This window comes from Pavona decussata, unplaced genomic scaffold (genome assembly GCF_977016875.1).
Source record: "Pavona decussata unplaced genomic scaffold, jaPavDecu1.1 SCAFFOLD_386, whole genome shotgun sequence".
Classification (NCBI taxonomy): Eukaryota; Metazoa; Cnidaria; class Anthozoa; order Scleractinia; family Agariciidae; genus Pavona; species Pavona decussata.
In genome coordinates, this window is record NW_028145758.1 from 1,161,907 (window position 1) to 1,222,500 (window position 60,594).

The 60,594-nt window shown below is 39.1% G+C and overlaps 1 protein-coding gene, 1 long non-coding RNA gene and 1 pseudogene across 5 annotated transcripts; 2 read left to right on the forward strand and 1 right to left on the reverse strand.

The window, feature by feature from the left end:
* The first annotated feature begins 566 nt into the window (after positions 1–566).
* On the forward strand, positions 567–2,876 carry LOC146451527 (uncharacterized; annotated as a pseudogene).
* A 1,676-nt stretch (positions 2,877–4,552) lies between these two features.
* Positions 4,553–54,658, reverse strand: LOC146451528 (uncharacterized). 4 transcript variants are annotated; one of them, XM_085098975.1, is made up of 27 exons: positions 54,480–54,658; positions 53,205–53,233; positions 49,689–49,988; positions 47,294–47,453; positions 42,455–42,523; positions 42,157–42,247; positions 40,421–40,464; positions 39,746–39,842; positions 38,868–38,923; positions 36,722–36,842; positions 34,555–34,604; positions 34,296–34,356; positions 32,956–33,014; positions 32,268–32,406; positions 31,220–31,471; positions 30,073–30,286; positions 29,430–29,515; positions 28,474–28,671; positions 27,066–28,049; positions 26,162–26,220; positions 25,285–25,747; positions 21,343–21,404; positions 16,938–17,030; positions 11,863–13,324; positions 10,495–10,572; positions 7,198–7,263; positions 4,553–6,748 (listed from the first exon to the last, which is right to left on the reverse strand). In XM_085098975.1, the coding sequence occupies exons 3-27, from the start codon at positions 49,970–49,972 to the stop codon at positions 6,384–6,386; spliced, it is 5,613 nt and encodes a 1,870-aa protein (XP_084955101.1). In that variant the 5' UTR covers positions 49,973–49,988; positions 53,205–53,233; positions 54,480–54,658; the 3' UTR covers positions 4,553–6,383. The 4 variants fall into 4 exon arrangements, with proteins under 4 accessions (XP_084955101.1, XP_084955099.1, XP_084955100.1 ...); XM_085098973.1 differs by having other exon boundaries at positions 54,375–54,492; XM_085098974.1 differs by lacking the exon at positions 54,480–54,658 and adding an exon at positions 53,326–53,473.
* Positions 21,808–22,310, forward strand: LOC146451529 (uncharacterized). Its single transcript, XR_014860000.1, has 2 exons — positions 21,808–22,046; positions 22,186–22,310. It is a non-coding gene; the product is annotated as an uncharacterized LOC146451529 (long non-coding RNA).
* Positions 54,659–60,594: the final 5,936 nt, after the last annotated feature.

Sequence of the window (60,594 nt, forward strand, 5' to 3'; positions counted from 1 at the left end):
TCAGTAAGCTTACGCGCAATTTGTTGTTGATATTAAATAAAGCATTTTATTTCGGAAATTGTTCTTCACTTAGCTTTAAAAACCTTTATTCCATACTTTGTAGTCTTCTTTGTTTTTTTCTGGAAAGGGCACTTTGCAAAACGTTTTGTACGTCTTCACAAACTTCACGAAAACGCGAAGGGGAAGCCATTTTCACTGACAGCTCCAGGTGCCGTCTATCGATCGATAGACGGCACCTGTGTAGCCAATCAGATTGCGCGTTACGCGATAGTCGGTCACTTAGGTATGCTAAAATCCAATAACCTTTCTGTGGCCTAGTTAGACCAGGCAATTCTACGATTCTTTTTTGGTGATCTTTTGTTGCAACCTTCAGTGGCCACCAGCGCATGCGCCTTGGTTGTAACCGCAGCAAAATTGATCTTGCGCTACATACAGATCTACGTTTTCGGCACCGTGGGAGGAAGTCTCGGCACCCCTCAAACTTAAGCCTAGAATCCTAAGACCTTCTAACAAGATGGACGTTAAGCTGAAGCGTGAAAACGTGTCAGATAAAAGCATCCGAGTGCATGGGAGACTTTCAGGAAGAACGTTGCGACTCGCTACTACACAGACTCTATGCCTGCAGTCATTTATCTGCTTTTCATGTTAGGTTGTCGCCTTGTCAAGGTATCTTGGATATAACAAGTCCATGATATAGTGGAACCCCGATTTTACGATCGTCGATCTAACGATATTCCCGATTTAACAATCAACATTGATTTCTGTGTCCAGGCAAAAGTTATTCATAAATCGGGAGTTCGTTTACAACGATATCCCGATTTAACGATATGGTTTTGCTGTCCCCTTGCCGTATCGTAAAATCGATTGAGGATCCACACTTCGGATGTATACCGCTGCTCATGTAAATACCATAAATTACATATACATAACACTCTGGAATAGAAAAAAGTGGCAGTGATTCAACTTACAATTGAGGGAGTTGTAGTCCAAGACGAATTGCTCGACTCTAATTTCGAGGATCGTTTTTGTTGAAGAACATGTTAGCCGAGTTACCTTCAAAGAAAGGTCTTTAATTTTTTTAAATATATCCAGTGATCCAGTGGTCCGCCAAAAAAGTGCGGTTTTGGTTAGGTCGCCCATTTCGAACAAAAATGTGTCCCAACCAAGTTTTTTAGGACGCTCTTTCGAACGGCAACATTCCTGATTAAAAATGGCGACCTACTAAAATCGTCACTATCCTTCCCCGTCCATATAGGGGTGAGTATTTGACTTTGTCTTGGGCAGAGTCAAGTAAAAACATTGAAAATGGAATCAGCATGCAAGAAAACCTACTTTGGAGTAGTTTTTGTGCCTCCCGTGGGACGAGAGTCATAGAACTGCCTCTGAGGGGGGTAGGGTAGGTCCGCCAAAAAAGTGTGGAGATACGAGAAACGTTGTAGGGCCCAGAGGCCTGAGAATTGTGCAGCAGGATTGATAAACAGAACAATAGTCATTCGATATTAATTTCTTTGCAGAAATCAGCATTACCTCATCGGAGCTTGAGACTCATAGAACTGCCCCTGAGCGGGGTGGGGTAGGCCCGCCAAAAAAGTGCGGAGATATGAGAAACGTTGAAGGGCCCAGAGGACTGAGAATTGTACAACAGGATTGATAAACAGAACAATAGTCATTCGATATTAATTTCTTTGCAGAAATCAGCATTATCTTATCGGAGCTTGAAAACGACCTTGATGAGAGACAATCCTTGAAGCTCAGGCTCACTGAAGAAGAGAAACGTCATACTAAGAAAGAACTCGAGGAGATCAGACGAAATTCCATTATATTAAGTGATATCAGTAGCACAGGGCTCTTCGCTGATTATGACTCAAATCCCAGTGATAAATTAAGGTGATGAGCTGGCAGACTGCTCTCCACAAGAGGAGGAAGTGGAAACAGACAACGGAGCAAGTGGAGATGAAGACAGTTCAGCGAGGATTGAACAAGTGCCACGTGGATTTCAAAATACCAATCAGCTGCTTATAGCGGGGAACGAGGACTTTAAATGGGAAACGACGGGGATGAGTAGCGAAGATTTGGAAGTGCAGACCACGTAGATACTCTTTCGCTCAAAAGGAATAAGAACTAGGTTCTCTTAATAAACTGTGGAAAAATGCTTCCCTCGGAAGGCTGAATGAAACCGCACGGCGCAGATCATTTGCGAAATATGACAGCGAAGAAAGCCTCAAGCAGGGAAGCGAATCACCATACTCGCTGAAGAGAAGAAATAAGGAAAAAAAATAGTTGGAATCGCTGGAAGACAAAGTGGCTCTTCCGGAGAAGCAGCTTCAAAACGAGAAGCGAAGACGCGAGATTTCCGAAAATGAGGTTGTGAGGCTTCAGTTGGAGAAAGAAGGTCTGAGCGTGGAGCTGGAAGACAAGAAAGACCAACTCAGAGAAAGTCAAATGAACCTGTATTACGTGGAAAACGACTACGAAGAGGAACTGTACTTTGGACAACGCGACGATGATAATGATTCGGCAGGATTATGTGGAATGACTGATCAAGCTGAAACAGCGGAAAGCAAGACTCAATATCCACCTACTGACAGTGATACAACTGCTGCCCGCTGTGGCTCACTGGAATAAATAAGCTCCAATCCCAGACCAAGAACTTGACACGTTGACGACTGACCAGTAGCTGGCGAAGCGTCAACGCCCAATTTTACGAGCTCGACGAATATGACAACGAAATAAAAGTTGAATTGGACCCAAGTAAAATCTTGGACACATTGCGCAGGCTCAAAACTCATACTAACTCCTTATATAATAAAATCTTGAACGAGAGGGACGAGCTACGTTATCTGAAAAAAAGGGCTTCTAGACTAGAATCCAGCTAGCCTACTTGCCAAAAGATGCACACGGTCTGTCGAATCACTCGGCAGTGCAAAGAGCTTCTTTTTCTCACTTCACAAAATTTTGTTTGCTGGGCATATCGTTAGTAGGTAACTTGTACATCCGTCAGAGTGTAGTCCAGTGTAGGACTGTTGGTGGTAACACTGACTGATGGTGACGATATGTAAGCCCGGGGGAACTCCCATTTAAAAGTGACGGGGGTGATTGTGTGACAAGTTTTTCAAAAGAACCCCTAAAACGTACCAGAATTCTGTTTTGTGGGCATGGCCTTAACAATTTTTTTTACCCCTAAGAGGTAGCAAATGAGTTGACTGGCATTTACTAAACAGGGGGTACCAAACCACGAATTTTAACCCCTAAAAGGTACGACGATCATCCCCATCACTTTTATATGGGAGACTCCCGCCACCCCCGGTATCTAAGGTCGCGGGGTATTTATGCAAAGAATATACACGAGGTGCATGTCAATACCGACAATTGAGACAACACGAAAAGATCCTTTAAAAAATATTCTGTATATCCCCTACGACCAAGGTCTGGATGAAAAGTAAAACTTAATAAGTTGGAACATAATTGTAATTATCATAACAAAATTGATCACAACAAAATTTACCGACAGGTGAACATAATTAATTTTTTAAACCGAAAAGAACTATTCCAGCAAGCTTGGTCTGGTTCCATCCATGCAGGACGACTTGGCTCATTGTACTGAAGGGTAGGTCAAAGAAAAGTATATCATGTTTATGTCACTTTTCCTTGAACTTCCTGCACTGATAAAGTTCTGTTTACGTTTAATTTAAAATTCTCTGTACTGTGGTTAGCTTTAATAGCTGTTACTGTCAGAGAGCTGGCCTGTCGAGCAGAAATCATGAGAGCGATGAGCTGATTATGATTTCCATATCGCACTCTCTCTCGCTCACCGCTGTTCCTAAAACGGAGTATTATCTTATTAAGGTAGAAAGAGATTGGCAAATATTAAAGAAATAGAAAATTGCCGCCTATATGTTTGCATAGCCTAAAGATAAGGAATCTAGTATAACCTTACACCTGAAGCCTCCCCTCACCTTTTACAAGCTGAAAATATGACTGGAAGATATCGACTAAATCAGTCACAGGAGTGCTACAGTAGTTGTCGGGGGGGGGGGGGGTGCTAGTGGAGAACAAATGTTCAATGTTGGAATTATTTGTCCATCCTATGGTAAGCAGTTTGATTAACGACACGAAGTGGAAGGATTTTGCCTGATTTGAATCCTATTTTGAGCAAATTCTCAAGGGCAAAGGCCTTCATTTCAGCCATGCCAACTTTCCCAACGTGAAGTGATAAGGTATTGATTGATGCATATTGTAAAATATAAGCAGGAGACGATAAGTCTTAAAATTGCAGAGATTCGTGGATTTTACGATTCAACTCCGCTAGGGTGTGCAAGCCGAGTAATCTTCGTAAGTTACAAGACAGTATAAACGTTTCCTCGAAGAACAGCATTTATTCCGAAACCTCAAGTGAGCAATTCTCTGTGAATAATTCTGTCCACGATATTGGATCAAAAGCTACCAATTGTTATCTTCCCCTCGGCGACCTTTCCCATTATGACTTAAATTGTAGTTCAAAATACAAAGACTGAAAGCTTTCAAAAACAACAGCGACACAACTCCATCTCGATTTATTTTAACAAACTTTAATTCTATGCATCAACACTAAGCAAAACATGGGGATCTAAAACTACCACAGTTACTGTACATGATTAGAAAAATGAGCCCAAAATGAGGGGCCCTTACGGATCACTCTCAATATACACTTTAAAATTATTCTTACCCAACGATTGCTACCCGACAAGTAACTGAGGAAGAAAGCCGGAATGTAAGCTTTGGTAAAGACTATTTATAGTCTCCATCATCAGTGCTCTTTTGTTTAGAAGCCGATTAGCATCTCGCTCGTTGCAAATGTTTCTACAGTCCGAGGCTGAAAACTTAAGGCAGAAATATTTTGGGGAAAGCTTTATCAATTGGTTATTAAACTGGAATCAATGTTCACACTAACCCTGGGTTAGTCTAATCATGCTTTGAACAACTGGGCCCACGTTAAAGGGGCACTGTTATGGAGATTTTGCGGTATGTTGGTTAAGAGGGTACAAATATTTGACACAGAACCTCTTTTCTAAGATGAAACTACTCTTACAGCACAGGGAGAAAATATGAAATGATTTCTCAGAGGAAGAACAAACTAAAATCAGTTTTATTTAGCAATTTTAGCAAAATAATCAGAAGGAACTTGAAAAAATTGGCCAATTTTTTCAAGTTACAATCCATTTCCATCCTGGGCATCCGCAACCAAAGATAAATGATACTTGTTTCTGTCTACTATCAGTGTTATTGTAAACAAAACTGAACCCTTATTGTAACGTTTACATCCATACGAATATTTTTTTTTTTTTGGCTTTTCAAAGTGACATTAAAAACAGGTGACACTGTCCTTTTAACAATAACACAGTTGATTGACATAATGTTATACCCTCGTGTGACTTTCCCAAAGCTAAATTACTTTATCCCTTGTACGTGGCTTAAGCTAGGTTTCCGTACGATCAAAAACTATCGAAGGATCGCAGAAACAGTTCATTACTTGATTTCAAATGATCGTCAAAAGCTGTTTCTAGTCTCAAGTTCCAACTCCTCTTCAGGAAATGAGCCGGCGCCTTCCTCCATCGGATGGACGGTACCATGTAATCAGAAATATGCCGCCCCATCGAATAGGCTTCACAAAATGCATACGAGGAAAAGGGACTCCTTTTCAAGAATTATTTAGCCAACCTTAAGTTAGGCGGAGGTGCAAAACAACGTTTCACCTTAAAATTCAGCACATTTTAATGGACCCAGTTGTAAAAGTCGAGCAAATTCTTATTACCCAAGTTTATTTGTTCGATTACTAGACACTGTGGGCTTAAAATCGCGGACCATCGAAGGAAAGCAAGTTCATTCTCTCCCCGATCACAGAACATGAATCACAATTGATTGCAGTAATCACGATTGCCGGCAGGATGGACAAGGAATTGCTTATTATCCCAGAAGTTTGTATTTGATAGCAGAACAGTCTGACGATAGCTTTGCCAGCGTTCGTTGGTGAACATATCGAAACTAGGGGTGTGTTGCATAAAATGTAACGTCGGGCGTAACTGCTAACGCCAGACCTTCAGCCCAGTCACGTTTGACGATAGCATGAAGCCCGCCGTTAAGTTTTATGCAATTCATCCCAGGCGTTGAAGCTGAGACGCACGGTGCAGCAAAGCAAGCAGTTCGAACAAATCTCACCGTCATGTCAGTTTCACTCAACATTTCAGGCCAGCCTTTGGACCTTGTTACTGTTCGCAATGTTGCACCATCTATCCCACTCAGTTATTTTTACAACGTTTGTATCAATACCTCTTATCCCAAAACACGCTTCACTACATTAACGGTGAGAAACGTTTCAGTAAACGATGCGAATAACTAAACAATATTTAAACACACTCTACTTTGCGCGTTGAACAATATGACCCCTTATATTGTTCTATTAAATCCGTTAGTCTAGCAGCTATATCGTAACATCTAATCTTTTTAAGAGCTTGAACAAGATCGCCAACCGTTAGATTGGGATACATTACTTGCAGAGTCTCCATTAAAATCCTAGAAGGACTTCTGTGATGTATCGTTCTTCCGTGATATCTCACATATTCACGCTGTTCGGGCGTAATTGCACCAAAACAGCGGGCTAAGCGAGCATAGTCCGGATAAAAAAAGCCCAATCTCCTTCTATCAAGTTTGCGGCACATCCAATCGAACAACTCCAAATGCTTTGCATCCAGTTCTTCTAGGGTGATCTCATCTGAGAAAAAAAGAAGAATCCTCAACTGGTTTGAAAATGAACAGTCAACTGAAAGATCTAGATCTGGTTCATCAAAACGACTTTTTAACGAGGTTACAAGGGATGTATACAATAATAAATTAATTAAGAAAAAGAAAAAGAAAAAGAAAAAACAACAACAACAACTTCTGAAAAACACGAGAATGATCCCCGCTTTAGATCCCCATCGATGTAAAAAGGAAAAGAAAAACCGGGTTACTGTTTCTCATTCCCCTCAACTTCCGCCAGCCTACACCACCTTCAATGAACTAGCGGCCCCAAAACTGCTCACGGACGTGTGTGTAAAAACTATACCGCGAACTCACTCATGCTGACGCGTAAAATCTCTGATAAAAAATAAACAAAGGCAAATTCTAATATGACTTTACTCAGGCGAACTCCGGGTAAATATATGAATAAAAAAACCTTACCTGTGATTTCAGGCTGTCTATTCGAAGACTCGTTGTTCATCTTCGCGTCTTCCGGGTCACAGGCGACTGCATTAAAATAAGAGAATCGTTCCCCTATTTAGTAAGGTAATTCTATTAAGATGTGAGAACGCCTGAACACAACACGATACAGACAATGAAGGAATGAAAAGCCGGATTGGCCATTATTCAGTAAGGTGAGAGGGCTAGGCCATACTAAAGGAAAGTTTTAACATCATTCTGAGGGAAGAGCCGCTCTGAGTAGTATGAATTTTTTTTTTGGGGGGGGGGGGGGCGTTTTATCTTTTTTAGATCTTCGAAGTTTCAAATAATCCAAAAATACAATAGGGTTATAATGCTGAGCCAAATCATTCTTTCCGAGTTGCTTAATGGTTTTGTAGGATGTCTAGAAAGAAGAAAAAGGGGTATCAGGAGTGTTGAAAGTTTGGGAAAATCAAGAAAAGTTTCAATTTTAAGGTTCAGTAAAATTAAGATTTGAGCTCAATAATTATAAAACAGAAGAACACCGAAAAAATTTAGTGACAACCCAAAGTGCTTATCAAAGTGCTTATCCTTCTGTTATTTCTTTCTTATCCTATCGGCATAAAAATTCGACCAGACAGCTTTTCTGAAACTATGTTTTGGAGAGGTTAAAGGCTATTGTAGTTTTTATGAAGTGTCACACATCTTTAAATATTTCGTCTCCTTTAAAATTTCTATGTCTCTCTTTGATTTTAAGTATTTACCTCTACCTTTCTGCGATCGGACAAGATGACTCAAATCCTGTGCTGCATGTAATTGGCCTTCCGAGCGAGAAAGTTAGACTTATCTTGTCCGTTCGGAATTACCCATTGCCCGTTCGCTCGGCATAGAAAGTTTAAATCACGAAGAATTCAATTCTTCTCTTCGATTTACCTGTTGCCTTGGGGAGGAGGGGGGTGGGGGAAACACTCACTGTTCTGTCGCACTTTGTAATAATCATCGCACTTTGTAATACCTGTCGCACTTTGTAATAAAAGTGTCACACTTTGTAATACCTGTCGCATTTTGTAATAACACTTGTCACACTGTCGCACTTTGTAATAACAAGTTGTCGCACTTTGTAATAAATGAAGCTGTCACACTTTGTAATAACAAGTTGTCGCACTTTGTAATAAGCTTTTAAATTACTTTTGAATACGATGTTTGGTGGAAAATAAGTGAATTAACTAATCACCTAGGGTACAAATGTGTTCTTTTATATTTTACTTTGCACACTAAACTGAGGGGATGAAAAAGGAAAAACTCCTTCTCCTCCACGATTCTCGCAACTGTTAATTGTCTAGATCTTGACTACGATGTATCGTGACTTTCTCATCATGAGTAAGGACTTTTAAAAATCGGTTTTGTTAAGCCGTTCCATTGACTCGGTACTAGTCTAATCAGTTCACCGTGCAAATGACCCTATTGCATGTTTAATTTGTAAATGATAGCTTCATTCAGGTGTTAAAAAAGGTATTTATCAACCGGTCTTAAGATCTTAAAAATAAATCGGAATTTGAAATATAATGGCATCTCCTGCGGATGAAAATAAAAAAAGCTTGTCTCCTTGGGGTTTTAGAGAGGAAGAAACTGGAAAGCAACCTGTGATGATGCTCAGCTGGCTCAGGACAGAAGGAGAGATTTGGTGTTCTCGTGCAAATCCCGGGCAAAACGTTTTTCTCTGCTCCCAACCAAGTGGTTAAAGACATGCTAGTCTAACTACTATGCCCACACCTCAAAGTGACTTCATCGATCTAGGGCAGGAGGCATTTGTACATCTCACACAATGGTTTCGACTAATGCTCGAAGACAAAGGCTGTCACATTGCATCCATTCCACCCCAGTGGATCCTTTTGAAGGTTCTGGTTAATACTCAGTTCAAGGGGTAAGCATACCCAGACCTGTGGACCACCCTTCTTACAAAGAAACGCGACAAAGATGATCTCGAAGATGGACTCCACTTGGTAGAAATCGTATTGGTTCTTCATATCTCCGCTGTTCAGCTTGGAAAGGGCATAATCAGCCCAAAACAGATTCAAGAATGATTCACATTCCTCCCTTGGTGGAGAAACTCTTGCAGATCTCATGGGAATTTCACTGAAGGGTTCATCAGTTCTGGATTTTGATCCAGAGGCAGCAGTGAGAAAATGAGTTTCTTCATCACATTGAGGAAATAATGCATCAGATATTCAGTATATAGATAGAGCCTATCCAGTCTTTTCTTTCTTGGCCCACGCCTCATTGCAACTCCCATCTACTAATACCTCAGCACACACCAAGCGAAGAACGATACAACTATAAATTCGATTATTTACCGTGCTTGCATCTACTGCACAGAGCTATCGGCTATTTATACTGCGTTGCGTGTAAATTTCGAAGAACTGTGGTATTTGTCTTGTAATGGCGTCCGAGGTATCCCGACTTTTAGCCACGACTGTAGCACCTATTTAAAATCTTGTGACTACCCTCCCAAAAAAAAACCCTCATATGGAACAAGTAGCGAGTCACTTGAAGCCTCCGTCTCCCTTGCTTACCCTTGGACTCAACCCTCTCGCTCATCTTTTTATTTTTACTTGGAGCTATTTCCCCTCTGTTCAGTTATTACACTCCATCGTTGCTAAACAAGCTATGTGATCTCCAAAATAACAATTGGGAGAAGCGTGGAGTAGAACGGGTTCGTCCCCTCAGTTAAGTATGCAGAGTAAAATATCAATGAAGAACGTATTTGTGTCCCGGGGGGATTAGTTAAGTCATATATTTTCTACCAAATATCCTATTCAAAGGAAATTTGAAAGCTTATTACAAAGTGCGACAACTTGTTATTACAAAGTGTGACAGCTTCATTTATTACAAAGTGCGACAACTTGTTATTACAAAGTGCGACAGCTATTTTATTACAAAGTGTGACAAGTGTTATTACAAAGTGCGACAGGTATTACAAAGTGTGACAGTTTTATTACAAAGTGCGACAGGTATTACAAAGTGCGATGATTATTACAAAGTGCGACAGAACACTCACTAATAGTCGAAAAACTCTCAAAAGAAAAGGAAAGGGACATGAAACCATCTAAGTGTAGTTTCATCTAGTTCTCTAATTTACCCGCTCTACCTTTCAACTTGTATTTTTTTTTTGAGTGTGCATCGAATACACAGGGTACTTACGTCAACTTATACATGTAAACCCGTCGATGAAAACAAAAATCAATGTTCTAATGTACGTAGCGTAATTATATTCCGAGACAGAAGCTGTCAGTGAAGACAAAACAGCCAAACGCTTACCTATGACGTCACACAGTCTTTTTGAAGTCCTTCTGTTATGGTTCGTCTCGACCGACTCCGAGTAGACACAACCCTCCCCTAAAGTGTTTGAAAAAATTATTGAGATGTAAGAACATCTGACCAAAAGTTTATTTCAAGACGATCACGGACGTGACATGGACACAACTCGTTTATTATCAGGTGCCCAACTGAACAGACCATTTCTGATACAGTATATTTAAATTCTTACTTGGCTACGAGGCTGGTGGGAATAAAACAACAGAAATTACATTGAGGTTCAGAGATGAATAATTAATTTTTTTTTTTTGCTTTATTCCCTAAAGCCTTGTAGCCGAGCTAGAATTTTAATATATTGGAAATGGTCTAAAAGCGTTTTCATTCACGTAAACAAAAGAAAGTATTTGAATAAAAATAGAGTTCAATTCCCACAGGTTTAGTTTGGGACACCAGCATGACCGCCATTTCTTTGTCTTGGGACACCAACATGGCCGCCGTGAAGTCATGTGAAAATACTCTATTTAAGTTGTTTTGATAGTGCGTCGATCCGCGCTAGGCTTACAGAACGACAAAACACAAAAGGATCTAATCTCCAACAAATGTAGAACAAATAATGCATAAAAGAACAAGGCTCATCAAACGGTCAGTGAAATGTATTTTTCCAACATTTCGTAAGGCACTGCCTTTTTTCTTCAGGTTATTTTAGAAACTGGTCCTACGGAAAAAAGATGTTATAAATCAAAACAGGACCAGGGAATGCAATATATTCCGTAATAAAATAAAGATAAAGCAACAAAAACCTTTGCTTTCTAACAACTATAACGCTTATGACATCTACTTATTCCTCTCGAACTAATCGTGACGATGTACACAAAGATAGAGGGGCATACCTCATCAACAGAGGTCAACTGAATTGTCGAACCCCCTAGGTGTAAGTAGGAGAGATGAGACATGAACATTTTTCCCGACTTTCATCCTCCAATGTTGTGATGATTTCCGAAATTTCTTATTTTGACGTTTTTTATTTTCTACGTTGTAACGTTACCTATTTTGCTCATACCTATTGGCAAGTTGCATTTTCAGCTTTCAAATTGTAACTCTTTTGCTTACGTGACTTCAGCCTATGACAGTAGTTGGCATTGGAAAGAAATTGGTAAACAGCGTGCATAAGAGCGATTTAGGGATATCTCGTTAATTTTTAAGATATAATGAACAGATGACCGACGTGATTCAGTTTGCTATTGGATTATGTCTTAATATCTTGTCTTGGCTAATATATAGGCAATTTAAAGGCTTTCGTTTGAAAAAGAAATAACGTATTTCAGATGTACACAAAATCTGCCAGCAAGAACAAAAAAAAATATCACTTGCCTGTCCCTCCACGTAGTTTTGTTGTTACCAGCATTCTGTTTCCGAGTGATCTTTTAAATCTGTACGCAGTCACCGCCGTCAGCATGATGGTAATAATAACACACGTTGATATCATTGCAAGGCCAATTCCAATAAAGGGATTCGTGTCTACTTCCTTGTGGGATTGAAATACTAGAGTTTCTGAAGTAATTGATTTCGGAATGGACATTGCTGAGTTGAATCGACCCGTACGTGGAGGAGGACTGCCGATTTTGAGACAGATTCTTGGTTGGCATTTCCTCCATTTTAAGTGACGACATTCGGTAGGAAAGGAATCGTTCCCGTCATTGCAACAAGTGGAACACAGAAGTGGAAATTTATCTGTTAAAGGTCGACAAACAGAGTTTGACATTAGAGTACACCGTTTCAATGTCTTTCCGCTCTGACAAATACGACAAGGCCAACAGGGCTCGGATCCAACGGAGCTGGAAAACGATCCAGGTTTACAAGGGGTACATCGCTGACGAGGCAAGGCAGGTACAGAGCTCCCACACCGGATGGCAGGTTCCATGCCAACAGAACATCTGACGCAATCAATACAGGTTGTATTGGAAACAGTTATCTGTTTATGAAGTAAACACGTTTTACTACAAATAGTATCACGGCCAATAGCACAATTGGAGACCACAACGTTCCCAGGAGGACAAACTCTGCATCTTTTACATTTATGTTTGCTAGGGCTATCAGAGAAGGTTAAACCAGGTCGGCAATGGACGCAAGCCAAAGTTACATCATTCCTGAATACTGCTCCGCAAGGCATGGGAGGTTCCATTCCTCTTGGGCATGTTAGGCATTTTATGCATTCTACCTTTGTTTCATTATTATATCTACCAACCAACGTGTATTGTCCACCTCGACAAGGACGTGCACATACTGTGTCGAAGATTGTTGTACATTGTACGACAACTCTCTGTCCATGCGGACAGGTTGAACATCTTTTGCATTTCTTTCTGTTTCTCGCTGGAGAAAATGTTTCCCCGTTTTTACATGGAATGCAAGTTATTAATGTACCATGTGGAACGGTACTACCACAAGGATGAGATGGTTCAAACCCTGCGGGGCAGATGAGGCAGGTAATACATCCGTATATTTCTTTCTTAGAATCTATCCATATAATTGCATTAGTCCCGCATCGAGCACAAACAGCATCAGCTGTAGGACTGCAAGGTCTCACCACTGTTTCATCTGGTTGGCATTGTGAACATTGTCGACACCTACCATAGTGGCTAGAAAAGGTGTATCCTACTGGGCAGGACCTGCATTCAATTTTCACTCCTTTATTAACTTTGCCTCCACAAGGAACTGAAGGCTTGTAACCAGGCGGGCAATCAAAACAGGGAAAACAGTGGCTTCTTCCTGTGGTCGGGTTATGGATTTCAATGCTATCCGTGTGACAATGTTTCAAGCAACCTGGGTCATTTTTCTTCAACAAAAGATAGAGTGAATAGAACAATATTAGCAAATACTTTTCCAAAACGGCTATTTATGTTACTCATTACAATATCAAAAGGTGTTAATAAATACGACCTAAGGATGTCCAAGTACTAGCAAAAGAGGACTACTCTGACAAGCTTATTTGCGTACGCCCCCAAATTAAATCGAGATGGGGGAAGACACAGCAGGGTAGAACAGTGACGTTGTCAGACATCACGTAACCGACAAAACACACGTTGTGATAACGAAATATTACATACTTGATAACAGCCTGTGTAGCGATCCTGTCCATTTCAGCGCGCGAGAAGGGAACAAAGCCTTCTGCGCAAATCAGATGAAATGCGCCAATTCTTTTAAAACACGTGCCTTTCTCAACTACATTAATAATAATTGTCGATTCGGGCCAATATCACGCTCAATAAATTGCAATTTCACAGAAAGAAAGACCGAGAGTCACTGTGCAATTCCAATCACAACTATACCTTTCAGTCACAAAACATTACAGTCAAAACCATCATTTTGAAAAACTTTAAGTTGCTCCAAGACGACCCTGAAACTGGCGCAATCTCTTTATGGCCTTCACTAATTTCATTCGAATGCGATAAAAAACATAGCTAACTCTCTAGTCAGAAGCATACTCAAATCAGACACTCAAACTGGTTGTTTAGATGTGAGCGCGCAAAGTGCAAAACTTTCCTTTTCATTCACAACGTCGACGAACTTTCGGGAACAAAACGCAAGATAACTGTTCGTTTTACGTGCACCTCTGCTTAAGGTGGCTCTAAAGGGTTATGCAAGATCACGAAGCGCGCGCCAGTGACATCAATCGAAAGTTAAAATTCTCGTTCTTTTTGCTATTTTCCAAATCAAAGCTACTGAAACATTACAAACAAGGGCCAAAATTTGCTGTTTAACAGTCACCTCTGAAATCAAGGCTCTTAGTCTCAAATTAAAACTACTCAAACATCGCCATTTTTTGACGTCTGTTTGGCTTTGATTTCAATTTTCTTCAATTTCCTTTGGGTAAAATTTTCCGAAGTGCTCCGACCGGGTAGAGTCTGACAAGAAGAAACTTTTAAAATCGAAAAAAGTAAGGGTTGTCAAGGTGGTTTTTTCGTTTTTAGCATTATTGTGTTTTTTTGGCTGAACGAAAACCTTGTCTTATAAATTTTTTTGATAAATTGGCAGCAAGGAAAACTAAAAAGGCATAACATCTCTGCCAAAGTTTAAGGAATTTCACCGAAGGAAATTCGAGAAATCTGAGGGGGAACTTTCTATTTTTTCACCTTAATGGAAATACGTCATCAAAAGAGGAACTCGCCAAGATCGCTATCTGGGCATGCGTGAACTTTACAGCGATGGGTCGATGGACCTGTTTTCACAAGCGGATTGGTTGAAATTTGCAACCTCGGTTATCTTTGAAGACACGAGCAACAACACTTCGGTTTTATAAAACTATGACGGAGAATTTTTTCTTCTTAAATGCTGTTGGCTATAATTTGAGCTGTACAATTGACTTGTTCGCTGTTTTGCTTCAGCTTGCGTCAGTTAGCGCGCGCACATTACTAAAGCTCGCATCATCAAATGCGCGCGCAAGCTTGAAACGCTAGTGAGACACCTTAAATATTATTTCCTGCATATAAGCACTTCGTCAGTATCCGAGAATATAGAAGAGCACATGCTTCTGTGAACGCCTGTCGGGCAATACTGCTTTGCGAGTAGAGGCGAGCAGACCACTAGAGGGTACCCTCTAAAAATTACATTTTTAAATATATCTGAAAATCAGCTTAATGGCAAAATAATTTTAAAAAATCAACTAATTAAATAGTGCATGATATGCTATAATGTCGATACAAAAATTTAAGTCAATGTCAAGCAAGTAGTAAAAAATATATATATAAACGTAGTGGTCTAATGGGGATGGGGGGCGGACCGTGGATCGGCCACTGGCGGAGATGCATCCAAACAAGAGAGGATCAAGGGGTACCCCCTGATCCTCTCTTGATACAAACTAATCGCTGGACTCTTTAATCTGCCTGACCTAACCACTCTTACAAGCACATGGCAGTCTGTGCCATTTCTCTTCATCACACAGAAACTCGCAAAACTTTAGAACAAAAATTTAACTTCCGAATCGGCACTCATAACTGGCCGCACGGAATCAACGAACGCTTTTAGTATTTGACTGATTTGTTCTTGTTTTCCACGTTGCCTCCACTGGTAGCTATATAAACACCAACAACCCACAATTCGTCGATTCGCTCTGACGAATTAAGGACTAACACTTGAAAAGTCAGCACTCAAATCTCTTTACGATGGCCAATTTATTAATGTTATCAGCTCTGTTAATAAACCAAACATTTGTTTCTACTCTCCAATGACGCAGCACGATAGTTTCTTCAGAAAGTAAGCCCTTTCCATTAACAAATTAAAATTCGGTACTTTCTTTTTAAGCTAGTTTGTAGCAACGGCCACTTTCCGAGCGTTTAAGATCTAAGGCCTAAATTTCTTACAGTAAATTATATTCCGTATTTAAAGTTTGCTACAAGCTGATTCTGTAGGTAAATTTCGGTTTGAATATCATGATCTAAAATTTGTAGCAAAACAGCAGAAAAATTTAAATGATAACAGAAAATTAATTGCATTTCTTATTCTTTTGTCATAAATCCAGGAGCATTCTAAATGTATTTTGCAATGAATTAACTTACTTAATACATTTACTACTGATGCACAAACACTGTTAAAATTCTGTTTCATTTTAATTAACGGCATGTGTCCCAGCAGTGAAGCAGACGCCTTTTGCAGCGGTTATTTCACCTACACAAAAAGGCATCTGCTCTCGTAGACTTTATTATTCCTCACCCGATTCATAACTTTTTCATGGCTGACATAAAATCCTCTACTAGCCTCGCCTTCCTAGTCCCCTGAGCCATTGTTTTGAATTGTGGCAAAATAAAGAAAAGATTAGACTGGCAAGGGACTCCACTTGTAGGAGCAATCTACTACTTTCTAACGATACGAAAAGCCAAGAAAACAACATCAAAGGTGCTGCTCCATTTTTTGCTAAAGTTTCACCTCCAAAATAATGACTCGATTTTGTTTAGTTTGAGCCGAATTTCGAAAGGCTGTAATTCTAGCCTAAATTGACTGAATTATTTAAAATTAATTTAGAAATTAGTTTGTCAGAGTTGGACAACTTTATTAGGCTTAGATTAAACCAACGAAAATAAGGGGGCAGAGAGAGAAACCCCCAGTATAGCCCTTGGGATATGATTGTGAATTTCTCCTAAGTTATTTTTAGATGTCATGGATTCAAAACGGAAGTCTGTTTCCCGAAACGTCCGGAAACGAATCTAAACCCCTGTACTAAATGTCACTTGAGAAAGCCGCACTGAACATTCTACAGTCGCCATAACACAATGCGACGTTGGCACGCTCTGATTGCTTCCCGTGACGTCACACTGACCATTTGCAGACGTCTCGTGAAGCCAACTTCCGTTAAGACGATGTCTAAAAATAAATTAGGTGGAATTCACATTCCCCAGCCAACGCCCCTAGTTTCCCTCGCTGTCCCCTTGTTTCAGTCTCTTGATTAAACTTACCGATTCACAGATTACACCAGGAAAACTGCTATTAGTGGTCCAAGATGTATTTTGTTTGGGCTTGAGCGCTGTGAAATTGACTGCTGGATATTTCTTAAAGAGATCAGACACAACAGTAAAATTTTTGTAAGTACTTTTCCCTGTGCCTTCCGTCAATGCTGAAATCAATTATTTGAAACAGGAAAATTTTTCAACCTTAGGCAAGTCTTTCAAGCTAAAGTAATCTAAGTGCGCCTTGTTAGGAATTTAAGGAACGTTTATTTCGGACCCGTCTGAAGATGATTTTAGCAAACAAAAGGTAAGTAACAGTCATGCACAATACACGACCCAGTTGACATATGGCGGAGGCAAGGAGGCACCCCCCCCCCCCCCCCCCCTCCACAAAACACGTACCTTCTGTTATAACATGGTTTTCTGATCGTTGATCTCAAACCGCGTGAGTTCAGGTTCAAATGTTTAGTTTATTGGTTATAGCAGTTAGAAATGAAACTGAGACTGGTACACACCAGTTTCTGTCAGGTCACTTGTCAAGTGCAGCAATGGCTATACGCACGGACGAAACCGAGGTTTGTTGGGAAAATCTCAGTCTTACAGTTACTATAAAGCGTTGCTTGTTGCATTGTTGTAAAGCGAATGAGGATAACGCTGATGTCTACAAAAGGACGCAAGAGATAAACTAAGTCTTTAATCAGTTTCGATGAATTAATGTGTTAGCACTGTAAAAAGCAATCACCATCTAAGTATAGAATGTTGTTTCCTTCGAAATTCATAAACCAATATAACTCAACTTACTTGCGGATAAGCGAGGAACTTGCAATTGTATCAACAAGGGAACACCCCACTACAGTTAGGAACTATACCGTAAAGTTCCGATAATAACATCAACCTGGAAGTAATGTCAAAACTTCGTGGCTTCTAATAAATCCCGAAAATAGCGAGCCCCCGAAAGTAACGACTCCCCCCCCCCCCCCCCCCCGCGAAAGTAGCGAGTCCCCCAAAAACTAGCCAGAACAGGTGTGTATGGATCTGTTCGAAAATCATTATATTTTGTTTTACACTGGGTTCCCATGCACACTTGCTATTCGAGGTAATGTGTTTAAAAATACCGTCGCGGAAATTCACTCCATTATCCGTTTGTTTGAAAACAAAAGGTGATTATCAATCATTTTCCCTTGATTGAAATTACATGTAATTGTTCCAGCAAGTTCCTCTTGACATTGCAACAGCTACACTCTCAATGAGGTTGCACTCAGTCTCAGCTAATCTTGCGATGCATATTTTTCAGAAAAACCCAACGGTTCATTTTTATGGATATCCGTTCGAAGGGCTTCAATCACCTCCGAAAATCGGATTTTGTTTTCAAGGAAATCTACAGTTTTCTTGCCCGGTTTTTTATCAATTAATTAAAAAAACTAATACCCTTTCGTTTTCAAAAAACGGCTTTCTTCAAAACCTTATAGACCCTCAAAATCTTTTATACTTCTTTATTTGAACTTTCTTCGAAATAGAAGCTATGTGACAGGATCATGTTCCAGGGGTAACAAAAGTAATAAACACTTTTTTCAAAGAATTTGTATTGATTGGAACCATGTTTCAAGGTCCGTAGCTTGGTTGTTATTACTTGGGCGGAGCGCCAAGTTATAAAATAGGATTTCTTCGTCTACGCAAAACGCAGTGATCTACTGCGCGTGCGCTACATGTTGGCCGAGTCTGCGAGTCTGCATGTATTCATCATAAGCCGCCATTACGGGACAAAAACATAGACGTAAAATCAACACAACGAATATCGTATTCTTAAAAGAAAACAGCTAGTATGTGTGTTGTCTGCTAACTCCTTCCATTGAACGAAACTAAGGGGCAACTTTCCTTTCAGGACGGATATTTTCCAAAAGTTCGACTTCAATTAACCTCAGACGCTCTTTTGGCTCTTCTCGATAAATCCCCATTCGGTGTCAAACGTAATCGATAAGATCAGGCCGTAAACACTGAATTTACATACAGCCGAGCAAAAAACTTCATTTCTCTGGCTGCAATATAAAAAAGAAAACGTTCAATTAACTTTAAAGATTCAAGACCATTCCGTGGGTGAAAGGCTTAGGGTAAAGTAGGAAACTAAAACTAAAGCTTCGAAAATAAATTTCATTCGGGGTCCAGTGTGAGCGATAAGATCTATTCACCAGAACAAATGTAAACACTGAAAGTTTGCTAATGCACAGTGTCAATCAACGCTTGACGAATTAATTTCTTTATTTACGTTCACTTGGATAAAACCGCCGACCGGTTAGCTCAGTTGGTAGAGTGCCGGACTACCGTGCGGGAGGTCGCGGGTTCAAACCTCGGCCGGACCTGAGGAGAAAGTGCTGCCTTTGCTCTGACATCTGCAAATGGTTAGACTTTCTAGTCTTCTCGGATAAGGACGATAAACCGTAGGCCCCGTCTCACAAACCTTGTTTGTAAATAACTCTGTGGGACGTTAAAGAACCCACTCACTGTTCGCAAAGAGTAGGGGACGTAGTTCCCGGTGTTGTGGTCTGGTCTTTGTACGTATATTCCGTATATTCCGGGTCCGCAGTAATTGGCTTTAGCTGTTGCGGTATCCCTGTCCATATTGGACAAAGCTAAATAAATAAACCAAAATGTGATCCTCACGGGAAAACAGGGAAAAAGGTGAACGCACGGGCACGCCAAATTGACACGCTAAACGTAGAATCTGAAAAAAAATCTTTCCTTCGGAGTCGAGTGTTACCGATAAGATCGATTCATCGGAACAAACGTAGGTAAACGCTGAAAATTTACATATTCATACCATAACAACTGAGTACCGCAACGCTAAACGCATTTTTATTTTTACGTTGGATAAAGCCAAAATAGCAACTTTAGCACCCGGGCCTTAGCAAAACTGAAAGCCCCTTCCGTTGTTACAAAACGTTGAAAGAAGCCGTCGTTTGGATGCAGAAAGGAATTGCCACGCTGAAAACAGCGGGAAGAAATTGGTCACGTGCTAGGCAACCAAAATCGTTCACGTGTATCAAGTTTCATCCGGCGACAAAGAAAATATTTTCGGCGGTTCTTGGAAGGAAAACTGGACGGTTTCTGCTTGTTATTCAATCGCCACGGGAGCTGCAGTGTCTTTCCACTTTATAAACCCAGCTTCTTTCATTTAAAGCCCTTTTAAATCCTGGAAACACTCTCTTTTGTGTCATGATATTTTGTCCATTGGCAATCACGCAAAACCTCTCAAAGAATGAACGTACACTTCGACCTTTGCGTTACTTTCCAGTGCGAGTGAAGTTTATTTTCTTTTTTGCGTGTTTAATAAACAAATAACTGTAGACATAATTTGAAATAGTTCATTCTTTGGTCACTCACAGAGCGCTTTGATTTTGTCATTAAAGTTCTGTCCTATTCCAGTGATCATGTAATAGATTCGACCTTTGCGTTACTTTCCAGTGCGAGTGAAGTTTATTTTCTTTTTTGCGTGTTTAATAAACAAATAAATGTAGACATAATTTGAAATAGTTCATTCTTTGGTCACTCACAGAGCGCTTTGATTTTGTCATTAAAGCTCTGTCCTATTCCAGTGATCATGAAATAGATTCGTTGAGTTAACTTTCTGTAAATCGGATGTTCTGTGAGGTTTGTGTTATCCGCACGCGTCCCATATAGAACGCATGTCTTTTTGCACGCGTGTCATATTGCACGTTCTGCGTGACATTTTGGAAGCTGGAACATCTCTCACAGAAAGCCCAGAAAAAAAGGGTATCAGGGTGGAAAGGTATTCGCACAAATACCCCTCTGTCGCCAAAATTCATCATTACCACTGGAACCGCAAATAGTCCTTTGTCGCTAAAATCCATCATTATCTTAGATGCACCTCATGGTTACAAAATCCGACGTGTTTAGTATTAAAGAGAGTAATGTTTTATTTTGTTTGCGTGACATTTTCGGTCGAACTACATCACGTTTATCGCAAATATGATGCCTTAGACTCTCAGCGAATCTTTTATCGTTCACCTGTCACCAAAGACTGAACTTACGTGCATGCTGAGATACTCCTAATACAACGGCGCCCAAGTAAACGCTCCCACAGCGTCTTGTTCAACTGAAGAGCACTGAAAAAACCTGGTCGATTTCTTGAATCTTGCTTCCTTGTCTCCCTCGCAGCCGCTCTGTGTCTCGTCACGCACACTCCGTGACGATACACATGCAGAACGGCCGTCCCCTGCTAAACCTCGAAATGGCCAATTAATATTCTCAACCTAAACTCATCCGGAATGAAATCTGTGGATCAGAAAACCGTTTCCGCCGCACGTTTACTCTAGACTTAACTGCGAGTCATGGCTAAGACCAAAGGCCCAATTTTATTTCCTGACCCTTCTCAAAATAAGATGAGATGTGCATGTACCTTCAGGGTTGGAACGGTGACTGCGTTAATCTCTGATTCCCGTTCTAAGGAAGATCCCCGTTCTACGGAAATGAAAGAAAATCATTTTCTGACAAATTGATAACATACTATTTAACAATTAGATTATGAGCTCGAGATTTCTATCGCGTGATAGCTGATGAGGGCGCAGCCCGAATCAGCTATCATGCGATAGAAACCGAGAGCGAATAATCTAATTGTTTTAGTATAAATCTACTAGTCGGTCAAAACCAAACAAGTAAATTATCTATTTCCTCATCGCATGCACTTCGAAAACGCGACAAAGTGGCTGCCATTTCATTGAAAGCCGCTACTCACTATCTATCACAGAATAGATAGCGAGTAGCATAGCCAATCAGAGAACGGCATTCGTGATAGAACACTAGTAGATTCACACTAACAGGGGGGGGGGGGGGGGGGGGCTGGCAGCTACCTTTGATCTTGCCGCTTTTCGGAAAGTGATGATCGCCCCAGTAAAGAAATCTGTCAATCATTCGAAAACCGTAACGAGCCTGCGCGAAATGCGAAGGATTCATGCCATTGTGTCTGTGGCGACTCGACGGTGGAAAACGCATTCGTATTAAGTCATTGTTACTTTGCTGTTAGCATGTTATTTTGCGGTAGTACGAAGTTTGAACACTGTGATTAATCAAGACCGCTGGAATGAGGTGCCAGCTTTGTTTTAGGTTAGCAGAGTCGTCAGCAATGCAATTGCGAGCGACATGTTTTCAGCGAGTAATGTAGCGAACGATTATGGTTTTCGTCGTCTCAGGAAGATATTGTACGTCGACAAAATAGTAGAGTTCAATTTCGATTCTTGTTCAGTTCTGAAGAAACTAGAAGCCACGCAGTGTTTCACGACTGTCATCGCGAAAGCCCAGAATGTAAGCTTATTTCTCAAGATCGGCTTGGAACTTTAATGTAAGCTTATTAAAAGTATTTGTCCCACATTTTATGCGTATCAACTGTTGAAAGCGTCTTTACGAATGAAACAGCATGTTTATTTTATGGAATTCTCGCTCTGTTTAAATGTTGCGTGACGACAGTTATTCCTGTAAGTTTAATTTTAATGCAGAAATTGTTTAAATGCATACACAAGGAAAACGGCTTGAGTCCTTAAGAAATTTTTAGATGAGAAAATTTTGCAACTGGAAAGGATAGCTGATAAAGATCTCAGAAGAAGATTGCTCAACATTATTGTGAATAGAGCTACCAGGTTTGTATGAGCGGCTGCAAGGGTGTTCTTGTCTGTATGGGGAGATTAAGTTACGTGAAAAGACATTCAGGTCCTTATTCTCTCCTGCAAAAAATTAGGAAGTTGAGTTCAGTAGCACCGGGTGAACAATGTACTGGTACACTGAGATCTTGCAGAAACCACATGCATGTGCAGAAACCTTGGAAGGTACATGTAAATATTATTGCATTACCTGTCACCCTTTACAATACAGATGTCCATGAACACCTGTATCGGTATGGTGGTTTTCCCCCATTGGTGGATGCCAAAATGGGGCTACTGGGAATACACCCTAAAACCCAACTGCAAAGGAGATACAGTACCAAATAGATCCCGGGATGGTAAATCAACCATGGTTTCTCTATGTATTGAACAGCCATTTCAAAGAAGACAATCTAAATTATCACCCCTTGATTACTGAAGTGTTTCTAGCAACTCGAGGATTAACCCAGCTGACCACATTACTCTGCAGTATAATTATATCTTCAAAACATGACAATGTACATCAGAACTGTAACATATTGCCATACTGTTTAATTGGTACATATTGTGTAACATAGTCAAGTGTAATTAGCATATTGTAAATTATGCAATTACTGCACATTTTCACACACTTGCACAGTGTAATGACTGGCCGGAGTCACCAAAGAGGTATGACAGACAAAATCTAAATTAATGAAAGATAACTTCACCTCTTTAAAATGATGAGATTTATTACCAAGCATACATAATGAATTCAAAACTCACTATTTGTGGCTCACTTGGCAAAGTTGAAGAGCAAAATGCTGCTAACATCACCTCTCAACTGCTCACCATTTAGAAGAGATTAGAGAAGAAAAATCTGTTGTTGAGAGTATGACAGTAACATTTTAACTTTAGCAAAACAGAAAATTAGATCACCAGAACCTCCACAGTTTGTTGACTGCCAGTGGGTAGTTGCTGCAAAGGGAGGAGATTCTACAGTGTACTTAAATGAAAAAATCTATAGGGAAGGTAACGATAAAGTGGAATGGAAGAAGTCTTACTGGTCTAGCCCTGTGAACTATGTGGGTCAGCTAGTCGTTGGTTACAGTATTTTCGTTTTTCGCTGCAGAATTTGCATCCGTGATCCCTCTTGATGACCAAACTTCAGGTAAAAGAGACACCGAAACTTTCCTGTGATGTTTGGACGTCGAATAGCCAAATTGTTTGCGAATCCGAACAGACGCGCCTTCACATAAAATCGCCGCCATGTTTGATTATCAAAAAATCGGTACTTAGTCTCGCTCGGCCAAATTTCTTAACTAGGGCGATCATGCAAACTCGGATCCAGGCCTCGCTGCTGACCCCCCCTGTACACTAATTATCAGTAGACATTCTGGGTCAGTATTTCTTTCAGTATTGATATTTGCTTTTTAATACCGTTTGCCGTGATTTGTTCGATTGTTTTTCGTTACGTGCGTTTGTTTGTTTGTTTGTCTGTGGCCCGTTATCTATGTGAGATGTTAAATATGATTTGTTATTTAACAATTCAGTAGATTATGGGCTTGAGATTTCTATCGCGTGATAGCTGATGAGGGCGCAGCCCGAATCAGTTATCACGCATAGAAATCGAGAGCGAAAAATCTAGTTGTTTTAGTATAAATCTACTAGTCGGTCAAAACTAAACATTTTTTATACGTCATCAGAAGAGGAACTCGCCAAGATCGCTATTTGGGCATTTGTGAAATTTACAGCGATGGATCGATGGACCTGTTTTTGCGAGCGAATTGGATGAAATTTGCAGCCTCGGTTATCTTTGAAGACACGAACAACAACAATTCGGTTTTATAAGACTATGACAGAGAATGTTTTCTTTTTAAATGCTGTTGGCTATAATTTGAGCTGTACAATTGACTTGTTCGCTGTTTTGCCTCAGCTTGCGTCAGTTAGCGCGCGCATATTACTAAAGCTCGCATCATCAAATGCGTGCGCAAGTTGAAAAGCTAGGGAGACACCTTAAATGTTATTTCCTGCATAAAAGCACTTCGTCAATATCCGAGGATATAGAAGAGCACATGTTTCTGTGAACGCTTGTCGGGCAATACTGCTTTGCGAGTAGAGGCGAGCAGACCACTAGAGGGTACCCTCTAAAAATTACATTTTTAAATATATCTGAAAATCAGCTTAATGGCAAAATAATTCTAAAAAATCAACTAATTAAATAGTGCATGATATGCTATAATGTCGATACAAAAATTTAAGGCAATGTCAAGCAAGTAGTAAAAAATATATATATAAACGTAGTGGTCTAATGGGGATGGGGGGCGGACCGTGGATCGGCCACTGGCGGAGATGCATCCAAACTAATCGCTGGACTCTTTAATCTGCCTGACCTAACCACTCTTACAAGCACATGGCAGTCTGTGCCATTTCTCTTCATCAATCAGAAACTCTACAAAAATGTAGAGTTTTTTCTACGTCCGTGATAACAGATCAGTTGTAATAGTTGGAGGCTCTTTGGAGCAAGCTTTTTTTTAGTATTTAGACCTCATGTACTGTGTGTTAGATTACAAAAAACGCTACACTTCAATGCCGAAAGGGCATGGTACCGCTAGGAAATAACATACATATGCATTGTACAGGGAGTAACTGAAGGTATCTTATTCAAACTAAAACCTGCCTTTTAAAATGCCTGCCTTCTTTATTTTACTTTGTAATAGCCTTTTTACCTGAACGACGTCGAGCAAGCAGGACAATGGGGACTGCCATTGACGACATCGTGACTACAACCAAAGTGAGTACTATTATAACCAGTGGCTTATTACGTGTTGAATGCACTTTCGTCTTTTTCTTTAACGCGGAGGGTAGCTCGTCCAACACAGGCGGTGCAGCAGTAATTTCTTCGCCTGCATTGACAAACGAATACGAACAGTCTCGAGGGGTACCTTCTATTGTGTCCGGATTTTCAACTGGCTGCTTGTCATCGGAGACTTCATTCGACACAGGGGGTGTAACAGGTCGTTTTTCATCTAAACTGGCACGTTTGTTGATGCAGATTCTTGGAGCACCTTCCTTTGCTTTCTTCAGTGTTTCTTTCATATCGAAGAACGCTTTTTTTTGCAAACATATTCGTCCAAGAAATTTTATTCCTCTCACAACAACATCAAGGAAGCCAACGCGTTGGTTCTTAAACTAAGGAAGACAAAAATGTAATTACATTAGAAACGATTTGGAGGCCTCTAACTACATCTATCAGAGCACAACAACGGTCAACAAGGATATAGAAATTTGAACCTTGACTGCTAGGCATGATGTATAAAGTACTTTTCACTTGGCAAATATAGAAACATTTGCTATTTGCCATGTATCTTATCAAAATAGGCGACATCATTAACTAATAAAAAGGGGAAACTGATTAAAAGGCTTTCTCCGACACTTAAAGATTCAGAATGCTATTTACGGGGTGGGGGATTGAGGTGCGATGTTAAGACGACTTTGTCAAATAGTACAAAATGAAAGGTTTAATAACGGCTAAGAGGGCTTTTAAGGGTTTTATATTGGCTGAACAAAAACGTATAATTAATTTTCCAGAAGTTATACCTTTACCTTAGATTGTCGAAGTTCTTGTTCAACAGTTGGCGTATGTCCATTGCCCTGAGTCAGATCTAGAAAATTTAGAAAAACACCTAGTTACTCTATTTAATATGGAATGCATATATTTTATTTGTTAACTTTATAGGATTTAAGTAGAACAATGAAATTTGTATGACTACGTGCAGCGGAGCAATCATTACTCCGGCAAACTAGGTCTACCCCTATTCAGACTTTGGGGTGTGCAGTCTTCCCACATAGCCCTAAACATGCAAGGAAAAGCCACGCAACTTCACGACTTTCCTGAAATTTATCTGGGAACAAGTTGGTATGACCTGATATTGGACATAACATTTGGAATTACCGTGACAACCATTTTTGTTAGGTGGGCTTTCAACATCTTGAACTTCTGGAATTTATGTAGGGTTAAGAAACAATTATAGTTCCAGTTTGTCATTTGGAGATCTTGGAAGGAAGCTTAAACACCCCATATTGTTTCCAGTACCGGCATGTTGACAAAGCAATCTGCCAGCAACAACACCCTCATCAGTTTTTTTTTTATGAACTTCAAATCCTATTTTTTTCGGATGACATAAGTATCTCAACCCTTATCTAGGCCGGAGGATAGGGGAATTTGCCCTCTCCGACTTTGAACATTTATAACGTTTAATATTAAATTTTGAGCAAACGCCACCGAAAACTTTGAGTTTTTAAGAAATTTAGGTGGGAACAAATTGTGGTAGTCCATACCAATAGAAGAACAAACATTTTCTAAAAACATAAAAGTTATATTTTATTTGTCCGCTTCCCGGACATGACCATGCAGTCTTGGTTTCACTTTTATAATATAACACGATGATATCAGTCATTGGGGCCCAATATAAATTTCGGTCAAAGACAAATAAATACTACTGTCTACCTGTCAAGGAGGTTGCAAGACTCAATGCCAGCTTAAGGCTCTTGCTTTCGTCAGAACTGGTGCAAAGTTTGCAATGACAGTAGCGAGGATCATATGACTTTACGTCTTCATTCAGGAAATTCTCCTCTTCGATCCACGAATCAAGGAACATTTGCATCTGGACCGTTGATTGTATCCCCGCAAGACTAGAGGGAGGTAGTTTCCAGTTATCACTTTGCGCTTCCGTTGTCGCTGATTCTCTTACAAGGTGAGAGTTCTCAACACTTTGGAGAAGGTTTTTCCAAAAGTGTTCAGGATATGACATCCCACTTATGATGACCGTTTCTAGCACTCCGTTTTGGAGTAGAGTTCGGACAATCATTATAGCGAGTGGATTACATCCGCACCCCTTAGCAATAACTCCTAAGTCGCCATGTAGAGAGGCTGGGAAGGAATTCTGAAGTAACTGTATGGCAGCGGCATTGCTAAGAGACCCAATGTTTACCTCAAAGACGCGGTCATCTGTAATACTTATTCTTTTGCGCGAAACGAATAGTAGTCTTAGACTCCTGGCTTGAACTGTAGCGTCCAGAAATGTTTGAAACACTTTGGAGGAATCGGCTGATTCATCGTCCTCAACGAAGTTTTCCACCTGGTCAAGAATAAGAAGAGATGGATGCAATCCTGATTCTCCATTTTCCTCGTCATTCTCTAAGAGGGCTGTTTGATTAGGAACCTGATAAAAATTTGTAAACAGGGTCGAAATTTTCGAAAAGGATTGGAGGTCGCTGCAAGAGTGATATTTTACCGTCCAACCTTTTTTGAGAAGTTTGTGCCCAACTTCGATGGCAACAGAGCTCTTCCCAATCCCAAAGGCTCCATAAATGACACCAACACGAAGCCGGTTTGAAATGAGGTTAACCATGACTTCCTCACATTCCACATCTCTTCCAATAAGTAAATCGGTCAACGCCGGCAAAGAACATTTTGGTCGTGACAGCGATTCTACACAAAAAGGAAAACCATTGGATGTTATTAATTATAAGGGGCTTCCAATAAAAAATGAATTGAACAATTTTTAATTTTTAAACCCTCAAAATGGCCACAAAGTAAACGAGGCGAGACGCCTTGTTCGATATCCGATTTTCCTTTTCACGTGAAGACTTGCTCTTCTTGAAAATACCCACAGAAATGAAAGGAGAGGATATTACACAAAGCTTGAAGACGTGAAAAATAGTCAAACTCCAGGAATTAAGCTCAATGAATGTGGATTGCCTTCGCAGGCGCTTTTGTGATTTTCCGTCTGTGCGAAGATCAGCTTAGCGCTCAATGCTTTTTGGTTGAATATGGGTCGTTAAAAGCAAGTTATCTCCAGGCCACAATTGCAATTCTACGTAGCTGTTAAATTAAAGTCTTGTAGATAATATACCTTTTGGATTTATGGTGTTACCGTCCTCTTGGTAATTTCCAGCGAGAGAGTTTGTCTCTTGTTCTTCAAATCTCTCTTCGAAAAAGATTTCTACATTTTGGTCATCTTCTGACATCAAAGACAGGGAATCCTCCACATCGCCATTATAGTCATATGAATCTTCAAAAGATTCTGTACTTTTTCTTGTCTTCCTCCAATCTGTTTTAATTCCAAAAAACATAAAAGTAAGACAAAAAAGATAAAACGTTAATTAGGTTAAGGTGGCTTAAGATGATTCAACTGAATTGCATTGCACATTCTTACTGCACATTATTCTTGCGTCATTAGCGCCGCACTTAGCAATCTTGTACGTTGGAAGCATAGCAGCCGATGCCAGTCAATTACTAAATGGTTGTTTTGTCCTATACGAACACCGTGACCTACGTTCTAGGCCAATACTTGTAACATATATCCATTAGATGTTTTGGTGCGAGCTCGTCAAAATATAAATAACGAGTAAACATATACATAAAAAGGTGTTATTGTTTGTCAGCTGAAATCTTAGTTTATAATTAGTTGTTTAATTTCTTATTTTCTTGGTCAGTGTTTTTCCTTTGGTTTTGTTTGTTTTGTGGGGATGTGAGTTAGTTGTTTGTCTGAGCCGGTGTGCATAATCGTTTGCACCGTCTAGGGATGGTTGATCAAAATACGTCGATATAACATGTACCAGCCTTATTATTTTTCTTAAGTCAAGAAGTGACTCATTATCAGAATACTTTTACTTATTTCTGTTACGTGTTTAAATAATCGGTCAATGGTGCTGATCAATTTTTTTTTCTTTATAGACTCCCGTGAAGGGATTTTTGCCAAGCAGGATCCATTTCAACTTGTCTCCACTGACAAATGTTGGCGATGGCTTCGATGTCTCAACACCTTTCGTATATCTCTTTTCTTGCAAACAATTGACGGCTACGTACCGTTTTGTCTTTGGAAAGTTTTCACTGCCTTAGCGAGTGACTCCCAATCTACCTCATCATCACTGTCACTTTCATCATCTTTATACCTGTAACCAAAGCAATTAATACACAATGCTACAACCCCTGAATGCTCAACAATTAGTTACAGGAGTGATCTTGAAGCCACATTAGGTTAATTACATCTTACCATTTTTAATCAGGGCTAAGAAATGGCGGTAGCGACATTGAGTCGTATTTTTGTAAACTGTAACCATGGATTCTTCGGACCTGATAAACCTTTGATAATGTAGAGTAGAGTTTGATTTTTTTTAATTTTGAAGTTTAATATTCTGTCCCACTGGCACATAGTTCTATAAACACTGAGCAAGCGTAGTGTACTGCTGCCAACTCTACTATAGAATTAATTTTCGTTGTCATTATCATCATCATCATCATCATCATCATCGTTATAACGGCAGTCTAAAAAGTAAAAATGCCTCCTTATTATTCTTATTCTTATTCTTATTATTATTATTATTATTATTATTATTATTATTATTATTATTATTATTACTATTATTATTATTATTATTATTATTATCATTATAGACTTAATTATAGACTTAGAAGCCTACAGTAAATCGATCATAGCATGTATACGTACATTGAATGCTTTTGCTCTAAAAAGCACGCCAGTTCTTCATGTCCATTCTCTCTTGCGACCTCTTCCAATTGCAGCTTCTCGTCTTTAAAACTTTTGAACACGTTTCGTCCAACAGTTGTGCTGAAGATAATATTGAAAAATTCCTTGGCGTTTATCTTGGCTGCGGTTTCCACGATCATGCGAAGAAGAGATAACGCTCTAGTTTTTTCATTCCCTAACAATACAGTGAAAAAATTCTGATTATAGTTATGCATACATGTGATTATCAGCTAACTACAGCAATCGGAGGGTCTCTTCTTTTTTATTGAGATGTCAAGTGCACTTAAGAAAAGTTTCTTGAATGGTACTCTTTTACTCTGTCTCTTCATTACGGTCACAGTAACCAAGAGCGCTAACTAGTGAGCAAAGGACTGAGTGAAGTAGCAAATTGTCTTAAGCTTTTCGGGTTGTTTGCAGTGTTATTATCACAGGTCACGCATGTGCAAGCGTAATAATTTGCTGAATTTGGAAATTTGAACTTGATTTGAAATTTGAATTTGTATGTCGAACCTCATTTTTCATTTAATTACATCAAATTCTCTTCAACCTTGCCAATGCGGAATATATACACGTGTATGACACATAGACTTAGAATGGCTCAAAACTGCACGAAAGCACATTTTAACCCAATTGCTCAAATTACCAGTTTACGAAATACCATACAAACTCTTGATCTTATATTTTCCAAAGTAATTACTATGCAAATTCATCGCAAGTTGTGCTTCGGTGAGATCTGTTATTATTGGAATTTTTGTGAAGTTGTCAAGTGAATTTCATTCGGTTACGACCAGCGACGTTCTATTAGTTCATGATTTTTTACACTCAAATTGTTTCTTATAAATTTGCCAAATTTTGGAACTTTTATTACTGCAATTCACATAATTTTTTTCGTTAATATTAAGTATATTTTTGTACAACATAATAAAAAAAAAATAAGATTTCCTAGGTTGACTTCCATGCCCTCTTGAAGAGAAAGTAAAAAAAAAAGAAATACCTCTTCCCCTAGAGTGCCTAAGAATAAAATTTAGAACAAAAAAAAAAAATTTACCAGCCTTCGGTCTCCCGGCTGATAATCAACCTAGATATATATTGTCGGTTTGATGCTTACCATTACAGCTTTCCCCATCTTTCGACTTTAAATCTAGATTCCTCATTCTCATAAACACCAGTGACATCATTTCAAGGCAGTCTTCGGAAGTGTTGAGCTCTCCATCTACATACATAGTCCTCCGTCGCCGACGTTCTTCTTTGTACTTGTCTTTTTTTTCGGTGTACTCGAATGGTACCGTGTTTGAGCTGATCGTACGTTCTCCTACAGCATTCAACACTCTGACTTGTACCACACCTGGGGTGGGCGACGCTATTAAAATTAAAAAGAAGAGCAAGTGATGGATATTTTACCTTCTGTTGCATAAAAAAACGTCTACCTAAAAGCGAAGCTCCGCGCGCCGAAGCACCACTGGTAAGAAAATATGGTAGCCTAACGATACCAGAAATTTTGGTTTGGTTCATGACGTCACTGTCCGCCCGTTCGTACGTACATCTGTAAGCAGCACCACAGGTTAAGCAATGCGAATGACACAGCAGCGGGAGAAACAAGACGATAGAGCACGAGAAAATTACTCTTAAATATTTATTTTTATAGCGCTCACATCAACAAACAGCTTTATACTAAATACCAGCCGTAAAGAGAGTAAAGTATTTTGCCTTTTCAATCGTCTCTGTGTACCTTGTGGAAGCGAAGATACTACTTTTTTGTGTTTGGCGTGACGCCACAGATTCACGTTTGCTGATGCGTGCTTAAAATAACACAATTCCACGAGCTTTGCTTCCAAACAGATTACTCATCATATTTCCATTTCAGCAATCCGTCCCCTTGATTTAGATTTAATTCAGGATCTAATAAGGCTAAAAAAGGAAAGATGGTGCACCCAAACTTTTTTTTCTTTTTTTTTTTCTAAGGGTTAAACATAGACTCCTCTTCAGTAATTGTTGTAGAGGCATGTTTTCATTTATTTGCGGTATTCTGTAATTGGTTGAAAACGCTGGGTCGAGAGAATTGCAAGACAATGACCATTCAGTTAATTGAAGACAGGAACATCATTTACCCTAAAAATGAATACTTCCAGGTTTATGGATAAAGCAAATGTACTTACGAGGAACTTTTCCTTTCACTGAAACTCTGTCTCCAGCGATCATAACTGACTCTGCTGGGAGATCGCCAAATAAGACTTGCACCTGGCCCACCAAATTATCGAATGCACCCTCTAAGGTGATGAGGAAATTAGAACCTCCCTGAAAGAAGCCAATAAAACTACAAATTTTGTACGAGTTGTTACAATAGTTCCATCAACCACATTATTATTTGTCAGAGGGTCTCCTCGAAAAGCCCAGAAGGGTTTCTGAGCCTTCTTACTCAACGTTGTTAATGTTTTAAGTACTATCAGAAATTTTTAAACTTACACATACCATATTGGGCAAATATTGAGCTTTAGCAAGCGAAAGCGACCCGTTATACCATTTCTAAAAATGTAAAATGCGTACGTAAGACTAGGAATCGATCAAAAACATTTAGTGCTGCATGCCAATAAACGTTTAGTAAATTCGGCTTCGTAAAAAGTATTGAACGCAGAGGTTTGTGACGTGCCATGAAGATTGGGCCGTTAGTCAAAAAGATCAGATAAAGACGTTGTTAATTTTGTCTAAGTCTGGGTTGTGTTCTTAGCATGCGTTTTTCAGAAAGGTTGTGTTCTTAGCATCTTCTTACAGAAAGGTTCTAATCCAACAACATTCCTCTCACCAAAATGTTCGTATAAAACAAAACGAGTGTAGCCGAGCAGTTACCTCAACGCTTCCTTCTGTTGGAGCAATTTCCTCGATTGTTACTGAAAAAGCAGCTCTTTCTGCAGCAAACACAATAAGAATACATATATTTGACAGTAAAAACCATTTAGCCGTTAATATATAGCTAGACATTTCCGATTTGCAACTGCCTTATGTAGTACAGTTCCCACTTAAAAACAGAGGAATAACCTTTGATTTTTTTGGTTTAGGTTTTAAACCAGCAGATTTTAAAGCCCCACAATTTCCTTAATTTAGAAAATAGCGGGTAGCCAATTAACAAAACTTTGGTTCAAGAACAGACATGCTTTGGCAATTTGATTTGTTGCTTTGTGGATGACAGCTACGGATTATAACATCCTAATCAGAGCCTTATTTGTCTCGTAACGGCTTTTTTGCCTATTTGCTAATCGTGTAGAATCCCGTTTTCAGAAATCTAAGAAATTGTACACTTGAAAACGAGTTCCAGCTTTCCTTTTCCTGAGAAAAAAAAAACCCTACGGTACTTGTCACATTTGCTGGAACATTTATCTCGATCCTCCCCTCAATGTGACAACAGTCTGACTTGAAACACCAAAAACTGTCGACGGGTTCGGAAGTTCAGGTGTTTTCGTAGAATTCCCAGTCTCGTCTTTGAAAAACTAATTTAGGAAGCTCATTTACCAGTGTTTTGCAATAAAATATTTATCAAACCAGTTCGGTGCCATTATTTTTGTCAAATATTCTAACGGAATAACGTTTGTTAACTAGTGTAACTGTTTAGATAAAATCCCTTTGTTAAAAATATCAATCAGACTTAATCATGACAATGGACATTTCAGAGTCGTAAGAGAGGTTCAAATTAGCTGGTCTAGTGAACTAACGCTATAGCTCTAAAACAGAACTGACTTAGTTAGAACAGTAATCAAACACCATTTATACATATTTTAAGCTGTGACCGAAAAGAGGATGAGCTACATCCTCTCTTGGCTGTGAGCTACTCTCTTTGGAAAATGATTCCTGCTGTTGATAAGCGCTTTTCAAAAATGAGCAAACTTGCATTGCAACCTCTGCATCTTAGGAAACTTGTGCATGCTCAATGCTGGTTTGCGTCGGTTGCGCATGCCAAACTAGAAACGGACAGAACTTATAATTATTTGAAACTTAAACTGCAGTAAAGACCAAACATATAGATGGCTAACACATTACTCGAGAGTAAGAGAGTGATAACTACAGCTGTAGACAATTGAAAACTTAGATTAAACAAAGGTTTCCTCGACATCAATTTTAAACCATGTAAAGAAAAACGTAGCACTCGCATCCCTTTCAAGTGGGAATCCGACTTCCTTGAATATCTATCTAACCTTCGAATCTCTGAGTTTGCATTGCTCTTTCAGAAGTACCGGGTGACAACAATGGTGATATCTGTTGAAAATAAAGTGACAATAAAATTGCTAGCTTTGATTATAAAAATTTGAAAATTAAATTTTGATTTTTATTTATACACTACAGTGACAGAACATGATCTTATTGTTATTTCTAAATGAACTCTCATAGCATTGATGTGTGCGGACTTCCGTTATACTCAGGAAACATCTTAAGACTCATAGTCTTCAACATTACCTCACTCCCTTGGGCTACGTCCATTGGAGGGAAAATTGATGTGGTGCTTCCTGAAAAAGAGATATCAAAATATGAAGTTTTTGTTTTGCTTGTTTGTTGTTTTAGGAGAAGAATGCTATAACTCAACATACACAATTTAAATGTGTAGTTTCGTAAGGTTGTACAGTTTTGTGAGTTCTGCTGTAGACATTATCCCATAGACCAGGAGCCGAATTCGGGGATGGAGACCGTAAGCGCAAGGTTCACGCAAACCTATGTGTTGTAACAAAAAATAAATGTTTAGAAACATTTACACCATCCTTTACGTCATATACAAACGAGTTTACGTGGAGCTCCTACCTCATATGAACAATTGAAGGGTAAGTCCATTTCAATGATAGTAAACGTTGCTTCACATCGAACTGTAAATTGTTTTCGACGCTGCTACAGTTATATAATTTTGAAAGAATTTGTACACCAGAATATTTTTTGTTACCCTGACATGCTTAATAAGTAAAGTAATGTCATTCCAATAAACTTGATTGCCTGAGCAATTTTTCGAACCAGAGCCTCATGAGAAAGTGCTTGACAATAATCTAGATCGAATTGTAGTTGGGAAAGGTTGGTGTTTGAGAGGGAGATACCGGAGTACACGGAGAAAAATCTCTCAAAACAACAACAAACTCAACCAACAAATGACCCGTCCTCCGGGAATCGAAGCCGGGTTACACTGGCGGGAGGCGAGTGCGCCAGCTTCCTCCAAGCTTACTTTCAACTAATGAGTTGGGCTAGAAAACACAAAGCTTTAAAAATTATTTTCTGTAATGCTGATAATCTTACATTCTCATTGTACCTGAAGAAGGCTGATTTGGCCAGCCGAAATGTAGTAAACTTATAGGACACATATAGGACACTATATAGGACTCACACTGTTATGCTCGGTTATCGTTCCTTGGAAGAAGAAGTAGCGAGGTGACAGGACTTTGCCGCAATGACTGATTTCAGTTTTCAACCAAACAAATACGATCCAAGTTTTTAGCTTTTGACACAAATAAGTTTTGCTGTTTCTTGTGAGACACGAAAAGTCACCTCTCGACAGTACCAAAATATCCCTAAAACCAATTCAAATGTTTCAACTTGGTGTCGGTCACAGTCAAATACATCCTCCACTGTTTTTATCTCGGCACTAGCTATAAGTATTGCTTATAGCCAAGAAACCGGCTTTGGTTTTAAAAATATGAGAAAATTGGCGTATTTTTTTCTATTACAAATTCCATCTATGTAGCCGGTTGTTTGCCTCTTCCTTTGCTTGGCTCCTAAAATTGATTCCAAGTAACGCAAACCCATTTTTTCCAAGAGCAAGAAAGCAGAACTCCCTGACATGCATGCTGCGAAAGTCTGTGCAACAACTTTGCAGCATGGTAACTTTCCACAACTGTTTAGATTCAGAGACAATCTCAAACAAGCGAGCTGCGGTAAGTGAATAACCTTTCGGCATTTTTCGGAGATCATTCGAGCCATTTCAGGTCATTTCATGAAAACATTGATACATTTTCATACAAAAACTGTAGCGATGTAACGCCACCGTTTAGGCGTCTTTTTTTTTTTTAACTTTTCCGTGGGAGTTTCGACGCCATTTTTAACGGGTAGAAAAAATTTCATTTTCTACACGCGTATTGCTGACCATTTACACGCGTACGCATTAAGTGCTTACGGCGCTTTTTTTTCTAAAAAATACAAATTGTTAATTTGCTGCGTGTGGCATTCTCCCGTTACCCGGTTCGCGCGTTATTCTAGCAGTACCAGAACAAGTGGAGTTGTATAATATGTGCAAATGGACATGTTAGGGGCACCCAGCGTTACCGGTTCACTATCTATCTGTTTGGAAGGCCTTAATCGCCTAGGATTTAGTTGTTAAGAAAATCTAAAGTTTTCTTCTGCAAAATGTCAGCTCGAAAAAATGTCAGCTCAGAATTTTGTAACACTGGAAAACTAATTTCTTTCGTTTTCGAAGTGGCATATGTGGTTAAAAGTGCGAAAAAAGGCCAGAAAGCATTTTCGTAAAGCCAATAACAGCTGGTAAATTCCGTTCGCTAAAACAAAGCATCCGAACAGATCAAGCTATATTAGTTTTATATACAAATACGCCTTTAAAGGGTAAAGGATAATGAGAAAGGCGTTGACACACCTGTCTGAAGCGTTTCGTAAGCGCTGTCCTGGCCTATTCTGGTTATTGTTGCTGTTCCTCCTGTTAGTCTTCCTCTCGGCTCGTTATCGTTTGCCCATTGTCTGTCATTCTCTGCAAAATTCTGGCAAAACGAATGACAATCAAAGCCCTCTGTGAGCGAACTTGTGAATTGAATAAGTGAATAAAATCATATTTCAGATCAAATCTAAGGTTTTTTGTTTCTTTGATTTTCATACCTAGAGTAAGAGTAGTACTTGCTCGTTACTGTAGAAAAGAGATACCGTTGTGGCCATCCTAATCAGCAGTTCAATAAATCAACGTCGTTACTTATACGTGCATTTTTTCTAGTTTTGGACAGTGTGGCCGGTTTAGTGTCGTGGTAAGTCCTCGGGCTTTGACCGACCCTCGGAAGGAGCATACTCCGCAATCATTTTTTCCTCCTTTGCTTCCTTTTTTTTTTTTTTTGTTTGTTTGTTTTTTTGTTTTTTCTTTTCAGACTAAACGGTATTATTTTACCGAATTTACCTCACTGGAAAACAACATTGACCGTAGCATAGCTAAGAATGTAACGTTCTCCATTCCAGTTACTTAAAAATCCATGTGAAGTACGCACTTTGCTTTAATAATCATTCAAGAGCTTCCGCAGTTTATGGAATTGAAACTTGTTTTTCGTCCCGTAATGGCGTTTGATGGTGAAAACATACGTATATTAATATATGATTTATCCTTTTAATAAAACTCCAATTAAAATTAATAAAGAAAATGTACAGCCTAACAAGCGACCGATGGAAAGATGGAACAACCGAGCGAGTGTTGATTCCGTACATTACGAAAATTCGTTCATTGTGCATGCAGGCATTCATGAGTTAAAAACTGAACACCATCCATAGTTTTTTGTTAACTGTATGTTATCTGCTAGCGGTGGAGAACCTTTATATCACTATTTTGTATTTGAAGTGAAGAGCCTCAAGGAATAAAATGCTATCATTGATACTTCGGTAACATACCAAATTAACAAAGAATTTTATTTTGGTTAGCAGAAAAAGGAATCTTCGAGGCAAGCATGAAATTCAATTCACGTTTCTAGATGCCAAACATTCTTTTTCTAACAAAGATTCGGTTAGTTGAAAAAATTAACCCAGAAATTCCTTCAATAACAACACCACAGCAATGTCAATGTGGAAAAAAATTTCGGGAACAGATGACATGATGACAAATTGTATTTTGTCACTGATATATGGATGATCAGGAAGATCCTGAATGTTTGAGAAAATGTTTTCCTTTGTTTAAAAATAATTGATAGATTTAATGAGATAAGATTCTTATTCCAGAACTGAAAACTAAAAAATGAAAACCTTTCACGTTACATTTAGCAAGTGTTTTTCCTCGACGAGTTCCCTTAAAGTAAAGCCGTGATTCCTGTTCGTTCAGTAAACATTGCCCGGCTAGTTAAATCCTTTACATGTTTAGCTTAACTTCATTTCGTGGTGTGACTACATTAGAAATTACTCTAATTTTCAATCCGGTAGGAGTCTTGTAAGCAGTCTTTTAGAGGTGTTTTTAGGAATAATAATAATAATAATAATAATAATAATAATAGTAATAATAATAATAATAATAATAATAATAATAATAGTAATAATAATAACAATAATAATAGTAATAAATGTTGTTTAACCAGGGTGACCTCTTCAGCATGAAATGCCGATATCAATAAGGGCCCTGCAAGAAAAAAAGAACCTAAAAACCTAAAAAGCGTAAATACAGCCACTAACTTTAAAAGTAGTTAAAAAGCTTGTGATGTATAGAATTCTAAAATACGAGTTTTAAAAATCATGATTGAGCTAAGACCCTTTAAAATAAAAAGATTTCCTTGCAGTTTCCGTTCTCACTTTGGGAAGTATTAAGTTCTTCCCACTTCCCCTCGTGTTGTGGATAGTTCTTAAAACCTTAAAATTCTGTTTTGCAACTAAACCACCATCAGCTCATACGCACATTGAAAACTTGAGTTAAGAAAATCAAAATGGTACATCACAATTCATGTTGTATTTACAATATCACGCGGTTGTGTTTAAATGTATGCTTTATGTGTGCGCTTTATCCTTTCCTTTTTGGTACTCGATATTTCACTATCCACAGCACTTACCTGCCCGGAAGTATCTTCAACTTGTAAATTAATGTCTTCAGGAAACAAAACCTCGTCTAGAAAAAGATGGATATTTAACATTTTTCTAAAGTATTTAATGTTTCCCGTTTAATTTTTTGAAGAGACATGGAGATTTAAATACTACTTTGAGTATACTATGTATTATAGTGGAAGTGTCACAGTTGACCTTTCTTGGTGAAAGCGGCACGAGATTACCTTTGCTTAATTACAAAATTATTCCAGAACACCGAGAGAAAGAAAACAACTGAAATCTTGAAAGGAACAAATCGGGATCTGCTCTTGCGCATTTTGAAAACAAAAATTGCGACAACTTCAGAAAGGGTAGCCTGAGTTTTTTTAAAGTTGCAAACCGATCCGACCAACTCTATCTGGCCAGCGATACTAATCACCAGTTTAAGTATACTGGGTTGGTTATTTATAACAAAACTGAACCATTATTTTTAGGTTTCTGTAAATAGAAAACGTGTTTTATAGTTCTTGAAATTACACCAAATTCCCGTGACACTTCCCTTTATATAGAATAAGTATGCAATACTTATAAACACATAGAAGATGACTGGAAAAAAGTATCAATGATAGTTTGTGCGTCTTATTAGGGTTGTAGGAGTTATTTGGCCTTCTCTGTTATTATTTTCTTTTATTAATGATGGTATAATAACGGTAATGAAAAATACTTTGACCGAAAAACTAATGAAATGCCTTTACAAAATAATTTCCCTTATCATAATTAACCTAACAACTGTGTGCAGAAGCAACAATGTATCCAAAGGGGTAGTTAACTCTACATATTAGTACAGTCATGACAATGGCTTGCAGAACATATATCTGCATTTTTTTTACCAGATACGTTTACTCACATTTCATCATTAAGTCAGGAAGAGGTTCGCCTCTAACTTGTTCCCACATAGACGATGCACCCCCTTCATCTCGCTGGCCCAGATGCAAATCCTCACACTAAAAATGGTACACCAGTCAAAAGACTAATAAACGGCGACCCGTGTAAATCATTAGAGATCGAGGATTTACTTTCTAAAATTTATTTCAATCATTTATTGATATATTCACTTGGACAACTGAAAAGTGATACAGTAGGCGGAAATTAACTCTCCACAGAGAAATTATCGCGATTAGATTGAAAAAACACAATGAAAAATATTTTACATAATGAGCACCCTTATATGAGTAAGGAAAGGAGGTGTTATAACAAGCATTCTGAACATTAAACGAGTAGCTGAATGCTGAGTAACAAGCTATATATTAGAAATATTTATATATTAAGATACATAGTCCCGCCGATGACAGACTAATCAAGTTATTTTTTAACATAAGAATTATCCAAGGTAGTCCGCTACATAAGCTTCCTCAGGCTACCTTGCCTCGTTAATGTTTTGTTAATATCGTATTTGTGTGTTTATACATGTGACGCAAATCAATAAACTAAACTAAACTATAAATATATATATCATAACGGTCTTGGTTAAAGGTGCATTCGTGAACCTTCAGAAGTGACAACTTGCAATTTTCGCTATTACCTCTTGTCGTTGGGCTGTGGCTACTGAAAGCGTTGCAGTGTTTCCTAAGCCAAAAAAAAAAAAACAATCAATCACAAGTTGCTGGTGGACGTGTAGTCGTATAGTCGTTTTCATTTTTGTTTTTAGTATTCCTTTTTTTTTCCTTTTGTTATTTTTTTTTCTATTTTTCTATTCTACTTAATGTTAACTAAATAATTATTTTATTGGCCTATTATAAGGGGCACAGTATTAGTTTTGCTTGGGGTGCCCCCTCTCCTCTTCTCTCCAATATGAATTGTATTCGAGTTAATTGTAATTTATTTAATATTTGTAACTATTTAACATTTGTGTATTAGTATTAGGACGGAATCAAGAAACCAAATAAATGAAATAAAATAGTCGGCCTATTTAATAATTGTTAACCTAGTATACATTTGGTTGCCTCGAGTATAGTGGGGCAAGACACGAGCAATCTTAGGTAGTTTACTATATAGACATCACTTATAAAATGCAAAAGGGATTTAATGCATTTTGTTTTCTACGTGTGAAATACACTTCATCGTCACTATACAAATAATTTACTTAAATCAGTCTATTGACCTTTTCCAGTTTTTCCCACTAAAATTATTTTCCGAGATGCATTTGGTGGAAGGTTATTCAGATCGTAGTGGGGCTGCCGAATTGAAATACTTCGTCTTCATCTGAAATTTTTTTTATATGATGTTGTATCATCAAACCATCGGCAACTCACCCAACTAATCGTAGACGCTATGTTAGAGACGTTGAGACCTTCCCATGAACCAAACTTTGTTTCAGTTAAGATATATAGCGAAGAAGCCGTTTTTCTTTTTTCTTTTTTTTTTAATTTCTAATAATTTGACATAAATATATACAGTAAATAACCTGTTTCTATAACAATCTCCGTTTGTTTTTTCGTTAACCACACCTATTGATATTAATGATTCGGATTACTGAGTAGTTATTAGGATAGCGTTGTTAATCAATCTTCACCCGTTAAAACATTTGTTGAGTTAAATATATTGCCAAGCGTTTAGAGATTTTAGAAGGTAAAGGATATTTTTTTTACATCAAGCCGCTTAAAAATGATATCCAATTAAAAAAAAAACACTCATGACTGAATAATGGTACGTGCCGTATAGGAGATATAACCCCTTTACTTAACTTGTCCCTCTTTTGCATGAGCTTAGGTTCGCGTTTGCTCAGTCAAGGATCGGATCAACCGACCTTTCAAAAACAAAAACACTAGCACGAATTATGCGGTGTCAACTGGTAGGCCGTGTAGGTAGACCAAAAATCAGGCTATAAAAGAATTCTCCTCGTTTCAGCAATTATTGGAAACTGTTAATAGAGCTATGAGCGAAATAAATAGAACGAAGTAATGACTACTTATACTAGACAGGAAATAGTATTGCCACGGAATCAGAGCTCGAATACATTAAAAATATAAAACATGTAAAAGCAATTTGTTGAAAATAAATTGAAAGGTGTCAGTCACTGTCCATGTTAGACCGAGTGTGTGGTAAAGTTTGTCTCAACCCAAGCAGATTCAATAACCAAAACCGGCTCTTTTTGCCTCTGATCAAACTATCGGAATCTGTAATCCTGCAATGAAGTGACTTGGGTCATTCTTTTCTCCGTCAGCCCTAGGAAGGGACCTTAACCTATCACGAGATTACCCATAAAAGACCATCAAACTTGATCTACTCTCTAAGAGAATATTCCCAGGTATAACAAACCTGTCTGAAATGCATCGTATTCACTGTCTTGGCTTTGTCTCATAATTGTTGCAGTTCGTTCACTTGTTAATCTAGTGCGCTCTGCAAAAGTCTGTCGGTGAAAAAATATCTATTAAGTAAGGGAAACCGAGAAAACAGTCTTACTACATTATTAACACTTAACAAAATCTTCGAAAAATATCCACAGAACAGTTTAAAACTCCACTTAGAATGTCGTCAACATTTGCTTCTAAAGCGTTTGGTTGAGAACGAAAAGCGCTTGGTTGACAAGAAATCCGTGATAAGAAAAAGCACCCACCCCTTTTTCGCTTTGCGTTTCGCCTCTTCCATTAACTGCCACTTGGTCTTGTAATTGAATCGTGCAAAGCTGTCATTAGGATTAGCAAAGAAAAGAAAAATTAGTGCTTTGTGTTTTTCTTTACACACCATTGTGTTTTTGGTTCAAAAACCAACCCTATACTTTAGTGCATGACGAAAGTATTAAAAATTATCGCTTAGGACAGAGACCACTATCACTAACACTGCCACAGTCACTACCACAATCACAACCACTTCCAGTCTCACTGCCAGTACGACCACCACAACTACATTTACCGGTACTGTTACTATTACTTCCACTAATACGACCACCAGCACTGTCACAGCCAGTCCTGTCCCTCTCCTAAGCAATGTTTAGGGTAGTGGCAGTAGCATTGTCCTTAGGACAGAGACGGCAACGGCCGTGACAGTGCTAGTGTTAGTGAAAGTAGTAGTAGCAGTACCAGTAAATGTAGTAGAGCTAGTCGAAGTAGCACTGGGACTTGTAGTGGCAGTGGTAGCAGTAGTGGTAGTGGCAGCAGTGGTGATGGTATTGGTAGTGGGAATGGAAGGAGCAATGATAGACGCAGCAGCAGTGGCAGTGGTAGTTGCAGCCGCAGTGGCAATGGCAGCAGCAATGGTAGTGGTTGTGGTTGTGGTAGTGGCAGTGGCAGAAGTGGTAATGGTAGTGGCAATGGCAGTGGCACTAGCAGTGGCGGTGACAATGGTAGTGGCAGTGGTAGTTGTAGTGGCAGCAGTGGTAATGGTAGTGGCAGTGACAATGGTAGTGGTTGTGGTTGTGGTAGAGGTAGTGGTAGAGATAGTGGTAGTGGTAGTGGCAGCAGTGGTAGTGGTAGTGGCAGCAGTGGTGATGGTAGTGGCAGTGTTAGTGGCAGTGACGGTGACAATGGTAGTTGCAGTGGTAGTGGTAGTGGCAGCATTGATAATGGCAGTGGCAGTGACAATGGTAGTGGCAGTGGTAGTGGTAGTGGTAGTGGTAGTGGTAGTGGTAGTGGTAGTAGTAGTGGTAGTGGTAGTGGTAGTGGTAGTGGTAGTGACAGTGGTATTATTAGTAGTAGTGGTAGTGGTGGCAGTGGCAGTGTTAGTGGTAGTGGTAGTGACAATGATAGTGGTAGTGGCAGTGAGGGTGGAAGTAGTAGTGGAAGTGGTAGTAGTAGTAGTAAATCGCTTTATTTGCAAGACCGCAAGATTTTATAGTATTGCAAAAGCTAATAAATTATTAAAACAAGGGTAACAGTAATATTGTCCTAAGTTACATCACTTTCATTTGATAATAACAATGTATCACGTATATCTGTACAAGAGGAAATGAACTTCATTACTAGCTTATTTACATGATGATCGTTAGAGTTCATGAGTAGTTTTATGCTTTCTGAGATTGATTTCCTGTCAAGGTCAGGTATTATCTCATTTACTCGATTTAAGAAAGTCTCCTTTGTAAAATTCTAGTTTCTTTGAATTTTCAACGCCGAGTCGCCAGAAATAAATATATTTCTCCTTCATATAGGCTGAATATCGTCTAACTGTGTCATTATCAAAAGATTGAGGATCTAAATTAGATGAATGGTATTGTTCTATCATGTTCATAAAATTGGAATAAAATCCGGAATTATTAATAAAGTGAAGGCTCTTCGACATAAGGAGAGCTTGTTTGATTATAGAGTGATTATTTTTGTTGTTTAGATATACAAAATATTTAATAATTTTTTGATTAATTGGGATAATTAGCGGTAATCTTCCAAGTTCGGCTCAACAAGCTAAGTTAGAGGCCTTATTGTTCACTTCTAAGTACCGTTTACAGACTTTGAGATGAATTTTTTCTATTTCGGAATTGTCCCATTTTTTAAAATCATGTTTAGTGTACATCCCCCATACCTCACTGTTGTAGCTTAAGATCGGAAATATCATCGTGTCAAAAATCTGTGATGCGGTATTGGGATTAAGTATATGAAGAAGTGTATGTTTTCGTATACTAGAGAAGGCGTGTGGAGCTTTTCTTTTAAGTGTTCTTGGGCAAGAGTAAAGTTTCCTGTTGGAGTTAGACGTGTACCTAAATAGGTGTATTATTGAACAATTTCAATTGGTTCGGTGCCTATTTCAAATTAACAGTCAATGGTTTTCCTTGGGCGTTTTTGAAATATCATTATTTTTTGTTTTTTTAGGAATGATTTGTAGCATCCATGTTTCACAATATGAAGAGAGCGCGTTTAAACAGTTTTGTAACCCTGTTTTGGATCTTAAAAGGATAATCAAATCATCTGCATACAAGAGTGAATTTAGTTCGGTTCCATTTGGAAGAACGAATGGATCAGGCATGGTGTTTTCGAATTAATACGGCAAATTGCATTGTTTATATAGAGGTTAAATAAAAGGGGGCTTAAAATACATCCTTGACGTACACCTCTTGAGTATGAGAAAGATCGTGTTTTGTTTTCTCCGATTCTTATAGAACATGTAGAGCTGCAATGAAGAGTTTTAATCAGGTTATAAAAGTGTCCTCCTATGTTGATCTTGAGTAGCTTGTAATACAACCCCCCGTGCCAAACGGAGTCGAGAGCTTTACGAAAATCTACGAAACAAGCATAGACTTTTTCCTTATGGTAGTAGACATATTTATCTATTAGGGTCCTTAGAGTGAAAACATGGTCTGCAGTACGGTTTTCAGGCAGAAAGCCAATTTGGAAATTATGTAATATCTTGTTTTCTTCAAAGTACAGATATAATCTATGATTTAAAATGGAGCTAAACAATTTTCCAAGGCAGCTAGATATACATATGCCTCTATAGTTTGTTGGGTCACTCTTGTCAGCCGATTTGTAGATTGGAGTTATAAGTCCTTGACACCAAATATCTGGCATTTTTCCAGATTGCAGAATGAGATTAAAAAGTTTGATATAAACAGGCATAACCGAGTTAAGGCTCGCTTTGATCATTTCGTTTCTTATTTTATCAACGAATGGGGCTTTCTTATTTTTAAGTTTCTTCACTGCTTGGCGTATTTCTTGTTCAGTTACGCATGGTCTAAACAGTTAAGCTGTTTTTTTTTTCTTTTTCCAATGTTTGCAACTCATTATAGATTTCTTGTTGTTGTATGGAAGTTCCCAGGTCAATAAAGTGTAAGGATTGAAAGTGGTTGAGCCACGTTTCCTCCAAGATTGGGGCGGGAACATTTTCGACGATAGTCTTTAAACAGTTCCAAAACGATGTGTTGTCGGGATTTAATCCTAGTTCGTCGAGTTTCAGAGATTTTTCAGTCTGAAATTCTTTCCTTTTTGAGTCAGGGAGCTTTTTGTAATCAGACAAGGTTTTGTGAAATTTCTCCCGTAAGTCAGAGTCTGATTTGACACTTTTCGTAATTCGTGTCTTTTTAGACGACATTCACGGTCGAACCATTTTTTGTTAGACGTTGCCTTTACACGTTTACGAGATTTTTTGGTTTAATCTTGAGGCAGATTTTTGATGTCGCGGTTAGAATGTTCACAGCATCAGCTAATGAGACGTTCACGTCTTCAGTGTGTCGTTCCATATATTCACCTATTAGGATTTGGATTGATTCCGTGTGTAACGTGTTTCTGAATTTTAAGTAAGAGTCGCTTTCCCAACAGAATTGGCGTGGTAGACTCATTAAGCTATCGGTACGATTTGAAGTTTGGGTAGCGTTTGTTGGTAAGCTGTTGTTAACATTCAGCCATGCCGCGATGGCACTGTGGTCCGATAAGTAGGATGGCTGCTTAACAACAAAATTGGTAACATTGAGTAGTGCACACTGATCGCATATTACGTAATCAATAACGCTTGTCCCGTTTCTCCCACGAAAGGTGGGTCTGCCTAGGGTATCGCCATTAGCTCTTCCATTAACTATTCTTAGATCAAGATTTTTACAAATTTCTAGCAGTCTTTTGCCATGACTGTTTATGACATTGTCGAAACTATTCCGTTGGATTGGCTGAAAAGCTGATTCTGATTGATCATTAGAGATTACGTTGTTGCCCTCTTGCGAGACAGTATCGGAGTATTTTCCGGTTCTTGAATTAAAGTCTCCCATAAGAATAATTGATCCTGTCGGAGAAAAATCTTTTATGTCTTGTTCTAGCTGATCAAAAATTTCGGGATCGAAATATTTTGAGTTACACGGAGGTATATATATTCCACAAACGTGAATATCGTTCATCGAATTCAAAAGATCTTTCTTGATTATAAACCATACATAATTTTGCGTTGTTTTCGTATTTACAATATTTTTATCAAGTTTGTTTTTATAAAGTAAAGCTATTCCTCCAGAGTTCCGACCACCTTTTCTCGATTGGTTAGGGGTGGAACATTGTACAAATGATTTATATCCGGTTATTTCCAAATCAGTACAACTGCCAATTTCGGTTAGTATTATAAAATCAGAGTTATCAATAACACTCAAAAAATCAATGTTCTTTGTTTCCAAGGCATTTGGAAGATAGTCCGTTGATATTCCAAGCACAAAAGGACAATTTGCTTGAAATATCGGGGCGATCTTTAGTATCCTTAGTATCAATAGTATCAATAGTAGTAGTGGCAGTGTTAGTGGTAGTGTTAGTGACAGTGGTAGTTATAGTTATAGTAGTAGTGGTAGTTTTGGCAGTGGTAGTGGCAGTGTTAGTGGTTGTGGCAGTGGCGGTGGTAGTGGTAGTGGTAGTGGTAGTGATAGTGGCAGTGGCAGTGGAGGTTATAGCGGTTATAGTGGGCAGTGGTGGTATAACTGGTGGTTATAGTTATCGTAGTTACAGGTATGGAAGTTGTGGTAGTTATAGAGATAGCGATAGCAATAGCGCAATCTCTCTTTTACCTTTCGATGAAGATATACGACTTTGTGTCCTCTTGCCATTTTTTTTGTATTCCTTGCATTCCATTCTGCAATGTTGCTTCCTTGATGTTCAGGATCTACACATGTCGCCGAGCAGGGACAGAAATGGAAGCCTTGCACGCCTTTAGTAAAAAACCTGAAGCTGAACATTGAAGACGCCCAATTAAATTATTTAGAGAGAAGAATGAGAAGGGTATATCTGACTTTTTCCTCCTTAAGAAATTAATTTTTGTTTGTGTATAAAGCAGTTTCTGACACATTAGCCGAAAGTTTCTCTGCAAAAAAAGGCATCGGAAAGCTACAGTAGGTCCAGAGCAGTGCATACGTTGGTGTGTTGTTGGTTTTACACCTAGTTTTGAAACACAAATTCATCATCATTTATTTCCCTTAGGAAAAGAAGAAAACATTCAAATTAAAAGTCCAGGTAATGGCGAGGAGACCTCACGAAACCACCAGACCTCAGCTGTTGAGAGAATTGAGGGAAAAATTGCTTTAAAGGCGGGAAAGAGCAAGAAAAAAATGCATAAGTTCTATTACGGCCGCCTATTCTCTGTTAGGTTCATATCATTATTTTTTCTAAGTTGTGGTGTAGTAGCTTCAGTAGCGAATCAAACTCTACCGATGCCGGTTTGGAACATGTTTGAGGACCCGAATAATCAGATTTATTGTTATGGGATATGATCCTCCTAACCTCAACGATGATGATGGTAGTCAAAATCTCCAAGTGTTGCTTTACTAGCCAAGCGACCATCATGTAAAGAGAACATTCCTCTCTTATTGATGTACTAATTAAATTTTAAGGCGAGTAGATTTTCTCCATACTTGGGTCTTGTGTAATTATACTGGACCCTTACACCTAAAACAAGGTGGGTGCTCCTCGTGTTGACTTCCTTGAATTAAGGAGACTCGAAAGGGTTTTATCCGCGTGCGCTTACGTGACTCACCCACACCATAACTAAAGTGTACGCGTCAGCGGAAAAAATCAAAATGTCTATCAAAAGTCGGGCGCGCATAATAACGGAAGAAGAAATGCAGCGTATGTCGCCCGAACCAGCAATAAAAACTGCAGGAAACGTTTCTTTTTATCTCGAAATTTGCGCGGTGACCTATCTAGATCATTCGTATGCATGCAAAATTTACTATACCACTTCAAATAGAAACTTTTGGCAGAAAGTTATTCAGTAGAAGTTTCTTTATAGGTGTAAATATCTTTTGTTTTAAATAACGCAATTTAGTATATACCACACAAGTGAATAGTACTTTTTGCTTGCGCTGATTGGCTAGCTCGGAAGTGATTCGCCAAGTACTATTTACCTCCGAGCAGCCGAAGAGAAACAAGATGGCTTCCCGTTTCGGCACGGTCACCTAAGAGGAAAATATTTCAAAATATTCCAAAAATGGCAACAAAGTTTGGTTTGACTGCATCACCCATTACATGGTAAGTTTTTTAATCTTTTAAACCTCATATTCTAAGGCGAAAAATAAAAGTACAGTGCATTGTTTACGAAAACTGTCGAGCACTATAATTATACAATGTAAACAATGAAACATCTAAAGTTTTGCGGTATGGTTTCAACAACAGGACAAATTTCACACAACAATCGAAGAAAAGACCGCAGTAACTAAAAAAGTGCCTCCAGAAGTTTTATTTGTCCGCAAGAAAGAGACACGGAACTTTCTACAATAAGAAATCGCTTACCGAGCGGCGCACGAGCGAGATTTTAAAATTTCCCACCATTTGTCGGTACATTGTCAAAAAATGTTTTGGTCCACTTCTCATTCAGCTTGTGTGGTATATACTAAAACAATTATTCACCTCAGTGTTGGTGAAAGTGATGGATATCCATCACTTTTCACCTCCACTTTGGTGAATAATTGTTAAGTAATATTTCTGGATAACTTTTTGTCGTATGCCAAAGGAGTTAAAGGATGTAGGGTGCTTTCCAACAAAGACATAAAAATGATAGGCCACCGACCTAGTTTTTTTGGAGATAATTTCCAAAAACTGAAATTTGAAGGTACTTTTTTGTAGAGCTGACGTTTTTCCGTGGTAATCGCGATAACGTCAGAACCAACCTATAAGTATGCCTAACAACTGAGTCACAAAGCTGTTTATAGTTTGTCTACATGATCAGTTACAAATTTTTATAATCTTTCATCATTTCAAAATTCTGAACAGCCTGACAGGAGGAATTAATAAAGTATTGTATTGTATTGCACTACAACAATGAAAAACCCTTATGAGCCTCCTTAATAAAAAGACGATGATATTTGGATGTGCATGAATTTTTGTCCAACACTAAAGAAAAAGGCAAAGCGTGTGTTGGAGTCAATCTTTGCCAGGTTGTCACGCAACTAATACTTTTGTTTGCCTTACCTGTTAATTCCTGTTAGCCCTCGCAATCTCTCCACAAGGACTGCTCGTATTTCCCCTTCTGACATGCTGTCATCTAGCGGTATTACAGTACAACTTCTGGGCGTGTTATGCAACTCAATTGTATTCGCATATAGGTCGTCATGGTGGAGAACATATTTCTGGTCCTTTATGTGCTTCTTTTTTGTTGGTTTTCGTTTTCTTTTTCGAACATTACAGCCACCTCCTTCGTCTCCAGAACTTGAACTTTGGTTCCCTGCTACACCCTCAAGACGCCTGCTATTCATTTCGAATTTGAGAACACTGAAATATTTAACAATCGGAGGAAGGTCATTACTATGACACAGGACAACAGATCAGACAGTCGAATTCCATGTTTATCTTGCTCATGATTGAGGCATGTGTAGTTTATCGTTTCGGGCTTGGTGATTTTGATTAACCATGTTCGGGGGTGTCTCTGTTTATTGACATTTTTCGAGGTAAGAAGTTAAAAGAATTGAGCGTTGGTGTGCTGAAATCAGTACACCAGGCCATAAAAGTATCCTCACAAACATATCTGTACTGAAGCTCAAGATGTACTGATTTATGGCCTGCATTCTTCTGAGAGCTCAGTTCACTTAGCTTAAACAAACGGAGCTAAAACGTGTTACGTACAACACAACACCTAAAAAGCCACATAACGTTAAGACATCGCAACGGAACAAAGCAAAAGTGTTCTGGACTTTTTTTCTTTTTTCTTTGAAACCACCGCATGATCAGAAAACAAAATTGTACAGCACTAATAATTAATTGCCCTGGCATAGCTGTCCCCAAATATCCGTTTAACGCTAAGCAGTGCGTGTTAATGGAAGTAGAGTAATAAGTTACGTAGCTACACAAACTTTAAACTGAGAATCATTATAACACTGATTACAGAGTTCGTGCTGTAACATATCAGCATGCATGTGCTAATTAGCACCTATTGTATGTTATATTTTGTATACGCATATTTAAGTAGGCTAACACGTTTATGTAAAAAGCAGAAAGCACACGCGGCCTGTGTGCAGGAGTCGGATGAAATAAAGTCTTCGACAACGTACTACATGGTGGCAGCGTTTTACAAGAATAATCCTTAAAGTGAAGTAGAGAGAGGTCAATACAAGCGAATGATGACAGCAGCAACGTCTTTCGCATCGCCGCAGATGGACTGGGACGCCCCTGACCCAATAACTGCATTCGCAAGATTCAAACAAAAATGCCAGCTTATGTTTTCAAGCGTTCTCAAAGGCACCGACGACGGAAAAAAAGTGAGCTACATCCTACTCTAGTCAGGAGAAAAAGGCTTGGATATATACAACAGCTGGGCATTCACAAAGGAGGAAGACAGGAAAAAGCCGGACGTTATTTTCGAACGGTTCGAAAATCAATTGGAGCCAAAAACGAGTCATCGAATTCATAGATACACGCTTCAAGGAATACGACAAGAGCAAGGCGAGCCAGTGGATGATTTTATTTCAAGATTAAAAAATCTAGCAGCGAAGTGCCAATTTCGCGACAACGCCGAAATTGAAGACAGAGTCCTAGATCAGCTTATTTGGGGATCAAGAAATCCTGATGTTCAAAAGTCTCTCATAAGTCGAGACAAATCACTAACCCTTGCGGCCGCTATTGAGATTGCAAGGAGCCACGAGGCAACAAGTAAACACATGAAGACACTAGCAGGAAGTAGCAGAAACTTCCAAGAGGACAGGAGTATTAATGCCATTCGTAGGGAACAAGAAAGGGAGTTCTGTAACAACTGTGGAAAACAACACCCGAGGAACAAATGTCCAGCCTACGGCACATCATGTCGAAAATGTGGCAAAGCTAATCATTGGCAATCTGTTTGCCGATCCGGCAAACGGAAACAACTCAACCAAGGAACGAAGTCGGTGTTCAAAAAAGTTATCCACGCGATTGAGGATAAGGACGACGATGACGACGACGATGAAATTCTGACAATCAGTAGCATCGAGGTTAACGCCATAGAAGACACGCAACACTCGATACACGACACACGCGACGAAGCCTTTGCAACACTTGAGATAACTCAGCCAGAAAAGAAGCGGAAAATTAATCTCCAATGTAAAGTAGATACGGGCGCACAGAGCAATGTTTTACCCGTAAGGCTACTGCGCATAATCGCCCCAGAGAAGTTTGACGACGAAGGAAATCCCAAACCAGAAGCACTGGAAAAGAACAAAGCCGTCCTTTCAGCATACGGGGGGTCTATAGTCAAGCAGCTTGGCACTATAAACATCCCTTGCAAGTACAAAGAGAAGAAGATAAACTGCATTTTTTACGTCACAGATACTACAGGGCCAGCTATTCTCGGTCTAAAGGCATGCACGACACTGAAACTAATCTCATTACACTGTTCACTCAAGACAAATCAACTAGACCAGGCTGCTCCGACAAACAGCTTCGTGACCCCAGCTCAAAGCTCAGGTACTCGAAAGAAACGCCCGAATTACATCGAAGGCCAAGTACCACTCAAAGAGCGGCCACCAATCAGAAATAAGCAAGAACTGATGGAGATGTACCCAGAATGCTTCAATGGTACTGTTCGACCATCAAAGAACCAAGAAGAAGTTAGAGATTGGCACAAAGCGAGACAAGACAATCAGAGCTACTACTACAACAGGCATACCAGGGATCTCCCTAAAATACACATGGACCATGCCATCTTTGCACAAGATCCAGTGAGAAAAACGTGGAGCCGTGCTAGAGTCATAGATCAAGGAAACACACCCCGCTCATATATTGTACAAACTAGAGCTGGTGCCCAACTACGAAGAAATAGGTTCCATCTTAGACCAAACAATGCTTCCAACAACCTGGCAAACAACTTGTCTAACTACATTCCCCAAGGAAGTATGGCTACGCAATCTTCAAGCGCCAATCCACGAGAGAAGAAGCAATGCACGACCCTCAAGCGCCAATCCACAATGTTTCACCTTAGCAGAAACCGAGGGGGGTCCAAGAAAAATCTCGCTCGGGACGTGAAGTCCAGGCACCATAAAGACTTAACCTCTGACTCTTGTTTTAGTAGATATTATTAGTATGATGCATGATCTCTAGACAGTGAACCCTATTCGAATGAATGTTTTTGTTTTGTTTGTTTTCGTTTCAATTAACATAGCTTTTTAAAAGAAGGGGATGTAACATATCAGCATGCATGTGCTAATTAGCACCTATTGTATGTTATATTTTGTATACGCATATTTAAGTAGGCTAACACGTTTATGTAAAAAGCAGAAAGCACACGCGGCCTGTGTGCAGGAGTCGGATGAAATAAAGTCTTCGACAACGTACTACACGTGCAATCACGATACACACGGATAAGACTCAACAAAGTGGATCATTTCAAGACTCTAAATTTTGTTTGTAGAGGGCATTGCATTCAGTCTACTTAGTTGTTCAAGTAGCCCTATTAAAGACTGGCTTGTGGGCTCTTTATGAGGTTAGCCAGAGATGTAGCAAATATTAAATTTGTCTTACCTCAATCGCACAGCGGAACAGATCGTTTTCTGTAATAGAAATAAACGAGATAAAACGCAAGTTAGTTATGATAACTGCACTTGTTATCATGACATTTCCATGGTTATACACAACACCATACCTAATGATGTATAGGCTGTTGTAAAGAGATCTACAGACAATAAAGCCTTATGGTCGCAGAAGTTCTTTCAGCACTTTGAGTCAATTTTATAGTGTATTTCGAGTGCATTTCTCACTCCGCATGGCAAAACCGCCAGGTGCTTAGCGAAGCATAATTTTTACTTTGATCTCCCGACAGACCGTGAACTAAGGATGTAGAGCTCATGCTGTGAGGAGACATTAAATATTCGTTTCAATCAGAAATGCCAAAGGCATGCATCATTGGTCAAGATTTCAAGTCTTTGTTTCAAGTCTTTGTTGTCCTGTTTTTACTGACAAAATGCACTTAAAAATAAAGAATACTCTCAGCCAACCAGAAATACTATGTACTGACATCTGGCGCAAGAGTTCCCACGCTCGGCGCCCAATTTAGAAGAAAACGTTACCTCGTGCAAACATCAGTCAACAAACGAGTCTCATTATATTTTAAATTTCGGACTTCGAGTAGCAGTTTGAAATTGTGGTACCATTTAATATCAAAATGTGGGGAGAACTGGAACATTACGACCTTCTATCGCAGATTGCGTCTGGGACTTATGCATAAAATTAATGTTACTTCACCGTCACGTGATTGAGTCAATAGTGCAGTGAAAATCCACATTTTTTGCTTTATAACAACTATCCACCAAGTAACTGGCACAAATCTAAATTTCTAGCATATAGAAACAGTATTTGATGAAACACAGTGCCAAACCAAAAGTAAATAGTCTCGCCTTGTCATAAAATCTCAAATTGTTATGGCAACAAACTGAAACTACTGATTTAAAGCACTTTTGAGCTTTTAATCTGTTGCAATAGATCTCGCCACTGAAAAGGTCGTCTGTTCACAACAAAATGATTTGGATTTCTTGTGGTTATTATCAATTTAAAGCCACTCGGCCGCTATTCTGTTACCAGAGTTTGTCGAACCATGCATGCCGGAACCATGCATGTTGTAAACGGTTACCGATGTCGCGCGGTCGGTTTGTCAGTTAGTAAGTACGAAGTCTAGAAAATTTGAACGTGCCTTACCTCAGAAAATCAAAGAAGATTGATTTCTAGGATGGAAACCCGAGATAAAAATGAAGGAAGTAATACACAACACCATTGGTAATGTGCTCAAATTCGGCAACATACCTCGAGTCGTTAAAGAATCCGTAACATTGTCTGCTAGCTGGTCTCAAGAATGCCTGTATTAAACTAAAGATCGTAGATGTTTCTTTCAAACTGTGTGAATCAGCTCTCGACTACATACTATACATTTCTGGTGCGCTTTTGGCTTAGCATGAAGGACAGCAATTCCATGCACTTATTTATTTTGGACTGAAGGCTAAAAAGGTCACTCGATGTCATTAAAAATACAACAGTGGTACTGTTTTCGCATGCTGTTGAAATGAATGACATGCATGGCGTGTAATGCAAAGCGGGCCCGTTTATATTTAATTATGCCAAACTCTTTTGCACTTTCGCTTCTTCATTTAAAGTGACAGATATATAAATTAAACTTGAAACTGATCTTCAACAAGGAAACTATCCCTGATGAATGAAATTTAATTTAAATGGGCTAAACCGCTGCACCAAAACTGAGACAACATTTCTCGCCGTAGATTTACGGCGGAAATCTGATCAGTAGCCGACTAGCTCCGACTGTTGCAATGTGGTGACTCTGTTTCAATATTCGGTAACTTTTGCTCTGACAGTTACGAATACAGAAAAAAAAAAAACATGAACCGCGTGGAAAGAAGCTCTTGAAAGGTTATTATTAAAGTTTTTTACGCGACTTTCTTTGTTTTGTTATTTTCTATTATTCATTTTATTAATTTTATTAATTTAATTTTTTAATTAATTTAATTACAATTTAATTATTATTCATTTTAAAATGTATTGCTTTTAGGCCACAAGTGATTTAATGGCCTGGCACCAACTTACCTATCTGAACCTTTACACTATCATAATAGTCCACATTTACTTCGTTCTAGTTCTCAGAATCTTTTAGCTGTGCCTCAATCTAGCTTAAAGACGAATGGTGATAGAGCCTTTTCTGTAGTTGCTGCTAGGCTATGGAATCAATTACCTCTTGAACTCAGGAGTGTTACCTCTGTTGACCAGTTGGAGACGCAGTTGAAGACATACTTATTTAAATTGGCTTATGATGTCTAGTTATTTGTAGATTAGTTAATTTCATTATAATAGCTATTAGTTTGCATTTTATAGTTTAAAGATTGTTGTACAGCGCTTTGAGCAATTAGTGGACACAGCGGTCTACAAGCGATTTTGTTATGGCAGTAAAAACTTCTGGATGCCCAGATATCCTAAACAGTGATTGTGCGGCCAGCCGTAGCCAATCAATGCAACGACCAAAGTCCATACACTTAAACTCCGAGCTCCTAGTCATAAAGATTCTAGTAATTAAATTCTAAAACTATTCACCATCCATAAAATCCTTAATCTAAATACTAAAAGTTCTCAGTGTTCCTCACGATGAAAACACTTGAAAAAATAAATAAAAATCAAGGTACAATAAAACGCCTAATGTCCATTATTTCAAAAGCTTAAAGCGCCTTGTAATATTGAGTGAGCTTGTGATAACTGATTTCTGTATCTGCAGAGCTATTGTGTCGCTTTTATCTCCCACTAGCTCTTTAAGTGCCTTCCTGACATCTCTTGAGTAACCTTCGAGTACATCCACAATAATATTGAACTATCTCACACGATATTCAGGATATCTCTGCTCGAGCACCCAGAGTAATGGCCCGTACTTTGTTGTCTTCTCCCTGTTTTCTCCTTCAACCTAAGGACAGCTCATCTCTATCACCGATACTTTGTTATTCTCCTTGTCCACGATGGGGGCATCGATCCTATTCGCCTTTACGTGCGTGTTATCTGCATACAGGGGAATGTCCCAATATGCTATCACCCTCTCCTTCTCGTACATAGGCTTAGGCTGGGTCTATTTAATTCTACTTTAAGTGGATTTTGGTGGAGTGAAAAACAATTACATGAAGAAATCGTCTATTCAGCGAGGAAAATTCTCATTGTCCACACAAATTAATGTTTTTAAGCAGCCTAAAGAATACTGGAAATCCACACAAACCCAAACACAAACGGATTAAAAAAGTAAGGAGTCCGGTATTCTGATCAATGGATTACTGCGTCGCCGCAAAAATCTGGTTTCAAAAACATAACGCTTCTAAGTTCGGATCCTTGCTTCGACGAGTCCGCGGCTTCCTGTTATAAAATATATTTTCTTCTCGAAGATGGGTTTCTGTCCATGGCCTTGCATACTGGCTCCTTGCCTTTTTACAGGTTCTCTGAACGAAAAGCGACGGTAAGACTGAAAATGAAATATTCAGCAACCCATCAATGAAAATAGGTAAATCTAAACCGCTAAATCTTCCGTACAGCTGAAAAACAAAGTGACTGTTTATAAAGTGGCTTTCATGTCTTAGTTGCCGATAAAACAACACGTTTATAAATGTTTGCCATGCAATTAGGCCACGGACAAAATATATGTTCCCTTCAAACAACAATATGTAAGAATCAGTAAATATAAAAACCAGGGGCGTAGCTAGCCTTTAAGCCATTAAGCACAGGCTTAATAAGAACTTTCGTTATTAGTTTTTTTTTAACAGCCGAAATTCCGTATTTTCTTTTGCTTACTATTCAATAGCGAGTACCGGCTTTATCAATGTTTTATTTTGAAAAACAAAATAATGGCTCTTAATATTATGTATTAAAAAATACTGAAAGGTTAACAAAATAAAGAAATGTTATATAGAACTTTGAAATAGTTTTGCGCACGAAACTTTAGTTGACTGTTGATTTCCGCCTTACGACAGCTTTGACAGTAGTGCGCCTGTAATTGTTACAAAGAAAGTAGAACGAGCATAAGCTGAACATTCAAAATACTTGTCAATGACTTCAATTGATCATTCAGCAAGAGAACTTAACAAAGCGTGTTATTCGGCATATACCTGAGGAAATCTCTATTTGCGTTCGTTTTGTGCACGCACGAGAGGACAACAAGAAGGTGCAGGTACGGGAGGAGTTCCTTGGGCTTGTACAAGCTGGGAGTACTACAGGACAGGCGCTAGCCGAGAGGTTTCTAGAGTCCCAGCAGGGCTATGGCCTGGATATTGACCGCATGCGCGCACAGGGCTATGATGGGGTGGCAAACATGGCAGAGATTCACAGAGGTGCCCTAGCAGGTATCGCGTACCAGACGCAGTTTATGTCCATTGTCAGGCTCACTCCTTTAACTTGGTGAGAAACATGTTCGGTATTACTCTGAAAAAGGGACTTTTGGCGTTTCAGGAGTGTTTGTCTTAAGATGTGGCAGTAAGGGTTGAGATGGAACGGCGCGCCAAGTTGCGAGCCCTGTGTGAGACACGATGGGCAAGTAGGGCTGACTCGTTGTATACCTTCCGTACAGCCTTTTCAGTGGTGGTACAGGCAGTAGAGAGCCTTGCAGAGGATGGAGACGCTAAGGCGAGAGGGAACGTGAGATCCATCCTGTAGTTCGACCTTTCGAATTGGGCTATGTGCAACAGGGCATGTCCTTTCAAATACAGTCGCACTATCCACCATGCTCCAAGATTAATCTACCAACCTTTTTGTGGCAGCCACGGAGCCAAAGGTAGTCATCAGTGTATTAAGGGAGGAGAAAAAACGACCAAACGGTTTGGAGTGAACTGTTTGAGCGTGCAAAGGAGTTGGCAGCAGGTTGTGAAATCGAGCCCAGCGTGCCAAGGATGTCTGCAATCCATCGTAACCGAGCCAACGTACCTGCCGTTACACCACAGCAGTATTGGTACAGAGCCCTCTACGGGCCCCTTGTTGATCATCTTTTTCAAGAGCTCAATGACAGGCTGCTCAACCACAATGACCCGGGTTCCTGAGTCAATACTTCATACTTACGCAGCTCGGATCACTCAACAGAGAAACTACTAACAAGATTTACAATGCCTATTCCAACGACTTGAGTCATAGAGTGGCCTTCGACAACGAGATCGTTCGGTGGAAAGCCAGATGGGTGCTTGCCGAGGGGGAGAAACCAAACAACCTCGAGGATACACTAAGCTACGCAAGTGAAGATTCCCATCTGAATGTTACCACTGGCTTACCATTCTCCCTACCATGCCAGTGTCCACTGATACACCAGAGAGATCATTTAGCACCATGAGCTGTAATCCATTTCCATCCTAGCCATCCACAGCCAAAGATAATTAGTGCTAGTTTCTGTGCACTAACGAAACTTAACAATTATTTTAGATTCCACCGATTCAAATATGTGTTTAACCACTCAGACTGACACTAAAGATAGGTGACACTGCTCCTTTAAGAAACAGCTTCAATCTCACAAATATCATCAACTTTTTACTAGGAGTCGCAACACTCTGGATTTGATTCTTATTAATCTTCGAGATTCACAGAGCAGTGCAATCTTCTACTTGATTTTAAATCATGGAATGTAAATTTGACGAACCGTGTGACTGAGCGATTTCAACATGCCCATCTGTATAGCACATACAGACTAGCGAAGACTTTTAGATATAGTGAACTGTAAATAGTTCTAATTCCTTTCTGTAGGTGTTTCATGCGATCATATTTATACATATTTTTTTTCCTTTTTTCTTAATTGGACTTTTCACGTAGGCATGCAATGCGCCGAAAAATAAAACTGCCTTGGCCATTCGTAAGACACCGTTACATCGGTTAAAAGCTTGGCAGCGTTTTAAAAAAATGTACGGTTTTGTTTAATATTGGTGCAGGAAAGTTTCCCACTTCTGGTGTTCGGGAGAAAAAATAATACAATTCAGACGTAATCAGCTTTTACAGATATCCCGGTGCTTTATTTCGAAAAACAATTCAACTTTCTTCTACGTAAACGAAAGGTTCGCATACAATATAGAACTAATAGGGAAACTATTGAGAACAAGAAGCTGTCTCCAGTTTATACTCGGGCTCTATACAGAGATATAGTGAGGCAATAAGTAACCACCAGATAGAATTGCATTTCTTGCAGTCAGAATGAAATACAGGGAGAAAAGACATTTGTCATACGAATGCTTTTTATAATCCGCGGGCTTTAATCCATACGTTTTCACCTTTCGTTTAGAGACAGAAACCATTTGTACGGTCCTAATATGTATGTGACGCCGGGTCAATGACGGATCGTAATTTTCGGTATGATCTAGACCCGGGGGGTACTCCCTTATGTGACCTTAACGGGGACGTGCGGCCCGACAGGGTATGGTTTTCAGGGTGTTTTGTCTTGAACGGGGTATCTATTTCATCACTTTCTGTCTTAAACAGGGTATCCCTACACGACCTAATGGCTTAAACAGATTGTGATTGCCATGCATTAAAATACAGTAAGAAACTAGTGTATTCTTATTTCATTCTAGTCTTAAACTGGGTGTGATTTTGGTTTAAATGTCTTTGAAAGGTCCTGAAAATTTTTTTTATTCTGTCTTAAACGGGATAGGGAAATCGGAGAATTGTGTCTTGAACAGGGTCAGGGCTTGAACGCCCGGGCCCCACATCCCTACTTAAGCATCTGTTGAGTAGCCCCCCCCCCCCCCCCCCCGGAATCTAGAATAACGTTACGCATCACGCGTACCTTTATATCCTTGTACGTTTTTCAATGTTTAGCTGTTTATATTTTTAAATGAAATTCAGGGGAAAACATTTGTTATTCACCTTCATTTGACTACAGAATCCGTTTCTACATTGATTGTTTTTCTATAGTAAACGTGAGACATCTTTATCTATCATTGCCCGCGAGGTCATAGACTGATTTAGTTGCCAAATTTTCGGTTAAACAAAACTAACCTTGAGGCACTCAGGTTAGCCTAAAAAACACTCCGGTTTGCCTAGAGAGCACTCCAGTTAGCCTAAATAGCACTTAGGTTAGCTTAATGGTTAGCAGTTTATGTTGGGGTTGTTCATGCCTCGCATGTATCGCATGTTTAGTTCATGCCTCGCACGTCTGGCTAGGCTTGCATATTGTAAACACTCCTCACGGCCCGAAAACAAAGAACGCGACCGAGAATTTAAAGAATTTGATAACACGACAGAAAACGTAACCCGTACCAGCCGAGTACAAAAAACGAGACCGAGAACAATAACTCCTGGCCCGAAGTCTTATCTCTTGGCCCATCACGACCCCAAAAAGAAAAAAGAATTTGATAATGCTACCAAAACCTTAACTCGGTCCGCCTTACGGCCCGAGTAAAAAGAATTTGATAAT

Bases quoted from the DNA above. Each gene is read 5' to 3' on its own strand.
- LOC146451528 (XM_085098975.1), bottom strand. From the start codon at position 49,972: ATGAATAGCAGGCGTCTTGAGGGTGTAGCAGGGAACCAAAGTTCAAGT. The intron at 42,248-42,454 runs GTGGGTGCTTTT...TTTCACCGACAG, and splicing joins AAACGCAAAGCGAAAAAGGG to ACTTTTGCAGAGCGCACTAG. The intron at 31,472-32,267 runs GTAAGTACATTT...TAATTTTAATAG, and splicing joins AGTGAAAGGAAAAGTTCCTC to CGTCGCCCACCCCAGGTGTG.